Source organism: Monodelphis domestica, chromosome 4 (genome assembly GCF_027887165.1).
Source record: "Monodelphis domestica isolate mMonDom1 chromosome 4, mMonDom1.pri, whole genome shotgun sequence".
NCBI lineage: Eukaryota > Metazoa > Chordata > Mammalia > Didelphimorphia > Didelphidae > Monodelphis > Monodelphis domestica.
In genome coordinates, this window is record NC_077230.1 from 188,081,858 (window position 1) to 188,153,130 (window position 71,273).

At 40.6% G+C, this 71,273-nt stretch overlaps 3 protein-coding genes, 1 long non-coding RNA gene and 1 other non-coding gene across 7 annotated transcripts; all 5 read left to right on the forward strand.

The window, feature by feature from the left end:
- The first annotated feature begins 7,258 nt into the window (after window positions 1–7,258).
- On the forward strand, window positions 7,259–25,443 carry HOXD4 (homeobox D4). Of its 2 annotated transcripts, XM_056794027.1 has the most exons (3): window positions 7,259–11,937; window positions 12,509–12,818; window positions 25,352–25,443. In XM_056794027.1, the coding sequence occupies exons 1-2, from the start codon at window positions 11,526–11,528 to the stop codon at window positions 12,811–12,813; spliced, it is 717 nt and encodes a 238-aa protein (XP_056650005.1). In that variant the 5' UTR covers window positions 7,259–11,525; the 3' UTR covers window positions 12,814–12,818; window positions 25,352–25,443. The 2 variants fall into 2 exon arrangements, with proteins under 2 accessions (XP_056650005.1, XP_056650004.1); XM_056794026.1 differs by lacking the exon at window positions 25,352–25,443 and having other exon boundaries at window positions 12,509–13,791.
- On the forward strand, window positions 10,173–10,283 carry MIR10B (microRNA mir-10b). The gene has a single exon (NR_032150.1). It is a non-coding gene; the product is annotated as a microRNA mir-10b (primary transcript).
- Window positions 25,444–29,942: 4,499 nt separating the features above from the next.
- HOXD3 (homeobox D3) lies at window positions 29,943–35,156 on the forward strand. Its single transcript, XM_001368590.4, has 2 exons — window positions 29,943–30,515; window positions 32,318–35,156. Exons 1-2 carry the CDS (start codon window positions 29,969–29,971, stop codon window positions 33,064–33,066), a joined length of 1,296 nt encoding a protein of 431 aa, XP_001368627.1. The 5' UTR covers window positions 29,943–29,968; the 3' UTR covers window positions 33,067–35,156.
- A 1,232-nt stretch (window positions 35,157–36,388) lies between these two features.
- On the forward strand, window positions 36,389–42,074 carry LOC130453722 (uncharacterized). Of its 2 annotated transcripts, XR_008911240.1 has the most exons (3): window positions 36,389–36,640; window positions 41,392–41,467; window positions 41,601–42,074. It is a non-coding gene; the product is annotated as an uncharacterized LOC130453722 (long non-coding RNA). The 2 variants fall into 2 exon arrangements; XR_008911239.1 differs by lacking the exon at window positions 36,389–36,640 and having other exon boundaries at window positions 38,909–41,467.
- An 8,786-nt stretch (window positions 42,075–50,860) lies between these two features.
- Window positions 50,861–57,758, forward strand: HOXD1 (homeobox D1). The gene is made up of 2 exons (XM_007494418.3): window positions 50,861–51,995; window positions 52,441–57,758. Exons 1-2 carry the CDS (start codon window positions 51,320–51,322, stop codon window positions 52,776–52,778), a joined length of 1,014 nt encoding a protein of 337 aa, XP_007494480.1. The 5' UTR covers window positions 50,861–51,319; the 3' UTR covers window positions 52,779–57,758.
- The last annotated feature ends 13,515 nt before the right edge of the window (window positions 57,759–71,273 follow it).

A 71,273-nucleotide genomic window follows, 5' to 3' on the forward strand; every position in this document is an offset into this window, starting at 1 on the left:
TATCACCAATTCATTCCCCAACCCAGCCCCTCTCTGATATCATTTCTATCATTATGTTTTTAAAAGAGAATTAATAAAAATAAAATTAAGAGAATTTAAAAAGAGAATTAGGGGTATTTACTAAATCTTCCAGAGAAGATTATAGAATGTCAGCGTCTAAAGGGATGCTAGAACTCATTTCATCTTAATCTCTCATTTTGCAGAGGAGAAAAACCTTGTTTTCTGAGGCATAAATTTCCTCAATCTTCATAGCAACATTTTTTTTTTTGGTTAATAGTAGCAAACACTGGAAACAAAGTGGATACTCTTTTATTGGGGATTAACTGAACAAACTCATATTTCAATGTAGTGGAATATTAATGTGCTATAAGAAATTATGAATATGAAGAATTTAGAGAAATTTGGGAAGATTTGTTAGAACTGATGCAGAACAAATCGAACACAATCAGTAGAACAATTAACATACTACCACAATAATAGAAAAAAACAATTTGGAAAGAGTTCAGTCCTCTGGTCAATGCAGTGACTAATCATGATTTCAGAAGACTGGTAGTGGTTTCTAATTCTTGACAGAGAAGTGGAGAACTAGAGGAACAGGGTGAGGTATATATTTTCAGATATAAATAATATATCAATTTCTTTTGCCTGACTATTTTTATTAGATAACACCCTCAAGGGGGGCGAGACAATAGGAAGTGAGGGATATTTTCTAAAAGAAAATATCAAAAGAACATTTTTAAAAAGGGTAAATTTTCTCTACCTTTATATCTCCTTTTACCCCATTCCCAGGATATGATTTTTCAGAAGGGATCACAACTCACTAAACATCCACTTTAATTCTCTCTTGCTCCTACTTTCCCCCTTGGTATTACATTTCCTTCCTGCTCAGCAAACAGGTTCCTATATCCTTGTCATTGGGGTCTAGTTAAGGGAGATTCCATTCTTCCTTTCTTCTTTTTAGCTTTATGCTCTCTCAGCCTATTGTCCATATGCTAGGCACTCATTGTGCCTAAAGAGTTGAAGCAGCTAGGTGGTGGTGTGGATTGGAATGTGAGGCCTGAAGTAAAAAAGACTGATTTCTGAGTTCAAAATCTGGCCACAGACACTAGCTAAATGGCCCTGGGCCAGTCACTTAACCCTGTTTGCCTCTGTTTCCTCATCTATAAAATGAGTGGGAGAAGGAAATAGCAAATCATTACAATATCTTTCCCAAGAAAACTCCAAAATGTGGTCATGAAGAGTCAAACATGATTGAGAAGTTGAAATATTCTACAGATTCTATAAGTCTGGCATCAGTGGAATGTAATTGATACAAGCTCTTTCACCATTCTGAAAGCCTTGAAAGTTTCTGGTGCAAAATTGAAGCAAATCATACACCAAAGGAAAGATAAGAATATATAAGGTTTGGAAATAGTTTGAACCTTTGAGATCATCTGTTCCAAGAATGAGATGACACATCACACTGTGATTTGGGTTATTGCTCTAAGTACTGGCATTAAGAATCCTAGTCTTACAACTAATTGGTATTCAACACTTTTTATGTATTTATATTTATTCTGTATATTCTTACATATGTACTTGTCTCCTCTTTAGATTATGGTATTCTTGCAAATAAGAATTGTTTCTCTCTCTCTCTCTCCCCCCCCCCCCCCCCCCGTGTGTGTGTGTGTGTGTGTGTGTGTGTGTGTGTGTGTGTGTGTGTGTGTGTTTAATTTGGGTCCCCAGAAATTAGCAGTTTCTAAAATATATTTAGACCCTAAATAAGTATTTGATATTGATGTGATTGAAAAAGAAAATTTCAGTTCTGGCTCCCCATTTGTGATAGTTCTATGTTTTGAGGGGGAGAGGAGGTGAAGTTAATTAAGGCACTACACTCTGGAAGGCATAGGAATCTACATTTCACCATCTCAAAGCATTTGACCCCAATTCCTCCTTGTCATTGGGTCTCCTCTTCATCTCCTTCCAAATAACCTGGCTTACTATACCCTCTCTGATGCCATGCTAAAAACTTCAGGAATGTTCTTCCTTCAACCTTCTCAAATCTTAGGAGCACAGTTCCAAGTGGAGTTTGGGAATGAGGAATAAGGAGAATAAAGGATGAGGAAAGATGGGTTAGGAGAGAAAGGTGACATTTGAATGATCCTATCTCTCCTCTCTTGAATCTTCTTTTAGTTCAAAAGCAAGTGCCAGTGCCTAAAGGGAAGAATCATATTGAATTCCAAATTCTAGGTACTATGACTTCCATTTCTACCCTCTGCAATATCCCTTCCTCTTCCCTGCCTGTTCCTCATCTCCTCTCCCCATAGTGGTAAACTTTTGCAATGGAGTCACCTTTTTTTCCCCCACTCTGGCCTTTTCTTCTGTTTCTTCCTAGGATTGTTTCCCATTAAAATTTTCCAGGTGCTTTTTTTGCTGAGTATCTAGTTGCTTTTGCTGACATATCTCACAATAAAAATCAATATGTCCCTTTTCCAACATCCTCCTCTATTTCTTCCATTTCTGAATCTTAAACTAGTCTTTAGTGGTAAACTGAAAAGACTCCTCAACTGTACTTCCATTCCAAATGCAAAAGCATTTGCCAGTCTTTGCTATTTAATATTCTCTTCCTGCTTCCATCCTCCTAAAATACCTTATCCTACAACACATGTACACTTCCTTTTGGTGTCTTTCTTCCTAAAAGACCCAAAGTTTTAGCACTTGAGATAGCTGAACCCAAAGTCTATATCATTAGTAGAACTAGGTTTCCCCTTTTATGTAAATATGAATTTCCCAGAAACACTCTTTTGCCAGAAATCTAGAGTAATATATTTCTTTCAGTCCTGAGATTTATTGCTACTAATTCTTCTTCTTCATTTTGATCAGGCAACTTTTCCATCAACATACAATCCATCCCCAAGGAAAATCCATGACTTGCCATTTTTTTCCTAATATAGAACACGTCCTCCCATAAAAGTATTTCACCATGAAACCCCTGTGATCACCTACTTTTTTTCAGAGTTCTCTTAAGAGTTCTCTCAGCATCCCTTCTGATGATTCCACGTTATACATAGCTGCAAAGTCCTTGGATTCTTCATTTGTGGGGCCAAATGGACAAGGCAGCAAAAAAGGTGTGGACTAGATTAAATTATATTTAGAATAATGCTGGTTCCTTTACCATAACACACATCACCTCGAATTTAACTCCTTCCTCCTATTTCTTTGTAATCATTTAAATGTTCCTTGTTGGGAGAAGGAGTGGTGTATTAGTGAATCAACTTCGGGGTACTGTGTTTAGGAAAAGCACAAGCCCTGGGATTTTAGAACTTGAGATCACATGGTTCAATTCTCTTACTTTTATAGAGGAAAAAATGGAAACCTAGGGAAGTTTGTTCAAAATCACACAACTAGTAGATAGTTGAAGTGGGATTTAAATTGGTTCCTCTGAATACAAATCTCTCACTGTTTTCACTACACAGCACTATGGATAGGAAGAATGAATTTCTATACCAGGCCAACCTACTGACGAATTCACCTCATTGTTCTTGATTTGTTTGGTCCAAACAAAACCAGAAAGGATAGTTCTTTTGTCTTATGAAGATACTATGATCCAAGTCTCACTTCAAAAGAAAACGGGCTTTATCTTCTAGATTTTCATTCATTTTCTTCTCCTCAATCTGCTATTTTCTAGCCTGCAAGGTCCAGTCATAGGGGAGACATTTTGGTCAGCTTTCATTATCCATGCCTTTTTCTGGCTCAGTTCTGCAGCATTTCATAGATCCTTGAAAGCTTCCCCCTTCCTTTTTATGTGTACTTTCTCTTATAATAGCATTGTATGATAGTTTTGCCCTTGTTTTCTCTCTTCTCACTAGTCACTTTTCCCTGGACATTTATAAGAAAACTGGAAAAGGTTTCCTCTCCTCAATTAATTCCCCTGTGTATGAATGGTGGACGGAGTGCATTTTTGCCACTCTATTCACCTTCTGCTAGCAATCACAATGAAGGCCTTAATAAAGTTCCAAACCATCAAAGTTTGAAACCTCTTTAATTCTGTGTTTTTTTTTTTTAAGCCTTTATAATTACAGTTAAGAGATACAGCATTGGGAAATGGCCATCTTTCTTTGGTTAACTGGAATTTTTTTTTAAGCTGGAATTTTTACATTTAATCTTTCTTCTAAACTCTGACCTGTGCTACACTTTGAATTTGACACATCAACTTAAAAATGACAGATTCTAAAATTACAGAATCTAGTGCTAGGAGATACAGGAATCTAGTTTAGGGGATAATCATATTGCTGAACATGATGACTATGGTTTGTAAAGAGGAGTGGGCATAGAAGGAGATTATTAAAACATATAAGAAAATAAGAACAAGAAAAGGAAGAGGATATCTTGTTAGTTATTTTGAAGCCAACCAGTCCTATGATTTCTATTTAATGGAAATCAAGTCAGGAAAGGGATTAGAATTGTATATGAAATGGGAGGAGAATTTTAGATGCAAAGATATCTTTTACAAAAGAATGACTTTCTAGAATAGCTTTCATAAGTTTGATGGGAACTGCTGATGGAAATAATTGCTTTGCTTTAGAATTAAATATACCTGTGTACACAAAACATTCATCATTTATAAAGAGATTGCTTTTAAAATGTATACTTCAACTAATTTATATTTAGGTGGGATCAATCAGATCCTAGGTCTCTACAGAGTTCATAGAAACACACACACATACTTCTGTTTTGAGGTGGGGAGGGTGGGGAGGGGGAGGGAGGAAATTCTCTCTTTTCATTCCAGTTCCTTTTGGTGGTCTGGGGGTTTCTTTTTTTCCCATATCAGAGAATTCAAATTCTCCTTTGGATGCTCAATCAGGCCAAACCCACATCTTGGGTCTCCAAAGAGATTGAGATCTCCTTCCTGAGTCATTCAGTTGTCTCCAGAGAAGGGATGTGCCCCCTAGGGCAGGGATCCCTTCCCCTTTAAGTTCCTTGTGCCCAGTTTTTGCTCTCAGTCCGTTCTTAACCCAGTATCTCAGTGGCAAGTGAACTGGGCCATTCGACTTCCTGTGCTTAGAATCCTTGAAATTCTCATTTGCCTCCTCACACCCTGTTGCCTTCACACCCAGACTGTTTTATTGTTTTATAGCCACCCTTAGAGGTTCAGTTCTCAGAGATTTCTTTGGGGCTATTTACCAACCCAGAGCCTTTCTGGTTTAAGCATTTTGGTCATTTGCTCAGTCTCCCCTTGCAGCTCTAAGCAAATTATTGAAACCCCCATGCTTCTGACGATCTTCCCCTCTTGCTAAATTCATTCTAAACTATTGTTCAGCAAATATATTCGTGCAAACCAATTCTCTTCCCATCTTCTGTATTCCCAATCCCCCTCTCTGTGGATGCTCAAACCAAACGCTAGATAACTGCCAGGGAAGAAGCTAAGGAAGCATGCAGTGTGTCTTATCTTTCCTCTTTATTTCTTTTAATGTCTACAGAGCTATAGCAGATTTAAATAAAGGAGTTGATGGTACTCACAGCGAATGCAGCGAAAGAACCGTAAGAAATGCCCACAGTCCTTTTCCCAAATAGCAAATTTGGAGCACTATCTCTCAACTTAAACAGCCTTCTCTGAAAAAGGTGCTGTTTGAAAAGACCCGGGTATTGATATGAATATGGCCTCCCATGCATCCTGAATATTTGGAACTATTTAAATTTGATAGAACAGTTGCAGTGAACCTTTATTTAGTGAATAAAAGTTTAAAGCAGAAGGTTATTTATGGTTCCGCAGAGATAGGTCCTGAGTGGCTATTTAGAAGCACGTGATTCCAATAAACTTTGTTTTATGGCTTGAGAGTTGACAAGCCAAAATATAATTCCCACCATAAATTAGTTTAAGAGCATACAAGTGCAGATGCTTTGGTTCCTGGAAGCAGTAATAGGGAAAGTGTTAGCAAGGAACATTCGGCTTGATTCTGAACGAGATATTTCTGCTCTCAGGTTCCCCTATCCTCTGGGAAAGAACAGTAAGTCCGTGATTACCTATGATACAACTAAAGACTTGGTCGAATTTCTCTGATGTCTGTTAATCCTAGGGGTGGAGGGGAGGAGTTGGGAAGAAACGCAAATCAAGTTGATTCAAAATCAGCCTAACTTGCAATGAGCAAATAGAGGCAGAATCAGCCTTTTCTCCCTTTCTCAACACACTAATACAAAGGTAGCTTGTCAATATCCCTTCACTAGGTTTAACTAAGAGGAAGGAGGGAGTTTACTGTCTCTTTTCTTAGTGTAACGGGACATCTACTTGAGATAGGAAAGCGGTTATAATAGCTGTGCTCTGGGAGGGGAAAGAGAAAGGGGAAAAGTAAGTTGGGGAGGGGGAGAAACTCGAGATTTCTCGGTGTTTAGGAGATGTAATCTGTCGTGAGGAGTAAAACTTAAAAATGGGTTGGCATTTTCTGTGGAGAAAATTGCTCTGGGTCTTACTGTGATAAGAATTCTCAAGCAAGCAATGTTGTCCAACTGATAAAGATGTGTGCCTGCTTAGGCGTTATTGTCTAAGTATAAATATATCAATTTAGGGCATTGCAATTTACCTTTATACCCACTGATTGCATCCCCCCCAGGCCCCCACCATGATTTGGTGTCTCATTTTCTTTTGAATTGATCTCTATCGTTGAATTCAAGTAAACTTGGACACACATAGATCCTGCAAGAAAATGGAGAGGCAAAGGTCTCTAAGGCTCTGAAAGGAATTGTAAATTTTCATCAAATGTAAATTTTAAAGTAATCTGAATGCATTCATAGGAAAGCACAACGGCTACTAGACTCAGAGCGGGGTGGAAATCTCCCAGGCGGGGATAGATTGGGGGATCTACTTTCCTAGGAACGGACAAAGTAGATCCAACTGAAACACAGAAGGGAACACACAAAGGCCCTATCCCTTCCCACTCCTCCAGTGGGGAAACATTGTTCCAAGGAGTTTGAGCCAGTGCAGGAAAACCAGACCAGGGTTCAGCAGTCCAAGAGTATTCAGAATTTGGTGCACAAATTGCACCGAATTGGGGACTGGAGGTTCTGGCTTGGAGGGAAACTTTCAGGTGCTCTGTAGTTCCCACAGCCTCAGGTTGGGAGACATTCTTTTATCTGGGCAGGTCACCTGGCAGGCCTTTGCTATTTTTCCTACGGTCTTGAAAAAAAAAGAACCTTGCTTTTTTTTTTTTAAATGGAATTTAACAGTGACCCACGTTTTTATTGCAACAGGTTCAACACAATGGAAAGACGTCTCCTGTAAGTACCCCTTTTGTTTCTACCTCCTTCCCAAAGTTTGAATTGTTCGAACTGTGAACTATTAAATGTTTTTGGAAGAGTAAAAGAGCCGGGAGGGGGAATGAAGCTTGTTTCTGGTACAGTGGAGTTACTTGGGTCTCTGGAGTCGTGGAGCATGAGCCAGTTTGAACCTGCTATTACTGGACTCTTTAGCAATCACCTGTGATATGGAAACTTGCAGCCGAGTTTTCTTCGAAGCACTTACCATCCAGCACAGGTGCGAGGTGGCATCTTAAACTTCTTTTAAGTACTTGAAACTAATTAACAGTGTTACCCTGTTAACATGTTGGAACGATGCAGCGCCTCCCTGTGCGAACACTGTAATCACCGAATTAAATCATAGACTTCCAGAACCCGGCCACTCCTCCTTCAACCCCACGCCCAACTGCCTTTCTTTTCCCTAAAAGAATTCCCCTGTACTCTCTCATCGGGATTTCCTGGTTTAGAAACACACCAGCAGAATGAAAGAGATATTCATAGACTGCGTGGAGATGCCTTACAGATACTTTGAGATCCAAGGGGGCGGGGTGACTGTTACTGGCAGGTATGGTGGTAGACTGTGGCCATCCAGTTTCCAAAGAGCATCTGAAAATTCTCCCAATGCTTTAAGAAAAATGAATGGGTCAGGTAGAACAGCCCAATAGAATGTGAGAAAAGAGTAGGGGCAACCACTGCTGGGGCTTGGGTGTTGCAATTTTGGTCTTCCCGGGGTTGGCTATTCCACGTGAAAGCATCAGAATTTGAGGCCTCCAATTAAATCTTCTTTAGAAAAATCTTCATTTAGATGATGATAAGATTTATTTTGTTTGCTTGCTTGCATGTTTGTTTTAAAGAAAGGGAAAGAGAATGCAGCCTTGGTAACCTAGGATTTCATTTTTAAATTGTCCTAATTTTTGTCTACGAGGAAAATGAAGTCTGCAGAAGATAAGTTCTCCACGCATGCCCATCTTTCTGATTAAACATCTATCCTTGATCGTATGGAGCAGAGAAATAATATATGTGCATGTATGCATATATAGATACATATACACACATATGTACAATACGATTTCCCATTCCACAGAAAGAGGCAGCCTTCCTGATAATCAGGTTGTTTTCAGTCACCACGCTAGGCTTATCCTTGCGCTGCAGATTCTGCTCTGTGATTTTCCCCCTTCTCTTCTGCAAGACGTCCTTGATGAAGTTAAATGGCTCTTTGCTCTGAGATCTAACATTCTCTTTCATAGGTAACATTTTCTTTGCTTTCCTCCATGCTGAACTGCAGATATGCTCTTGGCAGATGAGGCTTGGGCTCTCCTTATATTTCTGAATCACTTTTTTCCTCTCCCAAACATTTAGCATACCGATTATGAACAAGAGCACAAAAACCCTGGTAGATCAAAAGCGTTTGTGTGGGCAGTTGAACAGGAGGTGACTATTTAACGCTTTTGTTCATCAATAACTCTCTGGCTTTGACCTGTCTGAGCAAGTCGTGCAGTAAGGTGAAATGCAGGTCACAGCGTCTCACAAATATGAAAATGTACGGGATTTCTCCCATTGCTGAACCCATTGGATACATCTCTCTCGATTTGGGGGGATGAGATCAAGAACCCTTGTTGTCCAGTGAAAGGGGCAAAATATGGACAATTTGTTTTATTTTGGAGATAGCTCTCTAAAAGAGGTAGAGAAGCTCAGTGAGGGGGTGGCAGGAAACTCTCTTCAGCAGCATTAGGTACAAGGATCATCTGCCACCAAATCCCTAAAGCTGCAAAGCAAAGAGATTCTAAAGTCAAATATTTAGTTGACAAAAATGATATGAGGGTGGAGGGGTGGGAAGGAATTTCCTCCAAGTAGGAGCTGGAGAAAGATTACCAGGAGTTGCTTCTTTCTCCTAACCCTTACTCCTTATCTCCACCCTTGGGCCCGGTGTCTATCTATTTCAAAGATTAAAAAAAGAAAGAAAAAAAAATCTCAAGCTTATGATCCTGTAGAGGGGGAAAAAAATCCAACCAGGATGGGCCATCTTTCTTGCTCTGAAATCCATTCTCCTGGGTGTCCTCCTTTCTCTGTTTGAAAACCCGAACAGAGCTGAGGGGTTGATCCCCGGACAGCAGTGAAGAGTTAAAGCAGGCGCAATTCATGAACTTTTGTACTCTTGTGTGCTGCTGTCGCCAAAGCAAAAATAATGAAACTTTGTGATATGTTTGTAAATGATTTTGAATGACCCCTCACCCTGCCCTTCACCATAAACGCTACCCCACCAAACCTAAGGACATTTGCCCGAGCAAAGCATTCGACCCTAGGTTTACTGCCTGAAGTTGGACAGGATAAAAGCGAAAAGCTCTCTAATGACGCGAAGGTAAACGGAACCAGTTGTGTTTTGTTTTGTTTTGTTTTGTTTTGTTTTTCTGGAAACTAACTTTAGCTTTCAAGCCAGCGCTTTATTTCAGCTAGGGGGAAGGGGCTGCTGGAAGCATTTCTGTTCCTTCTTATCTCTCCAGATAGTGTCTGCTTTCTGAAAATGTTACTTACTTAGGGAGGCTATTCCTATGGCCAGGAGTAGGAGGAATCTGTCAACTCCAGGATGGTTATTATTATTATGATGATGATGATTACTGTTATTTTTTTTTTCATGTAGAAGAGCTCCAATGGAGCCTTCTAAATCCCACTCAAGTTTTCCTTCAGGGAGAGAAGGAAGAATATCTGAATTAGTCGCTGTAAATTGTCCCTACGTCCTAAAGAGTTTTTTCAGCAGTCTATAGACTACCTGGATGTCTTCTGAAAGTCCAGAATTATTTCAATGGAGGCGGCAGCCTTTGACCAGTGCAGAATAGTTTTGATTTAGTAAGTAGGATGAATCAGAAAAATGCAGTGGTCCTGGCAGATTACATTGTAGATGAGAACAGAATGTTATTACGTTGTCTATATATACCCTGTAGAACCGAATTTGTGTGGTATTTACATAGTCACAGATTCGATTCTAGGGGAATATATGGTCGATGCAAAAACTTCACATTTCTGCAAATGGTTAAAAGTGTAAATGTCTGGGGATCCGAAATGAAGTGCATGCTGCTTTATTGGAGACTTATCCAAGTCATGCTAGCTCTGTCTTATTTACTGACACCTTACGACATGGGGAATATGGATTGATGTTGGTGAATTATAGATCAGCTTTAAAAATCTGTTCACTGTAAAACTGAGTCACATGGTAGGTCTGGACAACCTGAAAACTGGTTTGATAAATTAATACTTCTGAAAGAGGACACTAAAAGAAAAAAAAAGAGTGAAGAGGTTAGGTGTGAAGAATTTTCTGGTCACTTTTACTTATTTATTTTTTTAGCTCCTGCATTATCTGGAAAGTAGCAAGGGAGCTGTGGGCTTGGGTTCACTTCTTCTCAAGGCAGAGGGATGGTCAGGGGGCAAAATTTATATGATTAAATTTGTGAAGCTTTCTTGGGATGGTGTCACACAGTCTTCGATTTAACTGCTTGAAACTTCAATCGTAAAGAAGTGGGGGGCGGGGATGGGAGATAACCCGAAGCACAAACAAGAGTCTCCCTGCTTTCTGTGTGAATTTCTGTATGGGGACCTGCTAAGTGCATTCGGAGTTACTGATTGCCTAATTTTATTCAACCGAACTAGATTCTGGTAACTTTTGGGTGACCCCGGGGAGACAAAGCCAAGACACATCTATTGTATATCATATTCCCCTTCTGTTTGATGGCTTTTCTTTGGGCGTGGAGTCTTTCTCCCAGTTCTCCCTCTGCACGTTTTCCCCAATGTCTTGATGCCACCCCCACCCCACCCCCCAGTCTCAAACCCTCTATCACACAGCTATATATTCTTGCTGGATGTTTTATTCACCAATGTAACGCGAAAGGCCAAGGAATGATTTCTGGGGGATTAGTGGAAAGGGCATAGAAGGTTAGAAAAGTCAGCTCAAACAAAAGCTCGGATTACCTGAGGGGCAAAGGAGATGGGGGTCGAAGTGATGAATCGTCCTACCACACTAACATCTGGCTGGGTAGACCAAATGCATAGAGAAGAGTCACTTGATTACACGTATATTATTTAGTTAAATTTGTGAAAATTATGAGATGCTCACAAATCCGGTGATAAACTCCCTCCCTCGCCATTGGCTGGGGCGGTCACATGGCCCCCTAACTTTATTCAGTTGACAGCAAGTAGGAGGGTCCTATGGAAGGAGAAAAAAAGACAACACGAGAAAAATTAGTATTTTCTACCTTCAGAAATTAATGGCCATGAGTTCGTATATGGTGAACTCTAAGTATGTGGACCCCAAATTTCCTCCTTGTGAGGAATATTTGCAGAATAGCTACCTAGCCGAGCAGAGCTCAGACTATTATAGTGGCTCTCAGGGTTCGGATTTCCAGCATCAGGGAGTCTACCCACGGTCAAACTACAGCGAGCAGCCCTTCAGCTGTAGCAATGCCCAAGGCTCTACGGTGCCTCCGCGGGGTCATGGACAGGAGCCATCCGGCCCGGCGAGCCTCTACCCGGGCCAAGGGGAGCATTGTCCCCAGCCTCCAATCCCTAGTTCCCGGGCCTGCAGCCAGCTGGCCAACCTCAAGCAACCTCCCAACGGGACGGCCCTCAAACAGCCCGCTGTGGTGTACCCCTGGATGAAGAAAGTGCATGTAAATTCCGGTAAGGTTCCTTTCCTGGCTCCAATCGCTCTGCCTTCCTGTCCCCCACCCCCACCCCACAGTCCCACCACCCCTGAGGCTGCTACCCCCGTGTGCTTCCCCAGAGCCAGCCAGGAGTTGTGGACTATGTCCGAATGTGTGTGTATGTGAGTGTGTGTGTGCATGAGCCTGTGTTAAATGGATGCCGCAATTACTCTCCCCATAAATTTTTATAGCTGAGGAAAAGGCCGTTGGCCATGTGGTTCCTTGGTTGTACCAGGGAAGGGGGGGGGGGTTCCTCCATTTTAGAAGGAGAACATATTAGAGGTGAAGGGGGTGTGTAATTTGCAAAATGCAGAGAATTCAAAATGCAGTTTTTGTTGTTAATGGGGTTTGGGCTTTTTTTGGGGTGGGGGTGGCTATTTAAGGACCCCATACACCGACAAGCTTGAGTGTATGTGCACGCGCGCGTCGATGCGCGCGCCCGAGGATTGTTTAAAAATCATAATGGAGTGTAAGCTCAGATTGAACTGTACCAAACTTGTTCCTATGTGACTTACATTTATGTGTATTTCTTTTCTTCCACCCCCCAGTGAATCCTAATTACACCGGAGGGGAGCCCAAGAGGTCCAGAACAGCCTACACAAGGCAGCAAGTCCTAGAACTGGAAAAGGAATTCCATTTTAACAGGTATCTGACGAGGCGTCGTCGGATCGAAATAGCCCACACTCTCTGTCTCTCTGAACGCCAGATCAAGATCTGGTTTCAGAACCGTAGGATGAAATGGAAAAAAGACCACAAGCTGCCCAATACGAAGGGCAGGTCTTCCTCGGCCGTCTCGAACCAGCATTTACAGCCCGTGTCCAAGGACCATCACAGTGACTTGACGACTTTATAGAGGAGGTGAAATCTCCCCCCCTCCCCCTCCATCCAATCTCTCCCATCCCTTCCCCCAGTTTCATCCTTTGCTTCTGAACTGTGCTGTGTGTAGAACTGACATGATCCAAACACAACCTGCATGGAGCAGGCAAAGCCTCCCCAGGCTGTCAGCTTGCTTTAAGGTGCTTGTGCTGTACAAAGCGGACTCGCTGAGGGTACTTCAGAGTTTCTTGGCATTCTTCATACTAGCACAACCCCCAGACTCTCCAGGCAGGAAGTGGAAAGTTTAGGGAAAATTATAGAAAGATATATAATTATATATGTGTGTGTGAATGTATGTATATATAATTATATATCGAAGGAGCTACTGAGTATAAAAATCTGACGAGTCATTAAACACAAATGAAAATTTCATCTTTTCGGTTTTCAATTTTAAAGTGAAGGTTTGATTCTGTGCCAGTATCAGTCTTGATATTCTGTCTACCCTCATCCCCCACCTCATGCAGTTTCGGGTTTATGGAATGTAGAAGAGTTCAGGGCAGAGGACTGTCTAGCTGGTTACAGGATTTGTGAACTTCCTGGGTCTTCTATCTTGTGGCTGTGTGATTTAAAGCCCCCGCTCATGTTCAGAAACCCCCAAAGAAATACCTAGGAAAGAAGTGGAAACGGGTTATTTTATTTTCAGATTGTGTTTACATATTTATTTATTTGTCGATTAGAGGAGCGCACACACATTAACACGCATTAAGCCAAAAATTCTTATCAGGGGGAGCTGAAGCTCAAGGCTCCCTCTTATGGAAAATCATAGAGAAGATAGTAGGGCTTAGATTTCTCAACTTTGTCCGGCATTTAGGATTCTCTTCCTCCCCACCCCCACTCCCACCTCTATCCCCCAGTATGGGAGAAATGCCCTAACCTTTTGAGAGAGAGAGAGAGAGAGAGAGAGAGAGAGAGAGAGAGAGAGAGAGAGAGAGAGAGAGAGAGAGAGAGAGAGAGAGAGAGAAAGAAAACATATCGACCCAAAGTCAATTTCTTTAAAATGTGTTTGGACTGCACAACTGGTTCTTCGCTCTGCTCACAACCACTTCTGTGGGATTTTTAAAAAGGGAAGAAGAGCAAATGGTCAAACATTTTTATTGTGGGGAAACCAAACAAAACAGTTCCAGTCTTCGGTGCCATTGTAGAGATCCTCTTACCTTCCAACTCGATTCCCAATGCACAATTCACCTTGCACACCAGTCTGTTTAGCAAAGTATTGTTTTACCAGAAATCTGGAAAACATATTGGGGCTGGGGGTGGGATGGGGGAATGCTGTCCAAATAAATAAGCAAGAAGGCAAGCAAATTGAATCAAATGGTCAAGAATAGAAGGAAGTTAGTTCCAGGCAGGAAGAAAATGTCTTTTTGCTAAATAGAAGTAAATCTTTTATGTGCTATTCTTGGGTGATCTAATGCACCTTTTAAAGTTTTCAAGTTGTCTGTCTCCTTTTGAGTTCGGCGGGAAAGTTATATAAAAAATATTCAAACCATGGGAAGAGGATTCATTGACATTTTTTTCTTATACTTCTCTGCCAAGAGAGGTTTGTGGATTTAATTTTTTTAAACTGTGTTTGTGTGTGTGTGTGTGTGTGTGTGTGTGTGTGTGTGTGTGTGTTAAACGCTAACACTTTAAGTGGGAAAATGGAAAAGTTCTTCAAGGGCTGGTCAGAAACTAGGCTTTTCATGTTTTTTACCCCCCCCCCCCCGTGGGTTTCTAAAATACAATCACCAAACAAAATTATTTGAGCTATCACAGAATTAAAAGAAAGAAGAAGGTGTGGAGGAGAGACTAGGGTTGAGAGATCTCGGAATTGTGTTATTTCTTCAGACATTTTGGAAGGCTCCAAAGGTAACCTTAAAATAGATGGAAAAGGAGAAGATCCATATATATACATGCTTGCCTCTCAGTATGGTTCATGCCCAAAGCTGGGAGCAAGTATTAATTAATTTGAGCTCTTTGGCTGAAATTAGGCTCCTCTAAAGTTTTTTCCAAGACTTGGTCTTTTGTATTAAATCCTGGAGACAACTCTTTGTTCCTCCTTGGGGTGAGCCTGATTCTCAGACTTGCACATGGCAATACTTGAATATCTACATGTCGTGATATTAAAGATGGATATTCCTGCATTATTCGCATCATTGTTTCTATGACAAAAAGCACAGAGTTCATACATAGTAAAGACGTCTTTTTTCTGACGCCTTCACGTTGAGAAGTTGAAAAGGTATTTTACTGAAGTTCGGCTAAATTACAGAAACAGGTTCATCCAGAGGACAAATTTTCTATTCGATTAGCTGTATTTCAGCCGGGAGGACTGACCTCTAAACCCTTAACCTTTTGGACTCTAACTACCCTTCTCTCTCTCTCTCTCTCTCTCTCTCTCTCTCTCTCTCTCTCTCTCTCTCTCTCTCTGTCTGTCTGTCTCTCCCTCCCCTTTCTTTTCTGGCTTGGAGACCATTGGGTATTGCTCTCACTCTCTCCTGAAATCCACATCCCTGAATATACTGAGGCTTTTTCATGAAATGTCTATTTTACATGACATTCAGCTACATAAAACTTCCCCCCTACCCCCTCGGAAGTTCAGGTTACTTAGCCCCAGCTTTCCACCAAATGTCACAATTGCTTAACTCAACTCTCCCTTGCTCTGACTGAGAAAGCACACAAGTATGTTTTCTTGGAAAAAAGCCAACACTCCTTCTCTTACTTAGGGCTAATATTCTGGAAAGTAACTTAATCAAGGAAGCAATCCCTTTGTTTATGTCTTAACTTTCCTTGTATGGCTCAAGTGATGGGCTTTTGAAATGTTAATATATACTGTATGGATGTGAGGGAGACCAACTCTTAAATTCATCTTGGGATCAAGGGTCCATTTGGGCTTGCTGGAAGAGGGCCACACTAGGCCAGTGGCCTCAGGAAACTCTCTGTGGTTCCAGCCAAAGGGAGCGACAGGAGAGTTTCCATCTGTGTTCCTGCTGAAAGGGAAACTAGACAAAAATGAGCTCCATGGCCCATTTGCTATTATTTTTTCCTCCATTTTGTTCCAGAAAATATGAGCCAGAAGTGTTTGTTTTGTTTATTTTTTTAAAAACTCTGGTGGGGGTTGCTCTGTGACTGAAGGTGGAAGAGAAATGTTTTCTTGAAGAGACTGCTCCTCATACATCCCACTTTGTAATACTGCAGCCTTTTGTTATGACATCGTCAAGCAACACATCTGTTCACATAAGATGCTTTTATAGAATCTACCAATGGTTTTGCTGCCACTGATTAAAGTATTATTTATACTAATTGTTGCCTGTAGTTTTGATGTAATTTGTTCATATATATTTGAAATAATAAAAGGTGTAGAGAAACTTATTCTGTTTGTTGCCTTGACAGAAGCAGTTGTAAGTCCTGAAAGAACTAAATCTCATCGTTTTTTTTGCTTGCTTGTTTGCATACTTTTAAACTTACCTGTCAAGAGATACAATAAAAGGGGTAGGGGAGATAAATTAGGTTTATTTAAGTTTTGCTTGAAAAAAAAAATAAGACGGCCGAAGTACACCTTTAAAAAGTCCCTTCCTCACCTTCCACCCTGACACCCTTCCTCACCAAATTACTTTTCAGCAATTTGACAAATCACGTTGATTGAATATTGTTGCTGAGGGAAAGCTCTAGGTTAGAATAAGTCTACCAGAGAATTGTCTATTATTTTCTTTTGGGAACAATAATCAACAATCTCATGCTAAAGAACTGGTTTCCAGGTTGGCTTCCTACCTGATTAAAGCAAGGAAAGCACTCCTCTCCACCCTCACCTTCCTCTTGAACCTTGGATCCCCACAGAACACTGCATTCAGAGGTGGATGGTGAGATCAAGCTGTTAATTGACAACTAGAAGGAAGAGACTAGATTTTGTCTGGAAAAAAAACCCCAAAAAACAAAAACAAAAAGCCCCACCAGCAGCAGGCTTGGTTGTCCTTGTTACTTTAAGCAGAACATATTTGAATAACAATCTTGGGATCCTTAAACTTTTCTGGGGCTGCTCAGACCAGCCCCCTGCTCCTCCTTTCTCCCCTGTGATAGCAGATCCACAGACAACAATAAACACGCCTTGCTATAAAAAGTGGCGGGCACTTTTTTTACAGGGGGTATTTTTCATATTTGACTTGCCTTTCCTTGAAGAGTAGCCAAGGCAGGAGTCCAAAAATAGATGGGGCTTGCTTGAGACACGAAGTGAACACAATGCATTAAAATAAGCCATGTGTGTTTAATATATGGAAGGGCTCGCCAGAGACGCGTGTACATGTGTATTTATAAGTGCACAGACATAAGTTTAAATATTCAGACACATTTTATGATTATACTTTGACCGTCTTCTGTTTAATGGCTCCTCCTGTTACTACCAATACATCAATAAGATTCTGTATATTATATCACCACTAGTCGTTAAGGAAAGAATGGGGAGGAAAAGCAGAGTCAACAGCAAACACCATTCACTGTACAGTACAGTAAGCCAGGACCTTCCCAGGCAGAGCCCTTCCACACAGCCTCCAACGGCCATGTTTGTCAGCCCTTTCCCCTGAACTGGGCGATCGTAGGGATCACCAGCAGCCTAGGGAGGGCCATTCATAACGGGGAGAATTTTCAAAGTGCAAGGAAGATGATAAGAATAGATTTCTACAAGTCCCGACCACGTGATTTGCGAAATAATTAATTCAGCACGTCCCTTAAGAAACACGGACTCGTCATTAATCTGCCAAGCAAAGGACTCTATCAGACTTGAAAACTGAAGAGATCCCAAGAATATAATATACAAAGGGAGGGAGCGGACTCTTTCTCTGCACACCTAACCCTCTGTAGCAGGCGAGAAAGAGCAGCTCGGTAGGTAAACATTTTACTACTTTTATTTCTTCGGATTTAAATCCTTAATGAACTTAGCTGTCAGGGGGGTTGACAAATAGTTCCCTTGGCTTCCTGATTTGGAACCGTACGACAGTGAGAAGTTGTTAGAGGCTTATATAGTGACCTTTGATTCAGAAAAGCTTTGCACTTATGAAAAATTGCTCACAGCGGCCAGAGGCTCTGTATGTGTGCATGTGTGTGTACCCGCACGTTTTGCTTGGCGATAGTAAGAGTTGTAAAGAAAATGGCAAGGCTGTGGGGTTTGCATGTGTGCTGAAATGGGGCTTAGATTTACTGGTTGCTTATGTGTAACTGGGAACAATGCTCGCTGTCAGGGCATCTGCTGCCTATTCTTAAATTGGTGAGAAAAGGCCCCGGACCTCTTTTCAAGCGAGGGTCGTAAATTTTTCTTTGCGTCATAATAGAAGGCTATAAAATCGAGTTGAAATTTTACCCAAGGCAGGTTTTAACCAACAGATAATGATTTCCGAGTTGCTTCATTCCCCCCCCCCCCCCCCAATCTAGACACTACTGCTACCCTCACTCTGGCTAGGCATCTTTTTGCTCTTCTTTCTGTCTCTTCCTCTTAATTTTTCCAGAATGGGGTAAAGAAAATAAAGCGAAGGAGAAAACATCTTTCTTCTTTCGTCCTGAAGATCTGGTTATCTCTGGGAGATAGAAAACCCACTTGGGGGAGGTGTGAAGTGACAAGAGGGGGAAAAGACAGGCAAAAAAAAAAAGATTCCGTCCTCTTTAAAAATAATTTTAGACTTTTTTTTTTTTTTAAGATAACCTTCTTTTGGGAGGCAATGCTTCCCTCCCTGGGCTGGGTGTTTCACCTCCACCCCACCCCCCTTTCATTCATCTCCTCTTCTTAAACCATTCAAAGGGTGCTTGGAAGAGAAGTACCTTTTCAATCCAGCAAAGCTAAGCTTTTGCTCTGAGAAGTTCTCTAGTCTGTGCTTTGGAATTCCCTTTAATTCAGCCTTCACTGGAGTCCTGTTTCAGATACCTCCCTGGGAGTTTTTATTACTTCCGTGGGTTGTTGGTGTTTTCCTTTTTTTTCCCTTCTTTTAATACGTCTGTTGGTGGATTATTTTTTTCTGGCAGGACGGAGATAAAGTTTTCCCCGTTATGAATTATACATTCAAACAATAACACATTAATTCAATTATTCAAACATGACAAATGTTTATGTGCTTTGCTGGTGACTCAGGCACAGATTCGGTCCTTCTCTGGAGCTGCTCGGGTATTTTTTCTCAATGAGGATTTACTTCCTCCTCTACTCCTCCACCCTCACCCCTCCCCTTAACCACCCGACTTTCCTTTTTAGGTTCAGAGGGGAAAACATTGCAAAAAGCCCGGTTGGATTCCGGGCATCCCCTAAAACCCGCCCCCCCCTCCCCAATCCCACCACTCTCCCAAGAACGGGGCTGTTCGGGCACCCGGCTCGGGATATTTTATCAGTTTGACAATTGCCCGGGTTGTTGTGATAAATCATCGTAAGTAATTCCTGAAAGGGTGCGAGGCTGTTGGGGGCCGGGCGAGGACTGTAAATCTTTCCGTTTTATTGCTCTATGAACATATGCTCCGATTGAAGAAGTCTTAGATCCTTTCCTTGAGACAAATTCCCTGCAAAGCTGCCCTCCCTTTCCGACTAGGGATTAACACTTGCTCCCGGGCTGCTCCTGTCCTCTCCAGAAAGACTTGATGAAAGTGAGAAGATGGCTTTGGACCTATCTACAAGGTCCAGAAAGAAAGCCCACTGAGAAAGCTCACTTTGAGGAGAGGTTCATAAAGTTAAACAAAAGAAGAAAGACTGCTTGATATATATATATATATATATATATATATATATATATATATATATGTGTGTGTGTGTGTGCATACATATATATATATATATTTTTTTTTTTTGCTTTCCCCCCCTCCCCACAATGGCATGGTATGGCGGGTTTTGGTTGTTACCTCCTCTATTTCCACATAGTAAGAAACTGTTTTTCCCAATGGAAAAAAAAATATGCGGAAGGGGGAAGGAATTCGTGCGCCTTTTTCACTTTGTCCCATTTAAGGATTATGTATGCATGTGCAAAGTGCACACTTACCCCGAGAAGAGAGAACTTTTCATTGAAATATATATATATATATATATATATATATATATATATATATATCAATCAGATTTGAAATTCATTGGCACTTGCAAGTAAAAGGTGGACTGAGACAGCACGTTTGTAATATCTTTGTCTACAATAAATAAAGTCAGTGTATAGTGAACTGTATGAAATGAATTGTAAAATATATGCCTTATACATGTCTCTGTGTAGGTGATTAGGTGAATAAACACAGATTCGTGTATGACTGCCAAGGGCTGGCAGAAAATGATACACCACAGAAAGTCTTCCCCCCTCCAAGTTATTTATATTTCAAAGGCAGAGTCCACGACACCTTTTTCAGTGGGTGGTTTAAAACCACCCCTTTTTTCCTCCTCAAAAGAGAGAGCAAATCGTGGGAAGAAAAAAATAAACAAACAAGCCAACAAGAACAATCGGCTAACAATTATTTACACGGAACCTATTATCCTTCCATAATTGGGCCCGATCTTTTTATAACTGACTTGCAAAGTCAAAGAAAGCAATGTAATTTAGATAAATGTTACAATTCACTTCTAGTTCGGAAGGTAAGGCCATATATTACTGTCAGGCCTTGGGCTGGAGCTCGGAAAGGGACCCGAGGACAGACACCAACCATTGCCCCTGGCTCTAGGGGCTTCAGCTACCGGCAAATCCGAAACAAAGGAGATGAAGATATTCGGGGAGAAGGCTTGGGAAGTTCAGAATCTCGGTAGATAAACAGTACACATTAGTCACACGCACTCACCCCCGGGGAACGAAATGTCTTAGCCCCATATTGGGCTTTTCTTGAGGGCTCTTCAATCTCTGCTACTCCAGGAAATCTCCCCTGAACATGGGGTAAATGGGAAAGAGAGGAAGAAAGAGAAAGAAAGAGAGAAGAATTGGGAGGGTGTTTCTAAGAGAAACATTCCAATCTAGGCACTCTTGGGGTTGATGCTGGGTGCAGATCCGTCTCCCCTTTGCCCCCACCCCCACCGGCTCAGAATTAAACCTCTCTTCTCTTCTCCCCAACCCACCAGTGGTGGATTAATCATTTATTTGATCAGCAAGGTCTGGCAAAACTGCCATTCAAATTAATTAATACCCTATGTGTTTGTTTTACCCACAAGGAAGAGAGAGGGAAAGAAGCGGCGTAGTAAACACAATGCAAGCTATCGGAATGGCTGGGGGTCTGTGTCTCAGGCGAGCTGGCTTGGGGCAAGCTCTGTAAGACTCTGCTCTGTTTGGCCCCTTTCAATTTCTCGGCGAAGAGACAGTCTCGCAAACACTGGAAACCACTAGGCCTGTTTGGCCCAAGGGACCTGGAACTGAGTGGCCAGAGAAAGAAGCCTCTCTCCTTCTACCTCACGCTAGCTGGTTCCTGTCCCTCACAAGAGAGATGGGGCCATTCGGAAAGTTGCAAGGTGTTTAAGGTGCTCTCCTCTAACTCCTCTCCCCCCACCCCCACCCCGGGGATTGGAGCCAGGCGGGGTGCTTGCGCTCCCACCACCTCCTGAGACCCTCCTCCTTCCACCGAGCCCACCCCAGCCCCCCAGCCATGCCCGTGTTCCGGGGATGGACAACGTGAAAGTTTCAGCTTCAATCAGAACAATCTGCTCTCGGGATCACGTGAACAAATATGCTTCGCGTTTTAAGGCAGCGCTTGTATTTTCCGATCGTGAGGGGGTTTCTGGGGCTCGCTCCAAATTCATAGAGGGCCACGTTCTGAAATCAAAACAAACCCAGACTGGGGGTTAGGGGAGAGGGGGTGGGGGATAGAGAAGCACCCGAGGCAGCCTCAGCGCTGGAGGGCTGCGGATGGCACTGGGAAAGGTGTTTGAATCCCACATTGCGAACTCCATCCTTCCTGCCTTTATTGGTCGTTGAACCTCAGCCTGGTTCCATTCTATCGGGAATACTGTCTGCACGGGTATATGGAAATGTCTGTAAAGCCGCAAGATCAGGTTTAGGACAGTATTGTCTGCAGACAAAGGGTGAAGGATATATTCTCACAACTGCAGGCGCACTTATTGAGACTGAGGAGACCAGGTTTATGATAAATTGAGACCCAGGTAAGCAATTGCATGACAAACAAATGGAAACCTTTGAGCACAGGGCCGCACGCCGCTGCCTTTAGCGAGATACTAAATATGATTTATTTTGTGTAATCTGTGATCTTGATTATTGCCAATTTGTTAGCCAGCCCGCATAGACCTATATACACTTATACATATACATCGAGGACGATGATTAATCGTAATGAGATGCACTTTGTGGGGAAGCTCCCGGGGTTCCCAAAGGTTAGGAGAAGACATTCGCCTCCTTCTTAGGCTGGCTGGTGGGGTGGCGGGTTTGGAGGGGAGGGGAATGAATTTAGGGGAGGGGTTGGGGAAAGCCGACGGAAGAGCTTTGGGGGTCAATCTGTAGTTCTGAGAAGAGGCTGAAAATGAAATAAATAAATAAAGAAAGAAACTTTTTCTTAAGCTGTCACTGCCAAAGTAAGATGGAATGTCATATTAATTCCTTGTCTTGGGCTGTTGGGCAGGGTGCAAGAGGGTTGATTTATATGTATTTAAAATAAACTCAGTGGCAATGTTGCTTCTGTGCATTGTTCTTTAAACCTCCCCACATGCATGGATTAGACTTTCCTTTTTCTCAGATGTTGGATTAATATCTCTTTTTTAAATATGAAATTGCTAGCAAAACCTCTCTTCTCCACCCCTCCCCCAACAGGTTCAAAACCATAAAATAATACAAGCCAAGGAGTGTTTCTAATTTTTTCTTCCAGCAGTTTCACTGATGACTATCATTTTGACAAAAGATTTTAGGTAATTCTGGATCTTTCCCTCCTCCCACCGTTTCACTGCTTCGGCAAAGTAACTAGACTAAGTACGAAATCATATATTTCTTTTCACCACCATCCGAGCCTTTGTCTACTTGAAGACCCTTCCTTTCGCTTCAGCTTCAGAGAAAAACCCTTCTGAAACCATTTTAGGGGCTTCTCCTCTGGGGTCTATTCTGTGGGTGGGTGGGGGTAGGTAGGACCCACTTTGGCTAAGAAGGCGATTTAAGATCCAATTCTTGGTGGAGGAGGGAGCTCTTCTTCCTTCCCTCTGGATTAGAAGTGTCTCTAGCAAAAGCAGGGGAGTTGATTGTTGGGGTGGGGGTGGCCGGGACTCCAAGGGGGTGAAAGGGCTCTTCAGGTGATATCCGTCTAGGTACGTCCCCTCCAGCCCTTCGCAGCAATCAGAGGAGACAACAAAGTTGTTTTGTCAATTGCATGTGCCTAGCTCGATCAGAACTTAAAGGCGCTGGACATTTTTCTTAGCTCTATGCCTCGGAGCTGTGAGGCTGCCAAGTTAGTCAGCTGAATCCAATTACCGCCACCAGCATTTCATTTGGCCCCATAGAAGCAGTCACTTATAACTTCGCCGAAAATTTCAATAATGCCAGGATCGGGTCCATGCCTGAGTAATCCTAAAGATTTTCTAGGGGAGGGTGGGATTGAGACCTGGAGGAGGGGGTTTAGTGGTTGGGGACGGGAGTTGTTGTCTCCTGACAACTTTGAGTTTGAGCTTCCATATCTTGTTCCTGGAAAGGATGCTACAGTGGTATGGCCCACAGCCAGTGCTGGGAGCATCTGATCTTTTGAGATCATCAAGTTGGGATCTTCCTCATCGGTGGGTGGGCCAGAGGAAATATGGTGGGGAGGTAGACGTTGAGGTGCTGGTTGCCTGAAGTCTAGACTTTGGCCATTTTTGCTAGCTTTGCCCTTCCCCTTCCCCAAGACTAAGCTAGATCAGCTACTGCCGAGAGCCCAGAGGTGGGCCACGGGGATCCCAAGTCGATAACTAATTAAAGACAAAATGAAAACTTACCTAGTTAATCAAACGTTGGGGGGGGGGGAGGGATGAGAAAGAAAAAAGGATTTGAGTTTTTTTTTTAAAGGAAAAAATGTGAGCGGTGTGCTGGGGTCTCTTGCGGCTGGGATGGGGAGAGAGTTGATGGCCTTTCAACTTGGAATATCTTCTTCTAGGAAAGTTTCTAGTCCGTTTCAAAAAAAAAATAATAAAGCACTTAAAAATTGAAGTCCGCCCACGTGAATGTTTTATTTAAGGCGTTATTGGGACAGGCCCAGGGCCCAGGACCTGGGGAAGGTTGGTGCCTTAGGCGTCTAGCTCCTCTTCCTCCCCCAGACTCCTGTTTGTTCTTCCTGTGATCCCAGCCCCAAGTTAAGTAATTCGGTGAAGGCAGGCTGCGTCCTACTGGCACTGGCCAGGGACCTAGAGGAATTGGTGGCAAAGTTGGGAGCCTCGTGGTGTTGGGATCTCTTGGAGGCTCTTCCGTTGGGTGTTCATTAAGGGGTGAGTTATTGCTACGCGAGCCAAAGGTCATTTCAAAGGCTTATGGTTGCTAGATCTTGTCTTTATAATGGCCGGGATGCTTTGTGTGGGTTTTTTTCCCCTGGCGTGGTTAATGTTTTCGAAGTACTGAGTCAACAAATTAGAAAATCAAGGTGCTAGAGGGGGGAATTTTGATCCCTTCATTCACCTTGTTTTTTTTTTTTTTATCAGATTCCCTTTAGCCCTTCAAGCTGGAGGTTTCGATGGGCGGTAGGGTCGGGGAAGTCTGCTTGTAGGATTTATGTGTTTGTGAGAGATTCTCATTTCTTAGGGTGTTTCGCGCCAAACTGAAGTCTAGGAGTTGAGTGGATGTGGGCAGATGTGTCGAGGCTTTGTTTATTAAGATAGACCTAAGATAGCCTCCTCTATGCATCATGTAAGAGTCCCAGGTAATGGCGTCTGGGGTCTTGCTAGTAAATTTCCGTTCTCTGGCTCCTCAAGGGAGTGATGGGGGCACCGGAGAGCTCAGCGGTTGTTTTATCTTTTGGTCCAGGGTAGCAGCAGTCACTTTCCATCTTTGCCTCCCTCTTCCAGATATGGGTCCCCAACTCTGCTCATTCTCCACCTCAAAGTTCCCTTCTAAGCGATCTGTTCTTTCACACTTCTGCTCCCAGAGGTTAGCATACACTCTCACAGAGCTCCTTTTTCTCCGAGGACTATGGTTAGGTCTAGGCCTCTAGGAAAGTCAGACATCTATTCCAGCAGTCTGGTTTGAGGGGAAGGGGATGGGAAGAAAAGAGAGAGTGCCATTTTATTCCTCTTTACCCCTAATTTGGGAGTCGATGGAACCTCAGGATTTTTACTTTCAGAACTTCCAGAATCCTTCCCTTTATGCCCTGAATTTTCATTTTCTGAAAAAATCTACAAAGATCACTGTAAAGTTTGTCTTCCTGTCCTTCCCTCCAGCCAAGGTACTCTGTGGGAAAGGTTTTAGTTTTGTTCACCACCAAATCAAACCATTTCTCCTCTCCATTCACAGAAAGTTATCTTTCTGAATTAAGGCTAGAACGTTGTACACGATATGCATTGATTATGAAGCTCTTAAAGGGGCAAAAGGGTTCTCAACACATTTGTATGTTAAATGCGCAGAAGAGACAGCTTCCACTGAGAGTTTTCCATTCTGTTCCAGATCTTTCTTCACGGATTATCAAGAGAAACCTGAAGACCCTACAAAAAGAGTTAAAGAAAAAACTCAAGAGGAAAAAACGTAATTGTGGTGAGTGTTTTCTTTAATTCCACATATTTTCCATATACTTTGCCACTCAGGGATGTTACACCAGAATTCCTATATCATAGACATAAAACAAAAGAGAAACTTTGAAGTTTATCATCTCAATGTGAACAGCAGCACTATTCCATGATAATCAATCGCGATCTTAAAATTTATTGCTACTTAATGGGGTTAGTTCTAGTTCCTTAAATGCACGGTATATTATGGTATCGAGTTATCTGATATAAATCAGAGAGATTTAAAAACCGCTAGCCCAGGAACTTCCATTCTTATAAGAACCACAGGATAGAGTGGGAGAAGGAATTTGAAAAAATCTGAAAAAGCTTTACGAGCTTAATCTGAAAGGAGAAAGGTTGAAGACCTAGAAGCCGTAGAGAACTCTAACAAGGAGAAGGGAGGGGAGTAACCAACCTCCCGTGAGAAGGGCATGTATAGACACACACATGATCCATGGAATATATATGTTCAAGAAAAGAAATATACATAGTAGATTTCCTAATCCCTGTTTACCAAAAGCAGAGGGTGAGCAGCGTATGGTTTTTAGATTATTTAAAGAGAAACAGAAGGAACCAATATGCCACTCCTACTTCGCTCTAGACCTACATGGAATATATAACAAAAACGTAATTTACTAACAATGGCGGCTCTTGTCAAATCCCATCGATTGTCTCCCCCCCTCCTCTACATCCCAGCCCCCCTTCCAACTGCACCACAAATAAGAATCCGCGTCTCGAAGGTCCTCGGTGTGGGGCAGGGTGCAGGGCTAGGATAGTGTCCGTTAGGTGCCCTCAACTTTTTCTGCTCCAAAGTGCCCCGTAGAAAAAAAAAGTGCTCTTCTTTCTTGGAGAGAAATGAAGGCCCAACCACGGCCTCTGGGCCCTGAGAGGATGTGGTCTCAGTCCTGGCGGAGGAGAGGTAAGGCGGACCGAGCGGGCCACTTTATATAGATCTCCCCTTCCTGCTGGCCAAGTTGGGAAAAGTGCGGCGTCGGGAATTCTTTTGCTGGTCTCCCTCCTACGCGGAGGCCGTTTTACACTTCTGAAAAGTGCGAGAGGGCTTGAGAAGTGTTTTCCTTTTCATTCCTTACTGAAGCGTTTACTGCCCGTCGCACTAGCAGTCATAAATTTTGTTACAAGGCGCAATGACAGGTGCATTGATATGCACCGCGAGAGCTCCGGCTGCTTAATAACCCCATCCACTGGCCGCTCTGACTGCCTTTTATTTATTCGGTATCATATTAGGTATTGATCCCCAACAGAATTAAGTGTAGTGAGCAAGTATTAGTACCGAGCTGCTTCATATGAATATGTTTGGATGTCGGATCGAACGCAATTGGGAGGCCGGGAACTTGTCAAGAGAGAAGTTTGTTGTATTCTTACACGTGGGTGCGTGGGGGTGGGTGGGTGACTGTTTGGCGCCACATTCCTGCCGCCTCCCTTGTCTTCAGTTTGACTTTCAAAAGGGCTGGAGCCACTGAGCAGGTTAGGCGCTTTCCTGACTACAGGGAGGAAGGATACACCGCCCGTTTTCTGGGTTGGAGGACTTCTTTGCTCAGGGCTGAGTAGCCTGGAGTCAGATACTAGACGGGTGGGTCACTAGCTTTATTGGCTGCAACATATGGCAAAGGTTCATTTGGCTTTAGCCTCCAACTCTTTTTCTAGGGTCGTGCTCCTGGGCTGGGACTGCAGCTTGCTTGCAGAAACTCAGCTTTTCTTTGCCTCTCCCCATATATGGTCTTACCCTCAGGCATTTTTGTGCTGAACCCAAATGTACTAAGGTACCAAAGGGTAAAAAAAAAAAGCCTTAAAAGGGGGAGGAGGGTCCAAAAGATGAGCCACTGAACAGTTGACCATTGTCCAAGTGATTTATGGCCCATTCCTCCTTTTTAGGTTCAAGCAGAGTTCACAAGGAGTAGGGATTTCTGAAAAGAAATAGGGTTTAAAAATTCCCCAGCAATATTCTCATTTTCTTGTTTTTAAAGAGGTACCTTCTTTGGAATCACTATTTTAGCTGATATCTACAAGGCCCTACACAATGAAAAGTGGTGGTCCTGTGCACACTGCTAGTGAAAATGTACAATAGGCAGATAATTATGGAATTGCTCACACAATTCTTTAAGACAATGGAAACCAAGGCACTGAACTTTGAATTTTTGCATTTTCCCATTCTTCACCAGTGCTAATCTGTTTAGGCTTCTACACATAATACTCCTCTAGAAATATTTTATGGATATTTACTATCACAATCTGTGGGTATGTAGTATTATCAATAGATATTACATTATACTTTCTCCTAAAGTCATGAAATTGTTTAAGCAACTACTTTATTTTGAATAGTGTTCTTGTAGCATAAGGCTGAAGATAGATTATTTTCAAACCTTGTAAAAGGAAAGGGGATTTTTTCCCCCTACACCAGTTGTCTAGATGAAATGACAGTATGAAAAGTTTGAAGTTATCTTGAGTTTTGGGTGCCCAAGAAACTCAGCAGTTAATCTTTAGATGAGTAAAGTGCCAGGGTTCTAAATAATGGAAAGAAGAATCCTAGGAAAAATCTAAAAATTAGCCAAGACCCCCTCAAACCTAGCACATTGACTCCTAGTCTAGCCAGAATATAACTCTGTATTGGTCATATGATTAAATAAATTAGCTGTCATTTTGCTATTAGTTACTTTAATTTTTAGGGCAAGATGTAGACATTAGCAAGTGTTAACTCACCTTATAACACAAGAAACATAGATAAAGATTCAACTATTTTAGGTACATGCAAGTAACTATTGCTTATCATGAGAAAACTGGGGTGTATTTATCTGCAGAAATGTCAAGGAAGTATTGAATGAAAATTCAGACGCAAAAAGCATTGTTTTCTCAGTATCATCTTAAAAGCAGCCAACTAGCCTTCAAAGAGCTTTTACTAGCCTATCTTTCACAAGATGGAGAGTAACTCTTTTCATGTTCTTTATCAAAATCCAATTTTAATACTTCCAACATTTGAGTTCAATGAAGAATTTTTTATTGTTAGATTGGTTTTAGGCTCTTATAGCAGTGAATTGGCAAAGAAAGAAGCAAACTGAGGAAGAACTTTTGGTGTCAATAAATGCTTTAAACATGCTAAGTAATACAACTTATATAATTATTCAGGTTATCTTAATTGTCCAAATGGAAGTTTAGGGAATATCTCAAAGAAGAGAAGGGATTGAAAGATTTAAACTGAGGAAACTGAGTATTTAGGCAAGGGAGCTGACCTATGTATTTTCTTTATCATACAAACAAAAGTTTTGGAACACTATTAGTTATACTTTAACTTCTTAGGAATCTTTCAGAGGGAGTAGAAGATGAGGAGAGAAACCCCTACCAAGAGTCAGGAGTTACAATAGGGGTGGAATTTTCCTTGTTTTTTTTTTGGGGGGGGAGGATTCTAAATCTGGTTCCATCCATCATGTCATGGGTGGCTCTCTTGTTGAAGAAAGACATAGAGAGAGACAGAAACAGAAGCAGAGACACAGAGACAGGAGAGAGGGAAGGAGAGAGAGGTAGAGAGATAGGGAAAGAGACAAAGAGACAAAAAGAGACTACATCCAAGTGAAGGTGGATAATCACAATCCTTTTTAGACTAAATCTAGTATGAAATTATAGTTAAAAGCATGTTGAAAATGATCTACTATCAACCTATATTCATCCAAACCACTTATTTTAAGATTCGAATCCTCCCTACTCATTACTATAGAATTTCCATTGACAGATATAAAGAGGATGTAAAAATCTGAAACAAAAGAGGCTTTGGATGAGGAGGGTGGGGAGAGAGAGAGAGTGGAGAGTGTAATCCTGAGAATATTTTGAAAGCCCTAACACACTTTTTTCTCTTATTTTTCTTCCTTACTAACCTTTGAGGCCTCCCTTTGTCAGCTTTACATGACTACCTATGATTGCATGTATGACCAGACTCAGAAATAACTTTCCATAGGAAATCTTGCCATTCCAAGGGCTTGAAAGGGCTTTCCCTTCCTTCATCTAAAAGCAGAAGTTCTTCCAATGGAATCTCCACTTTTATTTTTCTACATAAATTAAGAAATACATAGTTGGTGTATTTGGAGGAAAGATAAAACACCTTTGAAAGAAAATTTCTTCCAAAGAAGGAAAGAAACAGGCAGACAAAGAGCCAGAGGAGAGAGCAAATAGTATATTTCTTGTTTTAGAAAAAAAAAAAATCCCTTTTCTCACAAGAGTTTGAACAAGCTGAATTTCACAAGCCCCCAGTATAGTATCCCCCCCTCCTAACTTCTCTTACAAGTGAATATAAGTAAAATATTGGAAACCGGACTCATCTAGTGTATGTGTGTTTGGGGGGGAAAGGGTGCCTCGGTATCTATTCTATGCTGACTTATCTGCCAATGACAGTCCCATTGGGCTCTCTTGTCTTCCCCCCCCACCCCCACAGGTTGCCCCCTGGGCTGGGGCTGAGCTCATCCAAGAAGCCAGTAGGAGCTGGAGGTGGAGGTGAAGGAGACTGTGGCTGTCAATGTTATTTGAGCCGGGTCAACAGGCCCTAGAGATCCCAGAGTGCACGATGCAGAAGACTGCCTACTATGAGAACACGGGCCTCTTTGGGGGTTATGGCTACAGCAAGGCTGCTGACACTTATGGCTATGGATCTACTCATCAGCCTTATCCACCCCCAGCTGCCCCTGCAGCCCTGGATGCTGATTACACAGGTTCTGCTTGCTCCATCCAGACTTCAGCACCAATCCGTGCCCCTGCTCATAAAAGTGGGGAGCTCAATGGTAGCTGCATGCGGCCAGGTGGTGGGAGTGGCCAGGCTGGTGGGGGTGGCAGTCAACCCCCTGGCTTGAACACAGATCAGCAGCCACCACCACCACCACCTCCTCCACCTCCCACACTGCCCCCTTCTTCACCTACAAATCCTGGTGGTGCTGCCCCAGCCAAGAAGGCCAAGAGTGGTCCCAATGCCTCTGGCTCTTCCTCTGCCACTATCAGCAAACAGATCTTCCCCTGGATGAAGGAATCCCGGCAGAACTCCAAGCAAAAGAGCAATTGTACCACATCAGGTAGCCATCCATTTGTGTTTTTCCTTTGGGGTCCCTTGACTTAATCCCCATGTCATCTGAGGACACTCTATCCAACTTAGAATTAGAAGGGATCACCTAAGGTACCTTTTTGTCTCATTGGGCTCTTCCATAAAATTCAGAAACCCCCTCTCCAACATTTTTGACAGGTATATTTTCACATATAGCCTGTGCTCCAACACTTCCAGTACCTGGAAATTCACTATCTTTTAAGTCCATTCTATTATTGGGCAGTTCTAATTGCTAGAAACTTTTCTATGATTTCTGATCATTGTTCCTAATTGTGGCCTCCAGAGTAACACCAAATTTCTATGCCTCCAAATATTTGAATTGAATTGAGATTGACAAACATTTATCAACTGAGACCACTTCTGCACACAGTAGGATGCCTGTTGAATTCTTTTATTGAATCTTGTCCAATTCCTGTCCCATATCATCCAAATTCCCTCCAACCCTGTCAGCCATAGATAACCCTGGGACTTCACTCAAGCAAGGGACATGAGAATAACAGAACTGAAGGAAAGGGCATCTTCTTTAAGTTAACCCAACAAGTATTTATTTTACATTCAAGACACTGTATTAGGTACTGTGAGAGATGCAAAAAAACAAAAACAAAAAAACAAAAAACCCAACAACAAAAAACAGTATGAGACTCAGGCAAGAGGGCAGAGGAAAGACATGCCATTTTTTAAGGAATAGGACCATTTCAGGGAATACCTGTTTTGGTCAGCACTCAATTCATTAGGCTTCTATGATGCTCTGTGTTCTTTGATTGGCTTTCAAATTAGTGGGTGAACCTAGTTTTCAGGCCCAAGATAGTTGTTAGGGAAGTCACTGAACCTGATTGGGCATCAAGTGTCTAGTTTTATGGTCACTTGCTGCTCTCTCTCCCTCAACCAACAACCTTTGTTTCCTGCCCTCCAGCCTTGTGAAAGGGTTCAAGAAACACCCAATCACCTATTGCCAAGGAGAAGAGTGATCTTTGGGCATCTTTGTGGGTATTGGTACCCTCATTGCTCTCCTTTCTTTAGTTCCTTGAGCAGTGGGAATTTTGAATGAGGTTGCTCCCAGAGGAACTGCCTCATTTAAAATGCCATCCTCTCTCTTTTTCTCCCAAGAAAAGGGCCCCCTAAAGACTAAGGATAGCTTTCCTAGTTTCCTCTCATCTGGGTGGAGTTTTCACTGAATCTGCAGATCCATTGAAGTTTGGAATCTAGTTCCCCAGTGACGGAAACTTTCTTTGTTCAGGATAGCCTCACCTCACTGCACTTGTGAGTATAGCAATATTCAGAATTCAGAAGACTGACTAGAAGCCCTTTACCAAGGAAGAGCTGGGGTTGGGAGGAATAAGAATGACAGTGTGAAGTGTATCTTACCAGTTATTTCTGGTCTACATTCAAACATCTTGGAGACACGTGGGTCATTCCAGGATAATGCTGTAGGGCCCAAAATATATGTGGTAATGGTACATTGTGTGTGTGTGTGTGTGTGTGTGTGTGTGTGTGTGTGTGTGTGTGTGTGAATGGTGAGAGTCTAAAGCCAGGTACTCAATGGTTAGAGGCCTTCATGGTCCCTCTTCTAACTTTAACCTCTCTTTCTAGCCTGTCAGGAATCCCAGCCTTAGGCAATGGTGACGGTGGGGAGGAAAGGGGGGGGGGTGGAGTTGGAAGAAAAAAAAAAACATCTCTTATCCTCAGGTGCCTCAATCTCTCAAACTTTCCACGTGAGGCTGACTCCCGCCCCCTTTTTGTTTTCTATTTGTCTCCCCTCTTTCCCCGACTCAGGTGAGAGCTGTGAGGACAAGAGCCCTCCGGGCCCGGCGTCCAAACGGGTCCGCACAGCTTATACAAGTGCACAGCTGGTGGAGTTGGAGAAAGAATTTCACTTTAACCGCTACCTGTGTCGTCCACGCCGGGTGGAGATGGCCAACCTTCTCAACCTCACGGAGCGCCAGATCAAGATCTGGTTTCAGAACCGACGGATGAAGTATAAGAAGGACCAGAAGGCCAAGGGCATCATGCACTCGCCTGTGGGTCAATCCCCAGAACGTAGCCCTCCGTTGAGCGGGGCTAACCACGTGGGCTACTCAGGCCAGCTCCCCCCAGTGCCCGGGCTGGGCTACGATGCTCCCTCGCCCCCTTCCTTCGCCAAGTCCCAGCAGAACATGTACGGCCTGGCCGCCTACACGGCACCTCTCAGCAGTTGCCTCCCACAGCAGAAGCGATACCCAGGGCCAGAGTACGAGCACCACCCCATGCAGAACAACGGGAGTTTTGCCAACGCCAACCTGCAGGGCAGCCCGGTCTACGTCGGTGGGAACTTTGTCGACTCCATGCCGGCCTCGGGTCCAGTCTTCAATCTGGGCCACCTCTCCCACCCCTCGTCGGCCAGCGTGGACTACAGCTGCGCCGCCCAGATCCCGGGTAACCACCATCATGGACCGTGTGACCCCCACCCCACCTACACAGATCTCACGTCTCACCATACGTCTCAGGGAAGGATTCAAGAAGCCCCCAAACTGACGCATCTGTAGTGGACTCCGGTCCTGTTGGAAGGCGCTGCAGCGGCGGACTCACGTTTGAATTACCTCACTTTGGTTTGGGTTTGTTGTTTTTCTTTTTAAAACATTTTTGTTTATTTGTGTGCCTGTTTTACCCTCTCCCTTCCCCCTCCACTCCTTTGACGTTCCCTGGTCCTGTAACTTAAAGGGCCCACAGTCTAGCAGTGGATGGATGGGTCTCCCTTACCCTAACCGCTCCTCCTTTGGGGTGACTCTCCATAAATCAACTAAAAGGATCCTCTGTGAGCATGACAGTGCAATATACTGCAAACCAAGGGACTAATAATCTGGTAATGATGTACTGGAAGGTAAGTCTTAGATCAATTAGAATTAGCAGCGCGTCATGCTGAGGGGTTGTAGACCAAGTGTGAGCGATGGGATCTTGCCTGCATCGAAGCTTATTTCAGAGACGTTAATTTATATGATTCCTCAGTAATGTAAGGATTGCATAGGACTAAATGATATGTATTTATTATTTTAAGCGAGTCATTTTGTATCACGGATTATTTATCCTCGTCTTAATGTATTTATGTGTATATTTGTAGAGTTTATTCAGCGTATCTTCGGGAGATCGATTCAGGTCCGCGGTGGCTACGTTTCACCTATTTAGTCTACTTGGTCTGAACCTAGTTGAGAGAGTAGTTTTGAACAGTTGTAACAGTGGCTGGTGTTTGTAGTTTATGTGAGGATTAATTAAGACCGCAAATTGTAATTCATTAATAGAGTGGCACAGAACCGTGGCATTTCGCAAAGGCGGTTTTGCATTTTCTGAACACACACAGCACACACTACACACGGTTTATTAATTTCAAGTTGTCTGGTACCATTTGAGCAAATATTTAGAATAAAAAATGCGTTTCTCAGATAGAAGTGTATCTCTTTTAATAATGCAGCCTTGCGAGCAGACCACGCTGCCATTTTCTTGATGATAAACTGGGACACAAAGCCCTTTTGAAGCTGGCGAGTGCTTGCGGATGGAAACCCAGAGCCCTGACTCCTCCTGGGGGTTACTTGCCTACATTCCAACTATTCGAACCTAGATTGGAAAAAGTGAAAAACAAAAAACCCTAGATAGCAGAAATTAGGAGCCATTTAAATAGTGATGATTTCATTAGAGGTTTCCGGAAGGACTTACAATGCAGCTGCCTCTCTTCTCCTTTGTTGTTTCTACAGTCGCCTTTCTACTAGTCAGGAATCGATTTTTTGTAGACTTCATTTCAATTTGGGAGGCTCAAGCTTACTTTTGTGCATTAAGTAATAATATATTTTAAAAAGGAACTTTGAAAGAAAATCGACAATCAAAGAAAAGACACAAGGCACAGGAAAACAAATAAACAGACCACAACCCACCACCCATAAATCCTGTGGAAATGTGCCCAGAAGCTTTTATTTAGTTAATGCCGTTCAGGATTCACCACGTTCATTTTTGTAGTAGCCAGTGGTTCATTTCTAAGGAAACAAACCTTAATTCACAATGTAAAATAATAAAAGTTTCATTAATGGAACCAAAAACCATAAACACCTCGTTTACTTTTTCCCCCTTCTCACCTAGGACACCATAGCATTTTGGGTTTGCGAACATTTTGTAAATATCATTGAGTTTCAAAGGTTGGGCCCATTCCAATTGACATCATCTTCTCTAAGGGGCGTTCTTTGAAAACGCCTCCAGATAAGGGTCACTTCTTTAGTATTTCCAGCGAAGTCGTCGGACATGTCTCTCTCTATTGGGTCTGACAAATCCTGCAGCTCCTATCTCCAGCCCCTGGTGATAAGAGGTGAAATGCTTATTATGTGGAAATATTTTAACTCCTCATCCTCTGGTCGAACAGCAATCATTTCTCCTTTGATGTTTGTGTTTCGCTGAATAATAATGACTTCAAATAATATTTAGTTACCTGCTTTCTTTGTGCTGTTTTGAAAATGGCATGTTAGGTTGGAGAATACAAAAGCATCCTTGTTTCATTTGATCCAAACAGGACCTTATATTTCAATATTCATGTTGTAGATGTGTAAAAACAAACCAACAGAATAAACAGCTTCAAATGAAGGTATATTTTACCCAATTCAAGGCTTAAAATTGTTTTCTATGGAAATCTGCAGCAATAGGAAGATTATAATTATGTAGAATGAAATCATTTTTAAAGCTATCAAGGAATCACCCAGATAGCACAATGCTTTTCAAGAATTAAATTAACCTTTCTCGACTGGCTAAATACTAAATAGATGAATTGTCAGGTTGCTTAAGCTTCAACTATTTCCCCCATCTCCTCTTCCTCACATAAGTAAGAATAAAAATACATAATGCAGCAGCGCTATAGGTGCCACCAGCGTTTTTCTAGGATGGCATGTGGACCGCATGAGTATCTGCTGAGTCTCTTGGTATCTGCAAAGACTCAAATGTTATCTTCAGCTTAAGGTTTAATGAATTAGACTTAAATAGTGTCTGCCCTGGCTGACATCATTGCTTCCCCTTGCATTTGGTCTCGAAGCAAAATACACGTTTACAAATCATCTCTACTTTCCCTCTTTACCTGGGTCATAGGAAATAACACTGGAGAAAGCAGGTTACTGGGTTAGGGACTGGAGGGCTGGTTAGCCTGCCCTGTTCTCCATCTAGGTAGTGAAGATCGGGATTCCTGCCTCCTTCCACCACTACCTCCAGCACTCCACCCCCTCCCCATTTGAGAGGGCCAACAAAGCTTGCAAATCTATCAGTTCCCAGATCCTGTCATTGGTGTGAGGGATCATGTGATAAGTAAATTCGGTTTCTTCTCGCCTTCTCTTACCGAATAGGGTGGGGGCAGTGGCAGTGGAAGAGAAAAGTAGTGGGGCAGTGGAGAATTATGGAAAGGATTGTTCTCCAAGCCGTGATGCGGCCGTTTGGAGGGTGCCACACAAAAGAATAGAAGTAGGAATGTATATGTGAGGCACAGGGACTGAGACAGAGATAACGATAGAGCCAGATAGCCTGAGACAGGGACAAAAACAGATATGAGCAGCACTTGGCATACACTGCGCTACTCTCCACATATCCATTTAAAACTTCATAAATTATAAACTACCTGCTTTGGCTTCCATCATAAATTCAGCTCCTTTAGAGCTTGCAATTAACGTTATGAACCATCATAGCTCAAGCAAAACAAAATGCCCTACTCAATTTCAAGAGTTTGCAAATCTTTATTTCGAATAGTCACCTCCCGTGGTTTGCTCCTTAGCCGGCTCACCTTCTTCCTCTCCCCTCCCCCTCATCCCATATTTCCCTATTACCCACCCCCCACCCGAAGCCTCAGTTTGCAGCCTAAGCCCAGAAGGTCACAATAGCAGCTCTATCTGCGGAGGCGCAAAGCCTTCTCCCTCGGCTGCCAGTCCACGGAAGCAAAGAAAGAAGAGCGTGAGGAGGTGGGGGAGGGGAAGGAGAATCGAAGGAATCTCCGGGAAAGGGGTATGGGTCTGGGACAGGAGGCCAGAAACTGCCTGGGAACTCTTCTTTGTATTGATTCGACTGGGAAATATTGGGAGAAGAAATTGGCTCCTCTAGTCTCAAAGTGTAAGTCCTTGGGTTGGGGCTGGCCATTGTTGAGAAGGAAATACAAAGCAGTTAAGCTCTCCAGTTCCCGCTGCAGGCCGGGGTGGAGTGGAGAGGGAAGCAGTAAAAAGAGATGCTGGATCGAAACCCAGAGACTCGACCTAAGGTCCCATGAGCTCTCCTACTGAGTTGTCTAGGCCTTGGGCATGGTGGGGGCGGGGGAAGGCTGCTGGAGGATAAGGGGGACGAGAAGCCTGGTCTTTGTGTTAACTGGCTTCTAATGGGTCTCCGCTGTGGGAACCAGACAAAGAGAGCGCTGTTTCGGGGTATACATGAGGAGATTGGTCCCTGACCTCTGGGAGATCCCACAAGTTTTCTCCAGGGGAGGAACTGGCTCTCCAGGTCCCAAGTTTCTCCCTCCCCAAAACCTTACCCTTCTTTCTCTAAAAGATAAGTAGGAGGAGAAACAAATAACTGAGTAACTTCGAAGCCTGGGCTAGAGAGAAGCGGCTGTGGGCCTCCATAGGAGAGATGGGGCCTTGGGAACACCAAGAGCACTGGGCTAGAAAAAGATAAGCCAGAGTTGAAGATTCTTGATGAGAGGAGGTGTGGGACCTCAGGGTTGAAGGCTTGTGTGCTCCTGTCTGGGAATCCAATTCAGGGTAAACAGACACAGTCCTGGTCACTATTTTACAATTCTCTAATGTAGGGGATTGGGAAATGAATGAAAAAGATGAAAGAATGGACAAGGTTGTCACAATGGCCAAGGGAACCAGACCATGGAGCTCAATATGACTTAACTCCACATTAGATTTGGTTTAAATGGAAGTTTGGGGGTTGGTGCCAGTTAAGAGCCTTGGTTTAAGACTGCTGAACAGCCATCCAGAACGGAGGCTAGGCAAGAATAAGCTGTTACATACAGATTACAGTGGCTTGTTTTCAGACCCTGATCTCATCCAGAGATCTGACAGAGAAAAATCCGCCTCTGGTGGAATCATTAAGTCTACCATCTATTTGTACTAAGAGAAGCTTTAGAAAGGGGGAAGGAGGAAGGGGAAGAGAAGAGAGGGAGGGAAGGAGGAATGGGAGAGGGAGGGAGGGAGGGAGGGAGGGAGAGAGAGAGAGAGAGAGAGAGAGAGAGAGAGAGAGAGAGAGAGAGAGAGAGAGAGAGAGAGAGAGAGAGAGAGAGCTGTTTTCTTTCTTTCTAGCCTTGTCCCTATCAGAGGCATATCAACTGAATTGGTTTCTGATGCCCTAGAGGCTGCTAACCTTGCTGAACAAGATTTTTCGAATTTCTATCTGTAAGGGATATTAAAAGCTAGTGATTACCTATACTAGTTACTCTTGTCTTCTCCTCCCCTCAGTCTGGAGCCTTATGGCCCTTGAGAAGAAGTGTGCTGGGACAGGCGGTTAGTGAGTTCAGGCTCTCCATCTGTTGGGGTTTTTCATAAAAGGTAGGGGTCGGGGGAGCCACAGATGGAAGTTACCTGCATCATAATATGAACCATTCCTGTGTCTGACATTGATAGAGAAACATTTCGCCCTCTTACCCCTAATACTATATATAGCCTAGGCTTGTTTTGTAGAATCAAAAGGCTTATTTTTATTTTGCCAGGAAAAGGGGGTGGTAGTGAAACCAACCTCTTATTGGACTCTTTATAGGATAGTAGTCCTCTTCAACAGGAAATTATCAGGTTCTTTTAAGTCATTAAAAACAAACAAACTTGTAAGCATAGAATAAAAGGACATTGAAGGTAATGTAACACAACAGGCTGACAGCATAACCATTTTAGAAAAGGACAAGGGAGTTCATGAAGACTGCTCACCATGGATACAGAGATGGCATAGTGATTCAGGGGAGTTTATTCATCCCAAAGACATAGGAGAGACACTAGGGAATTGGAGTTAGGCTTACTCCTCTGAAATCCTGTATTCTTGTTGGTTTATCTACTGGTGGTTATTTTTGAATAAGTCTTAATGAAGAGAAGAAAGGGTCAGGGATATGATTCCTTAGTTGGAACTTGTTCAGTGAACACATAGAACAAGTTATGATAATAATGATGGTAGTGGTAGTGATAATAATGACACAGCATGGGATAGTAGATAGAAAGTCAGAAAAACCTGAATTCAAGTTCTGCCTTTAATAGATACTTGCCTTTGCTTTAAATGGCCAGTCACTCGACCTCTCAGCCCTCAGTCAACCCCCCAAGTCTATATAAGATTCAGAGTAGCTGATGAACTAAATTGGTTGAGAGAATTTTCTCATTGAGAAAATTACACTATGACAGGTCAGGCCAATTACAACCACCTAAAAAAAAAAAAAAACCTCACTTATATACCATTTTCTTTCCAAAACCATCTGGATCAAATAGGAAAAGAATTCTAATACTCATCTTATAGATGAAGAAACTGATTCTTAGGGAGATTTGGCTATATAATGAATTATTGGCAGATTTAAGAATTTGAAACTAGGGCACTTGATTTTAAATTTAATGCTTTTTATTTGGACATTTGCTAGCTGCATCTTTCCCCCTTTTCAAACCTTTTTGCCCTCTGAACCCCAAAGAAATAATGCTTATCAAGGATCAAATACTTAGATGGATCATTTTGGGTCTGGGTCTGGGGTCAGTGAAGATGGCAACCCCTGTCCAACCAACAACTACCCCCACCCTTCCAACATAGAGAAGTACTGGAAAATGGCAATGCAGTTCATTGACAGAGGGCTAGTGAAAGAGATTCACTGATTAAAAAAAAAACATTTAGGATCATCAAACATGTGCACATTGCTGCTGACTTTATTTTCAAGAAGCCTGTAATCTGATGGAAGTGGTGGTGGTGGTGGTGGTGGGGAATACATGGATGCAGATAAAAAGGAAAGAAGGGAATAAAATAATTGCAAAGGATTGAGTCCAAGATAAGTAAATATCATGATAAATTGAAGGAGAAATAGCCCACTTTCCTTTTGGAGGACATGGAGAAGGGGAGAAGATAACATCTGAGTTGGGCCTGGAAAGAACTATGACCTTCAACAAATGGATAAAGAGACTGAGAAGTTCATTCTAAACATGGGGGTGGGGTGGGGGGCAGGTTCGACAAAGACACGGGGACTAGAAGGATCAGGACAGTATAATATGGCCAGAGAACAATATAGTTTGACTGTAATATCAAAGGAAGCAGCACAACATAAGAGACTACAGAGGTAGGTTGTAACTACGTTATGGATGTACATTATGCAATGACTAAGAGTTTATAATTTATTTAATAGGTAATAGAGTCATGAAAAGTTCTGGTATAGAGTGGTCTTAGCCCTAAGGAAGATTATTCAACAGCAATATGATATAATAATTTTAAGAGGGAGTCAACTGGAGGATCCAAAGTTAGAAGCCTAGGTGACCTGGGTGGGTGATGATGCCATCAAAAAAATTAGAGATGGGGCAGCTAGATGGCTCAGTGGGTAGGCCCAGAGACAGGAGATCCTGGATTCAAATGTGACCTCAGACACTTCCTAGCTGTGTGAATCTGGGCAAGTCATTTAATCCCAACTGCCTAGTCCTTACTGCTCTTCTGCCTTGGAACCAATACACAGTCATTGATTCTAAGGTCAAAGGTAAGGGTTAAAAATAAAAGAAAATAGAGACATTTGAGATTTGTCACCAAAGAAATAGCACGGAGAAATGGGCAGTCAAGTAAATGCATATTAGCAGTTTCTGGAGGCAGGAAGAAAATCCCATTGTTCCAGGTAGGACTTGCTGAAAGAATCTACCATACTGTGGCAATCTGTAAGGAGAAGAACCCAGAACTGGAAGTTTTATCTAGCTCACAACAAGATGTTAGGAAAGTAAAAGCACAGGTGGGACTGAAGGGAAGGACATAGTAATTGGAAGGGACTCCAATATAAATCAGTAGGTAAGGAGAGCCCTAGAACTGTAGCAGAAATATCTTCCATGCCAGTTTTTGAAATCTAAGGGACCTGCTTTAATACTTCCCAATAAAGACTGGGAGAAACTCCCAAGGCATATTTGCCAGATGGTCATTCTTCCCCCTTTTCATTATACCTCCATAGAATTTATATTTGCCAGATGGTGGTGTAGGTTCTTGTTGCTTTCTCATTCCTTCCTAATAAAACCCTCACTTGTAGAGAAGGTACTCCCCAGTCCTTTCCTTTTGTATCCTGGGAATATGGGCAGAACCCTAGGGAATAAAATGGGTTTCAAGTGTGTCCAAAGGGAAAGGATTCACATAAGAATCTCCTTCTCCCCCCTCAACTCCTTAGCTCCTTCTCAGCTGCAGGACAACCTCCAGACTCATTCTAGCACTGGCCAGTTGTTTGCAGACAGCACACAAAGGAAATAGCCACACCCTCTTGCTGCGATCCTTCCCAAATCTCTCTGCTGCATCCTGTGGCTCCTGTAAAGCCTAAACCTAAGGAGAAGGCTTTGGAACTGGAAGTGGGTGGGAGGGAGACGCGGGGGAGGAAGATAAAAGCGGGAAGCGGAGGGGTTGCGGCTGACCCGGCCTCTCCGACCAAAGCGTTTCTCCTTCCCCCACTGGAACAATAGCTGTCTCCTCCCCAGACTAGAAGCACAAAGGGCCCGTCTCTGCAGCTATGAGCCGGGGTTGGTCGGCTGGCTACCTACGTGACTCCACGTTCATTAGCATCTATTTGTGACCATGAAATATCGATATATATGCTATGTCTGTGTGATATGTAAAGCTTGGGGGAGGGGTGGTAGGTGGATGTTACTAAATCGACCTGAAATCTTTCCTCAAAGACAAACGGTGAGTAAATCACCCTACTGGCTGAAGCATCCTCCCTCTTCTCAGCGAGAAGCCGGATTAAGGACCAGGGTAAGAGGGAGGAAGGTGGGTTGGGAGAAATGGAGGGGGTACTCTGTGGGTGTGGGGTCGGGGGGGGGCAGGGAGGGAGGCTGGTTCTATTAAGAGTTCATCAATCACCCGGTGTGCACTTCTCACTCGACAGTGGTTCCTCCTACTTGAGAGCAAGTCTGGGCCAGCTGGGAACCGACCAGAAACCACAAGCAGAGGAGACAGAGCTAACGGCAGGGATGGGAGAGAAATTCAAACCTCTTCTCTGTAGCGAGAGGAATGTAAAAAGGGACCTATTTGGGTAACCACAAATAGCAACCGCACCATCTTTTCAGCCACATTACATCTCCATCACACCACCTATGCCAAACACTGTCACCCAAGGAACACCCACAGAGAGACCCTGCCAAACCCCAGCTATACGATCACAACCCTCTCCTCTACACCTCCAGATCCATTCTTTCCACTCCTCGTCATACCTCGATAGGACATTGACATACAGAGACAAATAGACGCACAAACAGACTGGCTCTACTTTATCTCTGAACACCTAGCTCTTCTCTTCCCTTAGTCATCAACAAAGAAGTCTCTGCAAAGAATATATAAAGGAAAAGTCAAAATCAAAGAATGCAGCATAAATTGCTTCATTTAAAACAGTAAAATAAAAACTTGTAAAGTTCAGTGTTCAACGCAGAGATTGTGTTTAGTTAGCTAATTCACCTGCCAAAGATATGTATAAATAGAGGAAGCAAGGGGAAATTGTGGTTGAATTTGAATGTAAATTTAAGCATTATTTTTAATGGACAAAATTATCATTAAAAACAAGTTACCAAGGTGAAATAAATGCTTCTCTCTTCTTTTTATGTGTGTGTGGGCTTTGTGGGCTGGGGGGAGAGTAATTGTTGAGAGGGGTGGGAAGGCTTTCCAATTCTATTTTGGTATTCAGTTAAATCTAATTCAGCACAGTTTGTGGAATATAGGAGTGTTTAGTAAGTGTTTGGTGACCAATTGGACAAATATTTATTAATATTAATAATATTAGTGATAATATTATAACATAATAAATTAATATTAAGCATCTTCTATGTGCAAGACACTGTCCTAAGCACTGGAGAATATTATTCATAAATCAAATCAAAAGATTAGCAACTGGTCTTGGAATCTAATAAGGTTCTATTTGTGAGGGTTAGTAAATGAGATTCAAAGGGGATCATTTTTAACATTTCCTTCCACAAGGTAAACTCTTTGTTGAGCTGCAGAAAGTTTAGGCCTATGGTTTCACTTGTTATTTCCCAGGTGTTTCGGAAGTTATTTAAAGCCTGAATTACATCATGTGAGAGGAGGGATGCCCATTAAAGAATGGAATGCCAATGAGGCATTCCTGCAGGTTCTGCACAGTATCCTCTTTCTAACAAACCTACTCTCAGGTTTTATTTATCCCTCCCTCTTCATTTGTGATTTATTACATACACATTCTTCTCATGTGGGAGTAGAGGAGGGAGATACTATGGAACTAGTACTAGCTATGGATTTGGAGAACTTGAGTTCAAATCCCCTCTCTGAAGGTGACCCTAGAGTTGTCCAAACTTTCTGGGCCTTCCTCCTCCATAAAATGAGGGATCTGGGCTAGGTGGTTTCCAAGATCCTCCTTAGTCCCAGAGCTCAAAGATCAATTCAATTATCTCCTTTGGAGGGTGGAAGAACATTATCAACTGTTATTTAGTTTCAGTTACTACTTCATTCCACCCAGTTTTACCCAGAGATGAAAAGAAACATACAAAACTCATCATGGTATCATACACATCTTTACACTTCATAAGTGTGCTGGGTTGACTACAGAGACAGGTTAAAAAACCTACTTGATGAAACAGAACAAGATTTGAGAAACATCAGTATAGTAGAATGCATAGAAGACATTCTTTTCAGTTGTTTTTTCCCCCCACTTATTAATTATTTAACTTTGCTTAAATTACTTAATCTCTTGGAGCCTCAGTTTTCTCATTTGGATAATGGCTGCAACCCAGCATTCTGGGTGATTTGCAGGATATGAGTTAATATGTGATATTTTATAACCTTAATTTTCTATTCAATGTGGCCTATTATTTTTTTTTGGTTGTAGTTCAATTGTGTTTGACTCTATTTGGAGTTTTCTTGGCAGATACTGAAAGGTTTGCCATTTCCTTCTCCAGAAAAGGAAACTGAGGCAAATATGATTAAGTGACTTACCCAGGGTCACATAGCTAGTAAATGTCTGAGGCCAAGTTTGACCCCAGGGAAAATGAGTCTTGTCTTCCTGATATAGGACCAGCACTCCATCCACATCACTACCTAGCTGTCCAGCATCAATTGTTATTAATTGTTTGAATTAAAATTCTTAGCTCTGGGGTTTTTAGGTTTTCACTTTTTGGTCCTTCATTATCTCCTCTGTACTTCATTGAGGTGCCTTAATTTGTCTTTTCCTTCTCCTCTTCCTCACCCCAAGCCTTATAGATCTTCCTCTTTAAATTCCAGCAGGAATTATCCAGTTCTCCATCTCTGCCAGCTACCAGGATGACTAAAAGAGTGCAATTTCCATCCTCACAAGAGAGAATTCAAGGGAACTTGGGACTTCGTTCAAATCAACACTGCCTCCTGGGGTACAAGAATCAGAGAAGTTTGGCAGAGTATTGGCCAAATGATAGTGGTTATTAAATGTTTCTTGAATTGAATTACATAGTATCAGACTAGAAAAGGCTTCTTTAATGCTCCCTAAGGAGGGATACTGGAGCTGTTTCTGGTGATAGTGGGATCCTTTTTATAAGAGGTTTTCAAGGAAAGGTTGGATGACCACTTGTTGGTAATAGTGTGGGAGTTGGGGGAGGGGGTGTTGTTCTTGGTTAAATATGGGTTGGGTTGGATTAAATGACCTGTGAGGTTCCTTCCACTTTGCTATGGCTTTGATTTATTTGATGGGAATATTCCCATGAGGTATATCACAAACTCCGTTCTACCACAGTTGACCTGTCTCCATGACTTGCTGTGGTTAGAAATCAATTAATAAACAAAGATTGAGATTTTTTTTTAATGTAACTGGTAAAAAAATTTTTTTTTAAAACCCTTTCTTTCTGCCTTAAAATCAATACTGTGTATTAGTCTCAAGGCAGAAGACTGGTAAAATCCAGGCAATGGGATGTGAGTAACTTGGCCAGGGACACACAGCTAGAAAGTTATCTGAGACTAGATCTGAACTGAGGACAAATCATCACTAGGTCTGGCTTTCAATCCACTGAGCCACCTAGCTCCCCCCAAATGAAATATTAAAAAAAAAACTCAATCAACAAAGAATCAGCCATGTCAGGAGGTCCTAAATTCAAATTTGGTTTCAGACACTTCCTAGCTATGTGATCTTGAGCAAGTAACAATTCCAGTGCCTAGCCCTGATCACTCTTTTGCTTTAGAATCAATGCTTAGCAACCAATCTAAGAGAGAAGGCAAGGGTTAACCCCCCTCCCCTATGTATCATCTACTTTCTGGGGATATAAAGAGAAAAATGAAGCATTTTCTGTCCTCAAATTCCTTATATTATAGATTTTAAAAACAATATAAATTCTACAATTATAAATATACAAAAATTATATTTAAAAAATAATTGTTTAGTAGTCACCTTTCTGTAGACAAACATTTCTATGTTTAGCTAGGCTGGACCCAGGATAACACATTTCTGAGCTAAAAATGCCAAAACTTTTGAATCACATAGGCAGACTGCTAAAAGATAGATGAGGAATTGGGGGGGGGGACATTAGCAAAAATACTATCCTGTTTTTGGTAGAAATATTGCTCCTTATCCATTTGGAGTAATGATTTGATCTAAGGCATTTTTCTCTCTCTTTAATCTATTGCCCAAATTTCTATGCTATTTTTGGTTAGTAGTGACCATGGAACCTGATTTTCTCCTCAAGAATAGAACTTATTTCTAGGGGTACAAGCCCTAAATTCTGACTTCACTTGATCCATGTTTAAATCAATAGAACTACTGTCCTGTAGATTAAAGAACTAAGCTGTACTCTTCAGGGTTTCCACTGTTCCCTAGACAGCTAATCTGAAGTGCCTGAGTTAAAGGGGATCTCTAAGTCTTTGAGTGGGGTGGGGGTATAAGGCTGAAGAGTCAATCCAAGTCCTTAATTTCTATATCCCATAATAAAGACAAGAGAAAGGGAGAGAATAAAGATTTATTCAGTGCCCACTTTGTGCCAGGCACTATGCTGAGAACTTTACAAATATCACAATAGCCTGGGAGATAGATGCTTTATAATTCCATTTTACAATTGGGGGAACTGAGGAAGAGGCCTTTTGAAAATTGTTTGTCCTGGGTCACAGTTAGTGTCTGAGGCTAGATTTGAACTCCAATCTTCCTGACACCAGGCCCAAGCATGTTACCTGCTGCACCATCAGTTGCCTCCAAGACAAGACTGAGTTTCAGAGTTTTACTACTTGAGAGACCTACTATGTAGTGAACCCCAGAATCAGGTTCTTTGAAAGAAGGAAACCACCTACTTTTTTGAGAGTGAAAGAAACTCTTCTCTCCCAGGCCACAGCATTAGAGTGCAATTGGGAAGAACAGCCAATTAGTTCTATTGTCTCTCTTAAACATTCAAATGTGGTCCCTGGTGAAAGGAAAAAAATGTTCCTCTTCAAATTTGGGTATGGAATTAAGCAGCAATTTTTAAAAAGGCAGATCAGGAAGTCCACTGGCCAATTCCATGCTAACACACTGGGAGGGAAAGATGGAGCAGAGTATTCTTAAAACAGGCCTCCCCTTATTTTGCTACTCTTCCATCCCAAAGCCTGGGACAGAACTCAATCCAATGGTGAGGCCTTGAAATGGAATTTCTCTGTCTCTCTGCTTCTCCCTTATTCCCCTTCCTTTCTGCCTTTCATTCCTTGACCTATTTCCCTTCTTTTCCCTCATTTTCTCTGTCCTTCTTCTCCTCCACCTCCCTCTTCCTCTCTCTCCTTTCCCTTTCCTCCCAACTTTTCTCTTAGGGATTCAGACATCTCCAGAGGGATAAAAAGCTGTAAAGAAATGTGGAATGGCACAGTGCTTGATGAATTTTATAGAACTGTTACACAAAGCAGTCTGCCTCTACCTTCTGCCACAGAAATGTGACTAAATCTGGTTTTCCCAATTCAACAGTCTTCTGCTAGGACCTTTGCTTCCCCACCCTAAGGCCTGATGAGTTGCTTTTAAAATGCTTTTAGTGCTTTCCCAAATGTTTATGTAGTTTTTGGGATCCTTTCTTCTGCTACTCTTCCCTGGTTCCCTTTCTCCTCTTGACCACCAACCACGATGGTCCTTCATACTTCAACTAGTTCTACTGATTTGGCTCCTACTCTGCTTCGTTCTTAGGTAGCAGACACCTTGGGCATCTAAATGGAACTAATATGTTATGCAAATATTATCCCCATTCTTTGGATGAGGAATCTAAAGCTTCAGAAAGGTGAATGCCATCACCATACTATTGAAAGGGAAAGAAAGAAGATTTGAACCCAAGTCTTCTGAGCTTTTCAACACTCACTAGTTTGTTTCCTTCTACTTAAACTATTAATTGATTTCCCCTTCAATGGGAATTACTTCATTAGGTCCTAAATTTAATTAGGGTTAGATGGTTAGACTGCTTGTCCCTTTACTCCTCTTGGTGTTATAGTGAAAAGATCCTTGGTGTAAAGAAAATATGATTATATTTTTGAAGTCTACAGTTACTAGCTCTGTGAACAAGGGAAATTCTCAATAGCCTAGTTCATTAACTTGTAGATGGAGATAATGATGGGTGCACTATCTGTCTTGAGGTAGTTGCCAAACTGCCCTACAAAAATGTGAATTATTATTATATCTTCAGTTTCCCTACTCCCCACCCTTCATCAGCTAGGATTTTTCAGAAACCTGCAAATCTAGAGATAAGGAAGTACTTTTCATTTTCCCACATAAATGACATAAGGGTGTTTGTGGGAGTGTTTGGAGGAAGAATGGGAGGGCTTTAGGTTGAAAAGAAGAGAAATAGAAAGCTTCCATTGCCCTAGCACACACCTGACTTTCCCAATATATGCTTTCTCTCTGGTCTAAAGCAATCTCAGGACAATCTGACCATGCAGGTAGGTGACTGAGGGAGACCTGCCTATTACAATAAAGATATTTTAAAATAGAAATTCCGCAGTGAATTGTTATGAATAATCTAAAGGCTGAGAAAATCATATATCCATCTCTGTCCTCCTTTGTAAAAAGGGTCCCACTTTTGAATGGGTGATAAAACTGAAGGTCTGAAGGTGTTGGAAGCTATGGAGAATGGGATAATGGGAGTTATCAAAGCATTCCTACATCAAACAAGACCTTGAGGCCAGCCCCAGTGCTGTCAACTCCAACTGAGAGGAGCTCTTCTTAGAATTGGGACTCAGCAGGACAACTGAGCTCCAGAGAATTCTTAGGATAAAAAAAAAAGAACTGGGTTACTGTAGTTCCTTTCTCAGGATATTTACAAGAAAAATCTTAAGGTTATTTCAGATTTATGTGAGTCTCACTTATTTTTCATTACATCTGCCCATCTACATTTCTTCCATCTCCAGCCCATTTGAAAACTCTTCCACCTTCTGGAAAATTTCAGATAAAGATTTTTTTTTTCTAATATAGATTTACAGTCTAATTCATGGAGAGGAGAAATGATTCTTCAGTGACTCAATCCAGAAGCTCTTCCCTGACCCTTTTGACTTGAAAACATTTTATTTTCTTTGCTATGGAAGCTCCATGTGGGGAATAAGACCAGACAAAGGTTGTTTCATACAATCCTCAGATTCATCAAAGGCTCCCAAATCTATCATCGTTGTCATCATCTTCTGGTTATTGTTGTTAGTAGTAGTATTGGAGAGGAGGATGACTAAAAGAAAAGTTGCTCTGTGTGTGAAATAGTTTTTCTCATCTGATTCCAACTGCCGCCTAAAAAAACATGGCATTCTTACTACCCCCTTCTACATTGCGAAACAAAAATACTTATATTGTTTTCTGATCCTTCATCTTTCCTCCTTTCTTGTTCCCCAAACCTTAAACTCAACAAGGATAAATTTCTAAATTTTGCTTCAGGGAAGTATCCAGACACTCTTCCCTCCCTTTCTAAACATAAAAAAGCAAGGCAAGGCTAATATGTGGTAGTAGGAATCTGATCCTTTTGGCTTTCGTTACTATAAGAGCTAAAGAATTGCCCAACTTGGTCCGATTTTTCTGATCTTGTAAGAACAGGTATTAATTCAATATGTTGGACTCCCCTTACCCACAATTTGATGAGCTATTTGGTGGATGGTTTTTCTGTCCTAAACTTTCAATAACAATAGGTAGCCATCCTTCTCATTTTTAAACCTACTTTTTTTTTTCATCAGCCTCCAGTACTTACACCCAAGAAACCTTATACTGAGTAGTAGCTGTGGTGGGTTAAAGGCAACTTTTAAAAGCTTCAGCACCCTAGAACCTTTGATGAAGGATAAATGGTACTGATTCAACCCCCCCCCCAAAGTGGCTACTACATCCCTGTTGTAGTGAATGTGGGGTCACTAAGAACATAACTGGACTGAATTAGCAGTTCTTTCTAGGTTAACAGGGAATTAGAGAGTGGAGAAAGGGATTGACTTTTTTGAACTTGAACTCTGAAGAAATACTTCTCTATCCCTTCTCTTGAGTTTATGAGGCAAGTGATGAATCCTTTTCTCCTTTAAAGTATTATTTTCTGACTTTTTCTACTTGGATACATGATAAGATGAAAAAAGCACCAAGCTCGAGGTTAAAGGGTGGCTTTCAGTTTGGAAATGAAGAATCAGTACTTAAAAAAAAAAAAAGGATCAGTACTTTCTTCCCCCCGCCCCCATCAGATCCAAGAATACTAGCTTCACGGACCCCCTAAAAACCTTGATTTTCCTGCCCTTTCCCTTCTCATCTTGGCTCCAGCTCAGCTGTACAGCCTCTGGGTCATTTACAACGCCCGAACTTCTTTCTTCATATACAACATCCCAACAATTTCATGGAATTGGCTTTCAGGACAGACCTGTAATGTCTCCGTATTTACTAGACTGACTGAGGGTGGAAGATTAGGAAAGGGCTCAATCGCTCTTCTTTGACAGCGGATCAGTAAAACAAGGAGAAAAACTACAAACCCCTCCGCGATTCAAAGTCTGTAATGGATCAAGTTTTCAATTGAATAAGCCAAAAGAAGTTGCCTCCGTGATTCATTTACAATGCTTCAAGGGACCAATCTTCCTAGCCCTAACTTTTTTTTTTAAGGGAGATGCTAATTTATTTTATATCTTTCCTTTCTCTGTTGCTTAAGGGAGATTATTATTTTTTTTAAATCAGTGAAGTTGGAAAGTTTGATAAGGTAAAGAGCTCTTTTTGTAATCCTCCTTCTCTTCTTTATTTCCGGTGCCAACTGTACTTTTATTTCCCGTCTCTCTTCACTCAGTAAACAAAACCATATTATCAAGGGAAAGACGTGAGCCCATTAACATTGTAAACCCTCAGATTTCACTCGCAAGAGAGAATACAGCACTTATCTGATGGAAGAGAAGCATTAATTGCCACGAGGTCCAAGAACATTCAACCTTCCTCAATGTGAACTAGGCGGGGATGCTTTTTAGCCCTCGAGCCAAACGCCTCAGAGAGAACATATGCGGCTGTGATGCATCAACAATGCTTCTGAAAGAGAAAGCCTGGATGTGAGGAGAAAAGAGGAGAGAAGGAAAGTGGGTTCTTTGCCAGAAAGGAAGCTTTCTCAACTATTTTTGTAATTGTGGTCAAATGGTCTAAAAGGTGAATTGAGAACCTGCTGAATTTCCAGACATAACTCTTTCACTGAAGTGAAGACTAGGCAACTCCCTGCTGGCCCTAGGCATATCACCTCAACAGCAAAAGGTGAAAGGGAATTTTGTTAGTGAAGCTAAAAACAGCTGTCAGAAATATGTGCTGATGCCACGTCAGGTCCAGGTAACAGCTCTACAGTAAAGCATTTCTGAGTAGGAAACCCTCTTCTCCCCCCCAACATCTGGTCCAGATTTAGGAGAGGGGAGGAATAAAAACACCGGTGCCAATAAAACCGTAAGGGAAGAAGCACTAGGAGAGAAAAAAAAGAGAGAGAGAAAAGAGTGGTTTTATTTTCACTCTGGATGTATCAGGGAATAGCCTTCTAGGCTCCAGTCTCTTGCTGAAGTTAAAACCTCACACACTCCAGGGATTACACACACCCCAGTCATTACACAATCCAAAACAGTCTAGTGAGAATTGAGGAACCCTGGTCCTTCCCTGATGACTAAGCTAGCCAGCCAGTCAGCATCCCACACCGTCCCCTCCCCTCCCCCCAAACACTACCCAGCTTCCCTCCTCCCCACCTTCGTACCTGTCCTGGGCGCAGTTTGCAGTAAGCATTAACTCTCTTCTCCCCTCCCCTCCTAATTCTCAGAACCCATGCGGAACTTGATCTCCAAAGTAGCCTTGGGGGTCTCCAGAATCCCCTTCGAGCTTTGGTTGGCCTAGGGCTTTCTTTCTCGCCTGGCAAAGTTTGTGCCTCCAGGGCTGGCAGCAGCGCGTGCGAGCAGCGCCCAAGCTCCGTGCGGTGTGCTCTGCGGAGAAGGCAGCCATTGGACGGTCAGCAGCACGTGGCCGCCCTTGGCTGTATATTAGGGCAATATTTACCTCCCAAACCGCTTGCAATGGCACGGCGAGAGGAACTGGTGTAGCGGAGGCGAAGCCAGCAAGACAGGGCAAGGCAAAGTAAAGCAGTGGAGCCCGGACGGTCCAGCTACCTCCGGGGTCGCCTTCTCGCCACTCTTGCTCCACCTGCTACCCTCGAGCGGTCGGACTGGACCATGAATTCGTACCTGGAATATATCTCGTGCGGAGAAGTGCTCACCTTCTCTCCTAAGTTCTGCCGCTCAGATTCCCGGCCAGTGGCGCTGCAGCCTGCCTTCCCCCTGGGCGGGGAGGGCGCCTTTGTGAGCTGCTTACCGGTAGCTGCGGCTGGGGCTCGGCCCGTGCCTCCTGCCCTAGCGCAGCCCCAACCCCAGCCGCAGCCTCCACCGCCGACGCCGCCCTCACCACAGCTGCCGCCGCCCCCAGCCCCTGCCCGGGTCCCTGGAGCGCCTCCGTTCTCGCAGTGCACCCTCGAGGGCGCCTACGAGGCGGGCGCCGCACCTGCCGCAGACTACGGCTTCTTGCCACAGGGCTCAGCATACGACTTCTCTGGAGGCCTCGGGCCCGCGGCCGAAGACAGCGTGGCCGGCCAAGTTCACTACGCCACTTCGGCCGTCTTTTCAGGCGGCGGCTCTTTCATTCTCAGCGGCCAAGTGGACTACGGCGCCTTCGGCGAGTCCAGCCCCTTCCCGCATGGTCTCAAAGAGCAAGGCGATGGCCCAACCGGGGGCTTCCAGGCGGTCTCCCCAGCTCCTGGATCCTACCCCAAGTCCATCTCTCCCGCCTCCGGGCTTCCCACAGCCCTCAGCACTTTTGAATGGATGAAAGTGAAAAGGAACGCCCCCAAGAAAAGTAAGTAAACCTTAACCTTGGGAGTTGATGCTTCTCACAACTCCTTCCCTGCCCCCTCCAGTCATTGAGTTGTCTAATAGCGTTCACTTACTTTAAACACCCACTTCTTTGTGGATTCAAGGCTCTATGTAGAGTTCTCATTCCTTCAAGGCCATCCAAAGACGATAATTTCATCCCACACATATGTCTCTGAGTTCGATGTAGACCCTTGCAGTTAAACTTCAAACTAAGAACGTAACCAGTGCTCTCAGCACATTGAAGTGAGGGAACTCCCTATAGATAAGGGTCCCATTTACCTCCACACTTTTTTTCACCTTGAGTGAGGGCTCTGATTCGGGGTCACAGATTGAGAGCTGACTTTGGATCTTTGTTCCTGTTTTCTTTCTGCCTTCATTTAAGTATCTTACCTAATCTTTCCTTCACTCGTTCACTATCTACGTTCCAGGCAAACTCTCCGAGTATGGCGTACACAGCCCCTCAAGCACGATACGAACAAATTTCAGCACCAAGCAACTTACTGAACTGGAAAAAGAGTTTCATTTCAATAAGTACTTGACCCGGGCCCGCCGGCTAGAAATAGCTCATTCCTTACAGCTGAATGACACTCAAGTCAAAATTTGGTTCCAGAACCGAAGAATGAAGCAGAAGAAAAGGGAAAGAGAGGGATTGTTGGCCAGCACTTCACCTGTAACGCCTCTTCAGCTTTCTGTGTCGGGTATGAGCCCTGCAAAGTCTGGCAAAAATGTAGAGAGCCCTGCTCCCTCTAAAGACTCTTCTTCATAAATTAACTCTGAAGCCTTTCAGTACAGACTTGACCTTTCCTCATAAGCAAGTTTCTGAGGGCTGCAGAAAATCTCTCAGACTTTATTGCTAATCTTACGTTCCTTTGGACTTTTGGGAGTGGACTAGAAGGTTACATTGAGGAGAGTTTCACTTTTTAAAAGAAAGTACAGTATATTAATTTCTTTGTGCTCGAAGTTGTGTGCATACCGGTCTTAATTTGATGCCTTTTAAGCAACTTGTTTACCTCTTATTTATGTGTCTTATCAGGGAAATTGGCTCCCAGCTGCCAGTCCAACCTTGCTGCTACCTTTCCTAACCGGCCTTATACAATTCTGGACTTTAAGGGGTGACACAAAATACTGTCAGAATTTCCCAAGTCCCCCGTGTGATCCCAGAGCTGCATTTCCTATGTATATGCAAACAGCGTTTTTGTTGTTGTTTTAAGTGACAAGGCAACAACCTCAGCCTCATAGGTTGACCAAAGATAGTGAGGATCTCATTGGTAAGAGCTGAGCTGCTTCACTGGAATCCTCAACATTTGCACTACAGGTCTTTTCTTTTAAAGCTATTCCTACCTCTTCATGTGCCTGAATAAAAATACAATCCTTTGTTTAGTTTTGCTGAATTTGCAAGGATTTATTCATCTTCTTAGGTGTAATTTAGAAACTGACACACCCTCACGTTAGTCTTTAGTTACATGGATTTGTGTATAAATATACAGTATGTATATTTTTAAATGGGATTTGCCTGCAATGAACTTGGGTCAAAAAATTTATCAGAATAGCATGTTTAATGAGTTGGGACTTTTTTTTTTTTTGGTAATAAAAGTTATAGAAACCTTTAGTCATGGCATTTCCTTATTCTTTCTTTTCTGCCTCCCTTACCACTACTTCTATATTCAACTATTTTTTAATGTTTTTCTTAACATTTCATTGTTTTCAAAACAAACTATGTACACATAAAAGTCAAGCAGAGAATTGGAGGACAGTTATTTGAATATCTCAAAAGAAAGAAATTCATTAGCTAGAAAGAGCCTAATTACTAATTAGGAGAAAAATTTATTTTACAAATTATCAGAATTATTAAACTTGATATGCTTTGTGGTAGGCTTGTAGGTACCACCTTAAATAAAGGGATAAGTGACTTGACATGCTAATGTTTTAAAGCAACGAGGCCCAGAAAATAAGAGCATCTCCTTTCCCCCTTTTCTCAGGTCTTTACAAAAGGAAAAGAATGACAGGAAGACTTCTAAAAAGGCAGCTGCACATCAAAAAGGATTGAGCATATGAATTCACATTTCCAAAGTCAAGCATTACAAAAGAGAATGGGAAAAGCCCAACAATCAGAACTTTAAGTTCCCTCCTACCCAAACTGACTGGCTAGATAGGGAGGAAACAAGGGCAACCTTCTGCTAACTTTTTATAGAGCTTGGGTGGAGGATGAAAATAATTACTTTGCTGATTCAAGAAACCTTACCTTTCTGTTTCTCCCTGCCCTTATACCTCAATTATCTGCATATTCTTGATTGAAAGTTTTAGTGATTGACTCATCCAGATAAGTACTTCAATTCTTATATGTGTTAAGGTCTAAATGTCAGGATTTTAATATGTTTGGTCAAATGTTTATGCCAAAGCCTTTTAGAAGTCTAAAAAATGAAGACTGTGGAGGCTTGTCTTTTCTATTAAGATAGGGGTAAAAAATAAATCCTAAAGAGAAATGGATAAAATTATTGATCATCTTAGAAAATGAATTTACCTAAAGCTCTTTGCTTACTACAAGCAACCACAATTGCTAGAGGTAAGAGAGCAAAAATAAAGTGAAATTAATTCTTTTAAGGGGGAAAAAAGGTGACTTTTTAGTTGGGATTCATGAAAGGTGGAAAGGTGTCATTTAAAAAAAATCTGTCAATATTATTCTTATGTTTAACCATCTGCCCCTCAATAACTTAATGCTAATGAAGTCTTGGTTAAAACAACAGCTACCCCTCCTGTGAACTGTTGCTTTTTCAAAAGGGTTTCGAGATGCTAGATTACAGCCACCTCCGGTCTTCTCCATGGTGGTCTTTGACATTACAATGTTCTGTGCTTTGATAAGCATTCAGATCTACACTTAAACAAAACAAAACAAAAATACCAACATGCATGATTATTTCCTAAACCTACCACCCCCTTTTCAAGAGAAAATACATTGCAGTTTGGGAAATTCAAAACAACCATAACAAAAATAGTCATAGTTCTAAAATTCCCAGGTAGACCTTTCTTCTATGGTTATTTTCATGTAGGTATAACATTGCTCTCTGAATCAGACTATAATTAGCTTTTTTTTTTTTTTACTAGCCCCAGGGAATCCTTAAAAGGTTTTTAATGGGAATAAATCCCTATATATCTATATTCAGCACTGGGGAGTGTACTGACTGGAGATGGGTATGAAATAAGTAGCCTCTCAAAGTCCCTTGGAACAATAAGAATATATAGAAACAAATGATAGACTTGTGGGTATTGTGCTTTATGCTCTACAAAGTAAAACAGGAAGTTAAGTTCAAACAAAAGGAAGGGAGAACTGTATTGCTAAAACTATCCAGGAAAAGTGAAGTGGAGGAATTAAACAATTATTCCACAGATTTGGTCAGTGTTAAAAGGTCAAATGGATAATTTAGGCAACCTTACACTTCCCACAATTGAGGTCATTGCCTCCATTCTATATTGCATTTATAGGATGAACCCAATGCTATGTAAAATCAGAATTTTCCCTGTAGTAGGGTGCTTATCACTGGAAGAGTAACACTACTGGAAATAGCTTCATTTTTTTTTATTTCATAAGACTTAACATGAATGTAAATATAATTCCCAGGAACCCATTGCTCGAATGAATACACAATGGACATTTATAACTATGTATGATTGACCTTTTCAATGCCCCTTTGTCTTCACAGAATAATTGTGTGTCCAGTTTTCTAGACACTGGACAGTGTAGTGAGAATGAAGAAATAAGGCATTTAACTGCAAATCAAAGCTACATGATTTGAATAATGGCAAATGAAGGCTTGTTAATTTAAAAACCCAAACCAATATAACTTAACATTCACAAAATATGGATTTATTCTTCCTCAACCTCAAATGTGGTATAGCCTAAGATTAGAAAAGGTTATACTGGGTTATCATATCATCTCCAAAAGGAGGAGACTCTGAAGAGCTGCATTAGCTCTGGAGTTTTTAATTATTTCTCATGGTCAAATAAATCTTCTATATTTGCAGAGTATTGGATTTGAAAACCTCAGAATCTGATCAAGTTGAGAGAAATGCTTGGTCTGACCACAGACCTCTCCATCAGAAAAGTACCCAATGCTGAATCTTTATTTGTGGTTTAAAAATGAAAGCATAGTGGATATGAGTCCAAGTAATTCCTAATGTTCATCTAAGACAATGTCAAGATTTTCTTGATTTTGAATTCTACAAATGCAACTTAGAAATGAATATGAAATAATTATACAGTGTAGGCCAACTAATCCATTTTTCTGCTCCTTTTATGCTAAGAAATCTTGCTTCATGCTATAAAGTTTAAAGCACTATGGAAAGGCAAATGAAAAGTCAAGTAATAGCAAAATGGAAGAGGACAAATTCTAAACATCATGATGAAGATAGTCTGGAATAAAAACTGTATAGGATTTAGGATTGGTTAAGACTCCTTTTTCACCCTCAGTTCACTCTCTGAGTTACAAGTATAGGAAAAATATATCACAGTCATCACCTTTATCATCATTGTCATCATCATCATCATCACTGACATTTATATTGTGCTTTAAGCAAAATGCTTTATCTGGTGTGAGCCTCATTGTACTCTTCTGAAGGAGTACTATGCAAGTTATTACTGTTTTACAGAGAGACAATTGAGATTCAGTGAAACTATGGGTATTTCCCATGATCGCACAGTTGACTAAGTGAAGTGCCGGGGATTCAAACTCTAGTATTTCCAAACTCTAATTCTATTTCTCTTCTATGCCAGACTGATATATCATGAATGAACAAATCTACACTGTTAGCCTAAAAACACTTCCCAAAAGGAATAATAGAACCTGGCAAATAACCCTGAGAAAACATCTTTTCACTTTTTATGTTTGCTAAAAGGTTACAAATAAATCATCTAGTAATTCTATTCAATAAATATTTATTGACCTACTATATACAAAGTTCCATGAAGTTCTCAGGCATGGGAATGAATCTGAGTTCTCAAAGGCTATGCCAGAACAATGCAAGCTTCAAAATGTTTGATCTTGTCAGAAAGATTTAATATAGCAATGAACTAAATCTGGATAAAAGTATAAAAGAGTCAAAACTGGAGTTGCTACTGGAAATTAGGCACATTAAGGTACTTTTGGTAGAGATGTCAAATGGTCTGACTATTCTATCATGCATTTTGGAATTTTGTGAAAAAAGATGCTTTTATTATTCATATCCTGTGATCCAGTGATCCCACTATTTGGGCATACACTGTAAGAAAAGCAAATATAAAAAAGAAAGCTATGACATAAACAAAATTATTCACAGCAGTATTTTTTGATAACAAAACCAACAACACAAAATGCAAATGAAGTGATCAGCCATAAATTGAGGAATTGTTTAATAACTACATTTTTGTACTGTAAGAAACTATGAATATGAGGAATTCAGAGAAATATAAGTAGACTTTTGTGAACTGATACAGTTTGGTGTGGGCATAACCAGAGAAGATCTTATATATATATAATGAATATAATGTTGTAAGTTAAAATTACATAAACAAATCTGAGCTCATAAGTGCAATGACCAATATTGAAGATCCAAATGTAACAAAAACAAAAAGCAAACAGACACAGTTGCTGTATTGGTTGATTTTACTTGGCTCTTGCTGTGGTGAGTGTACTTAGATTGTGAGTAAGAATTGTAAATAGGGAAATTATTATGAAGTTAAAAGATGCTTTAATAAAATAATTCTTTTTTTAAATTTTATGATATTTTATTTGATCATTTCCAAGCATTATTCATTAAAGACAAAGATCATTTTCTTTTCTCCCCCCCCCCAAACCCCATAGCCGACGGGCGTTCTTGATTCGAACCCATTTAATAAAATAATTCTAAACCCAAATTCTAAATTTGTTTTGCAAAGAAGTAGTCCTAAATACATCACAGGTAGACTAGTGAATTGATGGCGAATTCTTTGGCCATGGCTACTCATAAAACAATGAATACAAATGCCCATTAGTTTTGAATAGCATAGGGTGCAGATAATTAATTTTTATGCCATCCATAAACATTAGCTCTTGGTACTTTAAATATGGGATCCTTGTCCAGGGGACACTCTGCTAAGGGATAAAATCACATGAATTTTTACTTTCTTACTTTATAAGAGTTCCCTGAGAGCAGACTCTTACCTTTCTTTCTATTTGTATCTCCAGCATTTGACACACTTATATAATGTTTAATCAACAATTTATTCATTTACTCATTCCTTTAAAAGGAAGTTCTTGTTAAACAGAAAGAGAATTCATAGGTTGTCCTTGGAGAAGTACCTAAAGGAGTTGGTTTTATAATAATGTCAAAGGTAGCAACAAGCCTCATTTTGTGAAATACATGGTCATCTAACAATTCAGAGTTGATGATAAGACTTTGCCAAAAGATCATCATGAAGATAACTGCAGCTTATGTGCCAACATCTGTTGCAAAGGCTGAGGAGGTAGAAAAATTCTATGAAAATCTTAACACCCTCCAAATAAAATCAACATGTGTTTTAGAGCTTGCAACTTCAGTGCAAAGGTGGAAAGGAGAGACAAGTGAAGAATTGTTTGAAAAAAATGATTCAGGAATAAGAAATGTAGGAGACCAGAAGATTAAAGACTATATTATACACAGACATATAGACACCCCTATGGGTACCCTATGGGCATCATGCACAAGTCTTTAAGAAGAGTATTAGGAGGAGTTGAACATGGTGAACACTGCATTAAATTAAAGCAACTGGTTATATATTTTCAAAACATTTTATTAGTGTATTTGTCCTTGATATCACAATCATTTCTGGAAAAGAAAAAGGAAAAACCCTTCATCTCCCTATTAGATTAAATGACCCATTTATATAACAAAGAAAAAATATCCAATATGGTGATCATTTCTAATCACATATGTGACATTATGACCTAGTATCTCTCAGCATTTCTATCATGACAAGAGCAGTGTATTTCTATTCTTCTGGACCACATTTTTTTTATTATTGATTTTTCATTTACTCAGAATGCAGCTTACTGAGTCTTTTTGTTTACAATGTATTTTATATGTTGCTCTCTTGATTCTTAATTTCTTTATGCCACTTCATACAAATATTCCCATGTTTCTCTGAAAATCTTATATTTGTTATTTCATATTGTACAATAATACTAAGTGACATTTATGCCATAGTATTTTTTAAACTGGTCCCCAATCAATGATGCACCCACTTTGTTTTCATTTCTTTGCTATAATTTGATTATATCTTAGCAGATAGGAAATGGCTGGTTGTCATAGTTAGAGTCATTTCCAAATCTTCTGTTTGTGTATGGTCAGACCACTAATTTGTTAGAGCAAAGATTAACATCATACTAGGAGAAAAAATAAACATAGGAAGATATGGCATGCAAACGAGGGAATTCCAACATAACTTATTTAAACAAACTATTGATGATAAAAAGTGGGAAGTAGATAAAAGGAACATATATTAATACAGATTATTATCATTTCTTAAGGGAATTTAACTGGGCTAAATAGATCATGAGACCAAGGGTACCAAATGACTTGGAAACTATAATATACATATATATGTATATATATATATATATAATATAGTAGAGAGCTACGTCAATCAAGGGCAACTTCAACTTAGAATGCAAACTCTTTGTATATTGTTGAGGAAATGGTAGAAAGAATAGTAGAAGATTCCAGGCAGTTCATCTTACAAAACTGTAAGAAGACCCCAAAGAGATAATAAGGAAAAATACTTGCACAAAAATATTTATAGCTGCGCTCTTTGTGGTGGCAAAAAAATTAGAAAATGAGGGGGTGTCCATCGATTGGGGAATGACTGAACAAGTTGTGGTATCTGATGGTGATGGAGTACTATTGTGCTGAAAGGAATAATGAACTGGAGGAATTCCATGAGAACTGGAATGACCTCCAAGAGTTGATGCAGAGCAAAAGGAGTAGAACCAGGAGAACATTGTACACAGAGTCTGATACATTATGGCACCATCAAATGTAATAGACTTTTCTACAAGCAGTAGTGCAATGACCCAGGACAATCCAGAGAAACATAAGAGAATATGTTTCTCTGGTGAGAAATATGAGAAATAATATGAGAAAGAAAGTTATCCACATCCAGAGAAAGAACTGTGGGAACAGAAATGCAGAAGAAAAACATATAATTGATCACATGGGGGATGTGATTGAGCTTTTGATGTTAAAAGATCACTGTATTGCAAATATGAATAGCATGGAAATAGGTTTTGAACAATGATACATGCATAACCCAGTGGAACTGCTTGCCAGCTCCAGGAGTGGGGAGGGGAGAAATGTGGGAAAAATCATGAATCTTGAATCATGTAACCATGGGAAAATATTCTAAGAAGCATGGGCAGGAAAACAAATTAATAGAAAGACTTAGTGAAAGGTCCAACTGAGGACCTTTCCTAAAATAATACAAAATTACTTGAAAGAATAAATAACAGAGATCATTTTTCTGGTGACTCTTTGGTTATTAATATAAAGTGAGATAAAAAAAAACAGGGAGGCACATCCTTATAAATGGTATTTGCCACCATCATGGAGGAGGTCCAAAGAATAGTCTAAAACCATGAAGAATTCTTTATAGACACTGAGTCTCTCAGCTGCTCCTATTCACAGATGATTCTGCAAGTTGAAATATTGCAGAACTTTCTAAATTAGATGCAAATTTACTCAAAAGAAATTTTTTTTCTAACCACTGGGGGAAAAAACCAAATGGATAAAGAAAACTGACTGCCAAGACTATGTTACATTTCCCAATGGACAATGCTTAAAGCTACTCAATATTTATCTGGGATTGACAATATGGATAAGCAATAGTATGGACTTAGAAATAAATAGTAGGAAGACATTGGTTATGATAATCTTTGGGAAATTGTACCTTAAGATACCAAGCTTCCCCCCTGGAATAAAGGCTAGTATTTTTAATATGAGAATTCTTCTGATAATGCTGTATGACTGTAGTCTCTGAGGAACTAAAGTTGAAGGCCACCCAAAAGACAATGGGGAATTCAATATGTTGGGTATATGGTATACCATATCTTCAAGAAGGATTTGGGAGAGGGGATGTGAAGGATGTTATTAGATGTATGTGTTGGGAAAAGATTGAATGGTCTTATAGTTAGAGCAGAGGATAATTGAACAATGTGTGTGTGTGTGTGTGTGTGTGTGTGTGTGTGTGTGTGTGTATGGGTTAGGGAGTGATTTTTACTTACAGAAAGTTCTTTTTTGCCTTACAAATAAATATGATTCACTTTCCAAAAAATGTTTTTATAGACAACTTTTCAAGCATAAATCTCTGTCCCCTATTTATAAGGTCTACCTATATATTCAGAATATGCATTCAAAGGGCCTAAGCTATTAATTTTTTAATTTAAACACAAAAAAGAGCATTTCCTTATATACAGCAGAACACACGGTACATGAAACAATGAATCTCCATTTAAAAATAGTTGGATAGTGTGGGGACAGTTAGATGACTCTGGATTGAGAGCAAAGCTTAGAGATGAGGATAATAGTATCTAAAACTAGAGGAATCCTTGGTGACTGTGAAAACTGATATATGACTTTATAATTGAAGAAATTGAGGCCCAAAAGTTAAATGGTTTGCTCTAGATCCCTCAAATAGTAAAACAGAAAGTTGGGATTTAAGACCATGTTCCTTTGCAGGAAATTGAGTACTCCTTCCCCTATATTATGTTTCTTTTCCAACTCTTTTTTCCTCTTCATTTCCTCAGTCATTACCTTTCTTGTTGTGGGTTAGTTATTCCAGTGATTTCTGATTCCTTGTGACCTCATTTGGAGTTTTCTTGGCAGAGATGCTGTAATGGTTTGCCAATTTACAGAGGAAGTAACTGAAACAGAGTGAAGTGACTTGTCCAGGGTTACTCAGCTAGTAAGTATCTGAGAACACATTTGAACTCAGGTCTTCCTGAATCCAGGGGTAGAACTCAATCCTGTGCCACCTAGCCACCTAGACTTAGTATTACATTTACCCAAAAAAGACAATTGATTAAAAAAAATTAACTCTTACCATTTGCCTTAGAATCCTATCAATTCAGAAGAGAGGTAAGGGCTAGGCAATTGGTGTTAAGTGACTTACCCAGGGTCACACAGCTAGAAAGCATCTGATGTCAAGTTTGAATCCAGGACCTCTTCTTTCTAAGCCTGGATCTCTATCTACTGAGCTACCTAGCTGCTCTTCATTGAGATTTTTAATGCATAACTATAGGAAGACTTGTTATAACTAGTTAGTATTATATATTGTGAACTCCCAGAAGAACCCATTTCTGTTTGATTTTGTATCTTTCTATCTATGTACAGTTTCTGACACACACCAGACCCTTAATAAAAGCTTTTAAAATTGTGTCATATTTGAATTTTTCCTAAATTGCCAGTTATATAGTAGTTAAAATCTTGCCATAATTAATTGCATGAATATAATCACTTTTGTAAACAATTATTTATATCTCCCTTTACATTGGAGATGAGTTATGTTTTGAATGCCCAGACTGCTGTGTTCACTATAACCATAGAGAAACTGATACCTATAGTTCATGAAAGAATTATAGAACAAAAAGGTACAGAATAACATCTAAAATAAGCTTTGAAAGACAAATTAAAAGTGTGATATTTTTTATTTCAAGCAAAGGGAGGAAACTATTTTTCTCTAAATGTTCTGAGGTGACTTTAAAAACAATTTATGTTGTCTTGGGTAATTCCTCCAAATCACACAATTCATTTATCTGTTTTGACTGCAAATAAAAGAACACATGCCACTGGAATAATCTATTTCTCCAGCACATAGCCCCTTTGCAAACTTCTGAACCAGCTGTGTTTATAACTTCAAAGACACTATGGAATTTATCAAATGGTGAAGCTACTGGAAGATTATTGGAGGTTTCTTACCTTTAAGATTATGTGTTCTGGCTTACATCTTGGTTATCAGGAATTTATCCATTTGATAAGAAAATCCAAAATGTTTCTTATTAGTTATTTGCAATCAGCTTTATAGCAGGAGCTACATTAGACAGCATTGATTTTCTTTTCCTTCCTTCCTTCCTTCCTTCCTTCCTTCCTTCCTTCCTTCCTTCCTTCCTTCCTTCCTTCCTTCCTTCCTTCCTTCCTTCCTTCCTTCCTTCCTTCCTTCCTTCCTTCCTTCCTTCCTTCCTTCCTTTCTTTCTTCCTTTCTTTCTTTCTTTCTTTCTTTCTTTCTTTCTTTCTTTCTTTCTTTCTTTCTTTCTTTCTTTCTTTCTTTCTTTCTTTCTTTCTTTCTTTCTTTCTTTCTTTCTTTCTTTCTTTCTTTCTTTCTTTCTTTCTTTCTTTCTTTCTTTCTTTCTTCCTTCCTTCCTTCCTTCCTTCCTTTCTTCCTTCCTTCCTTTCTTCCTTTCTTCCTTTCCTCTAAATATTTTAGATATGAGACCTCTACAGATTTTCTAAATGAAGAAAGTCACAAAGAAAATTGACTTCATAGGACTGCCCAGATCAGCATTCATCAGAACAATGCAAGCTAGCTATCTTGCTCTACTTGATTTTTAAAAAAAGGATGAAAACTTATAGATTTCCTGAAATTCCCTAAAAGAATTGAGTTATGCAAACATGACAAATTTCAAAAGGGAAGACAGTCTACAGAAAAGCTTCTTGAGTGGGATTATATGGTCAATTTAAAGACACCTTAACAAGGTTCAAAAATGTACTTGGTAGCCACTGATCTTTGCATTTATTCTGCCAAGGGGAGATCCCATGGGAATAGGATAATGCATCTCATGTGCCAATTCCTGAATAATTAAATAAAAAATGTCTGTAATAGGCATGGGTGTACACATGAGACAAATAAATGATAGATAAGACCTATCATTCATTTTTCAACATGCAGTGCGGTAGTTAGGTGTCATATGTGCAATTTTCATCTGATCAGTTGGAAACAGGCTTTGCACTATGCTGACAAAGCAGAGTTCAGAAATCTCAAGAGAACAAGAAAAGTGCACCTTCAAGAACTTTGGTTGGAAGGGGACAGATTTCTGAAGATAATTGACAATTCCTATAGAACTTTAAATTTTGAAGAGTTTTACATACAGGCATTGTCTCATTTGTGACATATGAAGTTGTTGTTTTTTGTTGTTCAGTCATGCCATATTCTTCAGACTCATTATTTGGAATTTTCTTGGCAGATACATTGGAGTGGTTTGTCATTTACTTCTCCAGTTCATTTGGCAGATGAGGAAATTGAGGCAAATAGGGTTAAATGACTTGCCCAGGGTCATATAGCTAGAGTCTGAGACTGGATTTGAACTCAGGAAGATAAGTGCTCTATCTACTGGGCCACATAGCTATTACCTATTTATGAAGTAGGGCACAACTATTTATACCCCCCATTTTAGAAATTAGGAAACTGAGGCCTGGAGAGGTTAAGTGATTTGTCCAGGATCATACAACTAGTTAAATGCCAGAAGTGGGATTTCACTCTAGGTCCTGCAAATCTAGCACTATGCCATGCTACCATTTATAAAAGCTTGATAAAATGTTATAATTTTGATGTTTATTTCCCTATATACAAGTGGAAAGTATTCTGTTCTTTTAAAAAATGTTTTGTTTATATTTTCTGCTTCTTACATAATCTTAGTTATTCCCAATATCCCTCCCCTCTTCCCTCCCAGAGAGCCATTGCATATAATAGTATTTTTAGAGAGGAAAAAATTTAATAGAACTGAGTGATACATAGAAACAACCCCCAAATCTATGCAATGTGTAGTACCTGTGGGCCTCCCACCTTCACACAGGGCTAGGTTGGGATGTGTCCTCTAATCTCTCTTCATTAAAGACTTGATCTTTGTAATTTTGTTACATTCGCTTTTGACCTTTTGATATCTAGTTTTTTTTCCATGTACATTATTTTAGTTATTGTGTACATTGTTTTCTTGGCTCTGCTTACTTCATTCTGTATTAATTCATCTAGATCTTTCCATTCAATTCAATTTATTAAACATTTGTTAATCACCTAGTGTGTGCCAGGCACTTTGCTAAGCACTGGGGATACAAAAAAAGTGGCATGACAGTCCCTACCCTCAAGGAGCTTACAATCTTAGGAAGAGGGAACAAGAGCCATAAGCAAACAAATTTATACAAAGCAAAACATATACATAGGATAAATAGGAAATAAGGACATAACAGAGGGAATTTAGAAGAGTTGCAGAAAGATCCCTATAAAAGATGGGATTTTAGTTGAGACTTAAAAGTAGTCAGAGTAGGAAAGAAAGTGTTCAAGGCATAAGAGACAGCCAGAGAATGCTGGGTGTTAAAAGATGGACTGTTTTGTTTGTGGAAAAGCCAGGAGAACAATGTCACTGGATTGAATAGTATGTGATGAAGAGTAAGGTGAAAGAAGACTGGAAAGGTAGGAGGGGCCCAGGGCTTTGAAAGGTTTTGAATGCCAAACAGAGCATTTTGTATTTGCTCCTGGAGTCAATAGAAAGCCACTGGAGTTTATTAAGTGTGTGTGTGTGTGTGTGTGTGAGATGGTAGATTCTGGGTTCAAATATGACCCCAGATACTTCCTAGCTGTGTGACTCTGGGCAAGAAATCACCTAGTTCAGAACCATCATTTTACAGATGAAGAAACTGAAGCCTAGCGAGGGGAAATAAATTGTCCATAGTAACACATATAGCGAGTGGCACACCTGGGATTCAAAAGCATGTTTTCTGCTTTCAAATTCAATGCTTTCACCATATTGTGCAGATAGTTCTTCCATTTTTAATACTAAATTTTATTTTATTTTTCATCTAAATTATCTTCTTCCCTCTTTCCTCTACCCTGTTGCTTGAGAAAGCAAGAAAAATGAAACTACCTGACCACTTATATATATACACATCCAGATCCACATCCACTTTCTCAATCTCTCTCTCTCTCTCTCTCTCTCTCACTCTCTTTCTGAAGACAAAGTGTGTGTGTATATATAGAAGTATATATAATATACATATTGAAGTGTATATATATATATATATATTTCCTATATATGCACTTAAATATGTACTCTTAGTTTATTACCTTTCCATCAGGAGCCTGGGTAATACATTTTATCTTCAGTCCTCTGAAATTATTGTTGGTTATTATATTGGTTGGAGTTCCCAAGTCTTTCAAAGTTGATTGTCTTTACAATATTGCTGTTATTGTATAAATTGTTCTCTGATTCTGCTCACTTCACTCGGTATCAGTTCATTTAAGGCATCTCATGTTTCTCTGAATCCATCCTCTTCATCATTTCTTACAGTGATGGTATTCTATCCCATATACCCTAACTTGTTTAGCAATTTCCCAATTTATAGGCACCCCCTCAGTCTAATTTTCTGCTAGAAATATTTTTGTAGATGTGAATCTTTTCTCTCTTTAGTCTTTTTGGGATATAGAGCTTTCAGTTTTGAGTAAAGAAGTGCTCTGCAGTAAATGTGAATTTACACGAGTCTCAAAAAGAAAAAAAAAACAACCACCCAAAAAGACCCACGGCAATCAACCTCTAGAATGGGAGTTCTTAACCTGGGGTTCACTGACTCACAAAAGATTTGTGGGGATCCATGAACTTGAATGGGAAAAAAGTGACATCTTTATTTCTGTAAAATTGGCTTCCTCTCACATCTTTTGTATTTTAATTCTATATTTTAAAATATTATTCTACAAATGGGTTCATAGGCTTCCCCAGATTATCAGAGGGGTCCATGACACAAGACAGGTTAAGAGCCCCTTCTCTAGAAGTATTTATCACTCCTGTTTCTTAATGACTTTATTCTGAAGTAAAATTGTGCTACATGTTCAAATGCTTTATTTGTGTGTTGAAAGGCAAAAGTAATTTAATTTGACTTTCTGAAACACTTAGTTAATTCTATTTATTAATAAACAAAATACTTTAATATCTGCTTTGGAAAAAGCAGTTGATTTGGACTGGAAATAGTGGAGGAGACAGAGTAGGTGAGGAGAGGCTTATTTACCTTAAGCCAAAATGGGTTGGTGATGAGGCTTTCCCACCTCAGAGATCTGAATGCAATGAACATTATGCTCCCTTCAGCAGGGATGTAAGAGCAAGGAACATACTTAAGTGCCTTTGTTTTCACTTGGATTTAGCAATTCCACAAGGATACACACTAAAATTCTGGCTAGTCCCAATTAGCTTGATACATGACTACTTCAGGCTCCCTGATGTTTACTTACCCAACTCTCCCCAAAGAGCACACCTCATGGGCCTGTGTCAGCCACCACAAAGTATGAAGCATCTATAGGCAGAGCATAACTTGGTCTCTGTGGTTTTATAACTAAGGGGCCTTGCTTCTGAGATGTTATCTTGATCTCTCTGTTTTAAGGTCTATGCTTGAGGCCTTTGGGCAACAAAATTGGTGGAGAAGCTAAAAATGGGCTTGACTGGGCTTGTAGTAAATGTTGCAAGTTACTGTACACAGCACAAATGGGGCCTGTGCTTACATGATTTTGCAGGTGTTCATTATATCATATGTGCACATAACTCTGTAGGGTGGGGGGTTTACAAAATTCAGGAATATGGGCAGCAAACAAAAAGTTTTAATGTACCCCCCCCAATTATTTATGTTCCAGGCCTGAATTGCCTTTCTTCCTTTTTCTGTCTGACTATCTATCTTTGTAACCTATCCAAGTATATATTTTTCTCTATTTAAAACAAATATTTCTGTCCTTATTCATATTCTTCTGAACAGGGATTTTGCACTTATAGTTCCATTATACACAGGATATGAATTGAGTGCTAACTTCACATTCACTCATCTGTCCTCAAATCCCTTCACTCTTCCACCAGTACAGCATCATGTTAGATGCTGTGTAGGATACAAAGATGAATGAGATATTCCTCTTGCTATTAAGGAGTTTAAAATATGGAAGAGAATTCCATAATTCTAACTGGCCAACCACTTCTAGTTGTTTCATGCAAAGTGGATGGTATAGCATTGGAATGTCTTGCATTTTTTAAATTAAAAACTATTTTCCAAGTCTCCCTCACTCAATTGAGAAAGAAAAACAAAATTCATATTGTAAACATATATAGTCAAGTAAAACAAGTTCTCATATTAGTCATGTCCAAGGGGAAAAAATGTCTCAATCTCCATCTGAGTCTATCATCTCTCTGTCTCAGAGGTGGGAATGGGGATGGGCAACATGTTTTATTAGGAGTCCTCTGGAATCATGGCTTGTCATTTTATTGATCAGAAACCCTAAATTTTTCAGAGTTGTTTCTTTATAGATGTTGTTTTCTCTAGCAGTATCACATATTCTCTTGGTTCTGCTTACCTCAAACTGTATCTGTTCATATAGATCATTTCTGGTTTCTCCAATATCCTTCCATTTATCATTTCTTACAGCATAGTAGTTTTCCATCACATTTTTTTATACCACAATTTATTCAGCTATCCCCCAATTGGTGAGTGCCTTCATGGGTTCAAATTTTTTGCTACTACAAAAGATCTTCTCTACATATTTTGTACATAGTTTGTTTTGCTAAGAACTATTGCCTCTCCTAATCTTACCCACTTGTGGACCACCTATGCCTACAGAAAGAGGGGACTGTATTTGGATAGGGAGAGAAGAATCAACCAAAAGTCCATGTCTGTTGGTGAACAAGCCATATGCATACTGTTGAAGTGTAAGTGACTGAAACAAGGGATGTGGGGAATGATAATTAGAGGAAGCATTCAGGGGTCAGTGATCAAGTAGGAAGCAAAGAATTAAGTGTGGGGGAGAGCTGTGCCTTGCTCAACTTGTTTCTTCATAGCCTCAATATATTTTTAGACCCTTCTGGCACTCCTCTCTTCCTCTCCACCTCTTGTTAACTTGCCAACCTTTGGAGGAACTAGGCTGATCCAATACCTCTTGATTTAGCCATGCTGATCATCTAGAAGGTTTATGAAGTTCTTTTATCAAGCCCCAAAATATACCTCTCTGCAACTTCTATGCATTGCTCCTAATTCTGCCCTAGAGAATTAGTATGTGAGGCAGAAGTCTAATCCTTTTTCCATGAAAGAATTTATCAAACACTTAAAGACAATTTGCCACGTTCCCTCCCTGAGCTTCTTCTTCTCTGAACTTAGTATTCACAGTTCCTTTAACTAACACCCTCCAATTTCATGGCATCCAGAATCTTCACCACTTTAGTCAACCTCCTTTGGATGCATTCCACCTTGCCAGAGAACTGGATTCAGCACTCCAGAAGTATTTTGAGTAGGTCAGAGTAAAGTAGACTCTCATCTCCCTCATTCTAGATACCATGCTTCTTGTTATGTAACTTAAAAGTTCAATACATTTAAGATTTTTTAAAACTTTTATCCCTGTTACATTTTCCTAGTTCATTCAGATCTTTTGAATTCTGATTCTGTTTTCTAATATACTAGCTTCATGTCATATAAAAAAAACCCAACTGAAATAATTAGAAAATAATTCAATATTCTTGGTTAGATGAAGATAATATAGTCAGAATTCATTCAATACTTCCTATATTAATCTATAGATTTTATGCTATACCAATCAAATTTCCAATATGAGCTTTTATAGAATTAGACAAAACAATAACAAATTTGCATGGAAGAAGAAAAGACTATCAAGGGAAATGATGAACAAAGAAAAAAGGAGGAAAGGAAACTTTTACTCCCAGAGCTCAAATTATATAACAAAACGATAATTTTGAAAAGTGTTAAATGCTGTTCAATTATGTCCAACTCTTCATGACTCCATGGACCAACAGTCTATAAGGGTTTCTTGGCAAAGATAGTGGAATGGTTTTCCCTTTCCTCCTTCAGTTTTATGCATGCCAATTTTAAGTGACTTGGCAAGGGTCACACAGTAAAATCTGAAATCAGATGCAAACTTTTTCTTCCTGGTCTTTTTGACTTGAAGTTCAGTGCTCTTATTTACTGTGCCATCTACGGGATAAAAAATAGAGAAGTAGATCAGTAGAACAGTTAAAATAATGATGAATTAGAATAAAATGCAGTCCTAGGATTACAAAACACTACAGTATTTTAATTATTGGAAAAACTGGATTGGTGCTTGGCAAAAAAGAATAGACAAACATATAATAATAAATGCCAAGTGAATCAATTCTCTGAACATCACATAGAAAAAACAGAAGATAAAGTATTATGTTTTTCACAACTGGGGGGGGGAGATTAAATTCTTAGTAATCATGACTTTAATAAATAAGCAAATTCAATTCTAAAAATAAAATCTTTTTTAAGCACTACAAATTTGGTAAGTATATCATCATGAAATAGTTGTCATTTAAGTAGTAATTTAAGGCTTATTTTATTATTTGCCATATTATTTGATCCTCACAACAGATAATTATTAATATCCCAGTTTTATAGAAAAGAAAATGGAGACAAAGAAGTTCTGTCTTGTCCAAGGCCATACAATTAGTTGTCAGAATCCAGAATTCTTCTGATTCTAAGTTCAATGTTCTTTCCACTTTGCCTCTTGCTCTTGCTTTCTAGTGTCCTTAAAGTGTTCCTTGGCTATACAACTCATTCCCTTTTTCTGATATTTCCCAAACCTTCTTCTCCTATTTAGAACTCAACTCTTCTATTTTCTATTTCTTCAGTTCATTGTCCTCTGAGAGAGTGATTATGGTCCTTTGACCCAGTAATAATAGCTAGGAATATGCCCCAAAGTGGGGGTCTAAGAGGGCAAGAACTCATATATTAAAAATATTTTTAACATCTCCTTTATAAGTAGCAAAGAACTAGAAGGCAAGTGTCTGCCTTTTGACTGGGGAATGGCTGAACAAATTGTGGCAGATTAATGTAATGAAATATTGTTGTACATTAGAAATGAAAATTATGAATAATTCAGTGAAACTTAGAAAGATGCAAAGCTAAGTGAACTGATCCAGGAAAACAGTATAGATAATTATCACTCTATCATAAAGAAAACAACAAAGAACTTTTTTGGAACTCTGATCAATATAGTGGCAAATCGACAGACATAAGGTAGACTCTGTATGGTACATAGACTGAAGCAGGCATTTTCAGAAATGGCCAATATGTCTGCTTTGCTTGATTATATTTATTTATAACAAATAAGTATATGGGAGAGTAAATCCAATAAGAACACTGGTACAGAAAAAGAAAAGGTTTAGCATTAGAAAATTTAACAAATGTATTAATAATAGCTGTGGCTAGTTTAAGGTATTATATAATATGTAGACTA

What these genes read in the sequence shown, in the direction of transcription:
- HOXD3 (XM_001368590.4), top strand. Translation starts at nt 29,969, where the DNA reads ATGTTATTTGAGCCGGGTCAACAGGCCCTAGAGATCCCAGAGTGCACG. An exon ending in GAGCAATTGTACCACATCAG is followed by an intron (nt 30,516 to 32,317) that starts GTAGCCATCCAT and finishes TCCCCGACTCAG; the next exon opens with GTGAGAGCTGTGAGGACAAG.
- HOXD4 (XM_056794027.1), top strand. Translation starts at nt 11,526, where the DNA reads ATGGCCATGAGTTCGTATATGGTGAACTCTAAGTATGTGGACCCCAAA. An exon ending in GAAAGTGCATGTAAATTCCG is followed by an intron (nt 11,938 to 12,508) that starts GTAAGGTTCCTT and finishes TCCACCCCCCAG; the next exon opens with TGAATCCTAATTACACCGGA.
- HOXD1 (XM_007494418.3), top strand. Translation starts at nt 51,320, where the DNA reads ATGAATTCGTACCTGGAATATATCTCGTGCGGAGAAGTGCTCACCTTC. An exon ending in AAGGAACGCCCCCAAGAAAA is followed by an intron (nt 51,996 to 52,440) that starts GTAAGTAAACCT and finishes TCTACGTTCCAG; the next exon opens with GCAAACTCTCCGAGTATGGC.